This window comes from Malus domestica, chromosome 10 (assembly GCF_042453785.1).
Source record: "Malus domestica chromosome 10, GDT2T_hap1".
Taxonomy (NCBI): domain Eukaryota; kingdom Viridiplantae; phylum Streptophyta; class Magnoliopsida; order Rosales; family Rosaceae; genus Malus; species Malus domestica.
This window is the reverse complement of record NC_091670.1, coordinates 11551345-11617294: the sequence shown is the minus strand read 5'-3', so window position 1 is coordinate 11617294 and position 65950 is coordinate 11551345. Positions and strand designations below refer to the sequence as shown.

At 38.4% G+C, this 65950-nt stretch overlaps 2 protein-coding genes and 1 long non-coding RNA gene across 3 annotated transcripts; 2 read left to right on the top strand and 1 right to left on the bottom strand.

The window, feature by feature from the left end:
* The first annotated feature begins 10983 nt into the window (after positions 1-10983).
* On the top strand, positions 10984-15304 carry LOC103449812 (probable 1-acyl-sn-glycerol-3-phosphate acyltransferase 5). The gene is made up of 4 exons (XM_008389133.4): positions 10984-11221; positions 12391-13288; positions 13458-13588; positions 14593-15304. Exons 2-4 carry the CDS (start codon positions 12723-12725, stop codon positions 15030-15032), a joined length of 1137 nt encoding a protein of 378 aa, XP_008387355.1. The 5' UTR covers positions 10984-11221; positions 12391-12722; the 3' UTR covers positions 15033-15304.
* Positions 15305-26437: 11133 nt separating this feature from the next.
* Positions 26438-28441, bottom strand: LOC103449811 (UPF0496 protein At4g34320-like). The gene is made up of 2 exons (XM_029109591.2): positions 27904-28441; positions 26438-27754 (listed from the first exon to the last, which is right to left on the bottom strand). Exon 2 carries the CDS (start codon positions 27737-27739, stop codon positions 26615-26617), a length of 1125 nt encoding a protein of 374 aa, XP_028965424.1. The 5' UTR covers positions 27740-27754; positions 27904-28441; the 3' UTR covers positions 26438-26614.
* An 11736-nt stretch (positions 28442-40177) lies between these two features.
* LOC139188830 (uncharacterized) lies at positions 40178-41779 on the top strand. Its single transcript, XR_011572172.1, has 2 exons — positions 40178-40409; positions 40535-41779. It is a non-coding gene; the product is annotated as an uncharacterized lncRNA (long non-coding RNA).
* Positions 41780-65950: the final 24171 nt, after the last annotated feature.

The window sequence follows — 65950 nt, the reverse complement described above, 5'->3', positions numbered from 1 at the left end:
TCAAGTGATACTGACCTACGTGAGGCTGCCATTGGGTATCTAGGTGAAGATCATCATTTTATCCAAGTATAAGATATGTTTTTTTCTTTTTACGTATGTATTTTTTATCTTATTTGATAACTCTAAATTGATTGATGACTTTGTTTGTTGTAGGTACATTTGTCTAAATGTCACCCTATGCCACCAGTTTTTACCATGTGGCACAAAAAGAGTCAAATGAGCAATGATATTAGAGTGTTTTGGTACCATATTATATTGGGCTTCGTTGTTTGTGCTTCCAGACATTGAGCCCATGATTCATGTAAAAGGGGAGGAGTCATTAGTCTATAAAAGGGTCTCCTCACCCTCATAATCCTGAAGGCTCTGATCCTCACATACAGAGGCCACAAGGCTCACAAACAGAGAAACTCTCTCAAACTCTCTCTTTCTTTGGGGGACTCCCCCTCACACTTGTAATACATACATCCATACAGAGAAATACAATAAACATCAGTTTGGACGTAGCCCAAACATTGGGGTGAACCACGATACATCTTGTGCTCTTTACTTTCTTGCAGATTCACGGTTGGATTTACGTTGTTCCAAGGCCCCTCTGGTTTTGTGCATCAACATTTGGCGCCGTCTGTGGGAAATGACACAAAAAGCTATGTCGATTTTCTTTCATTTTTTCATCAAATCTCACACTATCCACCGTGAATCTGCATAACCCGAGATCGTAATGAAGCATGCTGGTGATGTACGTAAGGAGGCCACTAGCGACGGGGGTGAGACCCCGGCACACCACACACTCCACTCTCACACCAAACTGCTCACCCTACCGTTCATTCTCCACCGTCCGATCCACGCATTCAATTATTGTAATCGCTGATCAAAAGCAATGGCTCCGATTGCAGTTGGCGATGTTATTCCAGACGACACTCTCGCCTACTTCGACGAGGACAAGGTCCAATCCATCAACATCCACTCCCTCGCCGCCGGTAAAAAAGCCATCCTCTTCGGCGTCTTCGGTGCCTTCACCCCTACTTGCAGTGAATGATCCATTTATGATGAAGGCTTGGGCTAAAACATACCCCGAGAACAAAGATGTTATTTTCCTTGCTGATGGCTCAGCAAAATACACCCATGATCTCGGCCTTGAGCTAGACCTTTCAGAGAAAGGGCTAGGAACTCGTTTTAAGAGGTTTGCACTGAGATTTAACACTCACGACTTCTCAAAGAGCGACACTCTTGACGAGTTGTCCATCCTCACCCTCAACTACCTCGGCTGCAGTCTGCAACTACAAGTCCTGAAATCAACCAGCGGCCTTTCTCATCTCTCTCGGTCAGACATAGAGTTAAAGGAGTAAGAAACAGTACAGAAGGGGAAGAGAAAGAGATGAGGTCCTTAATTTTTGTGAAGGGGGAGTGAGAATGGATGAGCATGACCAGTAGGAGTCAGTGGGCTGGATGACTCCGTTGAGGACGAAAGGGGTTTGGATCAGGTTCATGCAAGCACATGTGGGTTGATAACCTCCAAAGAAGTGGTTGCGGAGCTCATGAGTGATGGCCTCTAAAAATGCTTTTTACAAATGGATAGCAGCGTAGAGACAAAGACAGAGAGAGGTGCAGTGGAAAGAGAAAAGAAAAAGCAAAAGGATGTTTGAAAATGGTGTGGGAAACAAAAACAAAAGTAAAAAAAAAAGGGAAAAAGAAGAAAAGAAGAATATCTCATCCTCATCTCTCTTGATCTGCCTATGCAAAAACAAGGAAATGGCATTATTCCATTGTCTGTCATCTGCCAAAAGAAAGAAAAATAAAGAGAAAGGAAAAGGTAAACATTCAGTAGGCGCAGTACGTACATGGAAAAAGATCTGCAACAACCCAGTACGCAGTAGGTGCAGTACGCACCAACGATTTGCAACTATCGAAGCTTTTGTGTCGAAACCTTTGTTTTGAATGATGTGATTTACTTTTCTTATCTTTTGGAGACATCTGTATAACCCCAACAGAGGTTAATCATAAATAAATAAATAAGGCAGCATGCCAAAAAAAAAAAAAAAAAACAGGGCCAAAATAGTGGGCTGGAATGTTATGTGGAGGGCAAAGACCCATATGCCCAAAAAGCCAGGCCCTATGGCTTCAAACTTCATCCCTCCATTTAATGTTTACCTTCTATTATCACTAACTAGGTGATCAAAAGTACGTTTAGTACTCCAAAATTATTCGGCAGCCTGCCGTTATTATCGCCAACCAGGTGATCAAAAGTAGGTGATCAAAAGTACATCAAGTACTCCAAAATTATTCGGCAGCCTTCCGCTATTATCACCAACTAGGTGATCAAAAGTACGTCCAGTACTCCAAAATTATACATAAGCATCACTCATGTCAATCATACATAAACATTCATGAGTATCACTCATGTCAATCATACATAAATATTCATAAACATTCATGAGCATTACTCATGTCAACATTCATGAGCATCACTCATGTCAACATCCATGAGCATCACTCATGTCAATCTCAGCCCATACATGGATTAAATTTGAAGTCTTCAGCCAACAGACTCTATTGACTGAAGACTTGGGGGACTACACTATGTACCATATATTGGGCTTCCGCAACTGGGCCTCATGAAAAATACTTAGGGGACGTAGCCCATTATTTATGTACTGAGGAGCGAACCCTTATTCTATAAAAAGGACTTCCTCACTTTCATTAGAGAGCACCCATTATTCATGTATTGAGGAGCGAACCCTTATTTTATAAAAGGGACTCTTTCACCTTCATTAGAGAGCATTGCCACCTGATGAACAACCGTCTAGCTGCGAGCATCACTCCTAACCCATCATTTATGTATTGAGGATCGAACCCTTATTCTATAAAAGGGACTCCCTCACCATCATTAGAGAGCATCGTCGTCTGCTGAGCAACCTCCTCGCCGTGAACATCAACTCTGGCCCATCATTTATGTATTGAGGAGCGAGCCCTTATTCTATAAAAGGGACTCCCTCACCTTCAACGCCACAAGCCGACCCAACCAAGGCAACATAAGCCATAAGCCGAGCAGCCTCACAACATGTACTACTTCTAGTTGAGCATCATTTCACATTGAGCATCGCCCCATATCGAGTATTAGTTTTAGACGACATCTAGTTACTTCGGCCCACACATGGACTGAATTTCAAGTCTCCAGCCAAAAAACTCTCTTGACTGAAGACTTGGGGGACTACTGTTGGTACCATATTATATTGGGCCTCGTTACTTGGGCTTCCAGACATTGAGCCCATGATTCATGTAAAAAGGGAGGAGCCCATAGTCTATAAAAGGGTCTCATCACCCTCACAATCCTGAAGGCTTTGATCCTCACATACAGAGGCCATAAGGCTCACAAACAGAGAAACTCTCTCAAACTCTCTTTCTCTGGGGGACTCCCCCTCACACTTGTAATCCATACATCCATACAAAGAAATACAATCAACATCAGTGTGGACGTAGCCCAAACATTGGGGTGAACCACGATACATCTTGTGTTCTTTACTTTCTTGCGGATTCACAGTCAGATTTACGTTGTTCCAAGACCCCTCTGGTTTTGTGCATCAACATAGTGAAAATTTTGTACTCAAAATTCTATGGGCGTGTTGCTCAATTTAAGCAACTTGGATGGCTAGAGAATGTAGTCACTAATGATATTGTGGCTCATGAAGATGATTAAAAATGTTTTGATAGATATGTTGAAATTTTTTTTTTTCTCTTTTTTAGTTTATTTTCCATCATGTTTTAAGTTTAGAACTCACGGTGAAAAAATTGGTAATGTGAAAAAGGAAACTAGCTACAACAATCTTCCTGTAATTCTCAAATCAAGACAAGCAAAGTTTAACTACTTACTATTGAAAAAGTTGATAATTAGTTTCTTTTAATTGCAGGTTCTTTTTGGTTTTTTAAATCTTAGTGTTTTCCATGTTGTCAAATATCTATACTTTGTAATTGGAAAATTTCAAATAGAAACTTCTTAGTAATGTTCTTAGATTATAAACTTCCTTGCTTGTTGATAAATTTAAGGAGATGAATTGTTTGATTTGTTGCTTATGCACATCAGTATAAAGAAAAAAGACAAATGGCTGGGTTTGGTACAAAAATAAACAAAAAGTAGCTATGGAAATGCTAGTGGGAAGAGGGGGTGGGGCAAGGACAACTCTTTTAAAAAAATATATTCAATTACAGATGTTAATTTATAAAAGGAATGGGTGTAAAGATAACTTAACATTTTGAATTGAGTTTGAGAGAGTAGTTTAGGTAATAAATTTTGGTTTAAAGAGAGATTAATTCTTTAATAAAAAACAATATGGGTGAAGAGAGTAATTTGGGTGTAGAAAGAGGTTACATAAGTTTAAATAAAATTTCCCTTAATTGACTACTAGTGAAATTGTTGTTTTAGCCTCATTTTACCACAATAAATTTGATTTGTCTCGCTTTGTACATAAATTGCTCTTTTGTCACATTTAATTTCAGTTCACCTAATTTTCGTCCATTCCAACAGATAAATGTTAAATTAAGTGTAATATGAACATTTTATTTTTAACACAAAGAGATTCTCTCCAGATCTTTCCCTCCAAAGCCCAGGGATCAAGTGATCCGAGCCTTCAAAACTTGATCCCTGGGCTTTGGAGGGAAAGATCTGGAGAGGATCTTTTTCCTTTTGACACAACTCTTTTATCTCCAACTTCCTTGCTAAAATAATCTCAATACCGTTTTCAGTAACTAAGTTTTTTTGTGAGTTGATGGAATTGAAGAAAATGGGATAAACTAAGACTAAATGAGACAAAATTGACAATTTCATGGGACTAAATGAGACAAAAATGACAGTTTCATGGAATTGAAACAGTTTATTGTTTGGTAAGGAACCAACTAAATGCATTTGCATTGTATAGAATCGCTTTTGATATTACATTGAGTGTTTGGATGTCAAATAAAAGAACATTTTCATTAGTAATAAATTAAAGACTTTTATCTTAAGATTTTTTGCGCAAGTTCTTTTTCGTATATGATCAGCACACAAGTTGATTAAATTGTTCATGAACAATATATAAAAAAAATGTTCACTAACAAAACGATAATTAAAATATATAATAGTTAACCATTTGTTTCATAAAAACAAAACGTCACATTTGCATGACAATCAAATGTGGAATAAGTATTAACTTGATATAAGAACATTAGCAATTTTTTTTCGTTCAACATCTATTTCTCGCCTATGAAAGGAATTTTCATCAACAATATCTTCATCTTTATGGTCTTCCTCATGTTCAAGCAAAAACAACTCATCATCATCATCATAAGGTTGAAACTCTTGATCTGAATGATTCCCAATAAAATTATGTAAAGCCATTGAAGCAACAATAAATTGTACATGTTTTTCAAAAGGGAAGTTACGCATGTGACGAATCATGTCCATCTATTTTTCTAAACACCAATTTTTTTTTCAATAGTGCATCTTAGAGATGGATGCTTATATTAAATCTCTCTTTTTTCCCTCTTGGTTGACTTCCACCAACTCAGTAAGATGATATCATTCACCATTATAAGGTCCAATATATCATTTCATAAGTAGATATTCTGCATTAACCAAATAATATTTACCTACACACATAGGTGAAAAAAAAAATTTGTTTTCATACGATAATAAATAAAGAAACACATTAATATGACAAAAGTTGATAACTAACCAGAAAGGGGATAAGAAAATTTCAACTCTAGTCTTCTTAAGGTCTCCATGAATATATGTGAATCATGAGCATCACCCTCCCATCTCGCCCATACAAAAGTAAAGCGCATATAAAAATCACATACATCCATTACATTTTGAGTTATGTCGCTTTTTCTGCCAATATATGATAATTGCTCTCTCTAGGCACCACAATTGGTACATATGATTCGGCAATTTTTCTTATGCAACCTTTAAAATATGGCCTATATGGATTGTCGTCCTTAATTTTATTAGTGAGTCTCTTGAACTGCCAATCATGTGGGTATATGATATCAGTAGCCATGCGAGAAACAACATCTAATAATATCCAAACCACTTAGAGGCAATCTAATCAGAGCACTGAAACCCTCTCTTAGATCATCCTATTAGTGTGCTATGACCTAATTAAGTTCCTCTTCCTTAAAAAAAAAAAAAGGCTAATTAAGAGCTAAAAGAGATGAAATTCTTCATCTCCTTTGGCTGAAGAAGAGAGTGTTCTAGAAAACTCATTCCCTTTTCTCCTTATTAACGTAAGCATACATTTTCTTCATTTTTTTCCCTTTTCTTTTCTAATGTCTCAATAGTAAAAAGATATTTTAATGGACCAAAGGCCAATTGATCCAAACCCCAAATAAGACAAATTAAGTTTGCTAACAATTGGCACAAGTAATCCACTCTTAATCACTACTTAAATTTTTCAGGATATTACACAGCTACCACACAAGTTGCAGAGACTAGTTGATAAAATTCATAACCACACTTTCAACAATAGAGGTGTTTGAATTGCTACTTTCCCGGCTACTATAACTCATCTCTATAAACACAAAAATATAACTTTAATACAAGGAAAAACTATATTCATGACAAAAATGGAATATCAACATTATAAGAAAGTAATAATCATATAATTAAAAAAAATAGAGGTACATATGTTCAACCAATCCATTATATAGTGAATATTTGTTCAACAAATCTAATATAAAGTAGACACTTACTCAACCAAAATTAAAAAAAACATAAGTCGAAATACGATAACTCTAAGATAAATGTGACGAATCAAACTTTCTTACCTTAAGCCACATGATTTGTCGGTTAGATTACTTCATTGTAACAAACATCTCTCTATAATTCTTTCAGTGAAGATATCAGCAACTTTGATAAATAGCTCATCTATCATTCATAACTTCAGGAAATCCTTCTAAAACTTGCATTATTTTCGTAATGCTACAACCATACTTGTCCTTACTTTTAAACGATTGCTTATGGCCTTCAAAATAGGGAATTGTTATTAATACTCCAAAAATCTCATTTGGCACTCCAAACTTTCTATAATTAGAAAGAAAAATACACTTGTAAGAAGTGATGAATGAGATTTTTTGAGTGTTAATAATAGTTCCCTCAAAATATCATCTAATTGTTTTATCACCTTGTATTTTCAACATCCACTATGTCCTCAAGTCCATTATCATTATCTATGTCATACTCCAAATTATCATGATTGTCATTGTGTTCGCTCATTGTTGAAGCTTTCTGGACATTATTATTCATAAAACATTGGGAAGGGGTCATGCACCTTCACATGTAACAACTTCTTCTTTAAACAAAATGTCCAATCAATCAACAATCTGCAATCCACTTTTTCGATATTTTGCAACTTCAAGGTTCTTCTGAAGTAATGGCAACTACAATTAACAATTTGTGATAAAATAACATACAACTATGAAGAAATATTGTTCGTTGATTTGAGAAAATTTCATCTTCAATCTTTTATCTTACCACTCATCACTTGCAATGATAGTTTGCTTCACAAGATCTCATCCTAAGCTAATTTATGTTCCAACCAAAGATGTCCACAATTTTCTCTAACACCTTCTACAACAAATTTCATTACGGACACTAACAAATACGAGCAAGAAAATCTATACAAAACTCAAATAAGAAAAAAAAAAGTGCTACTTCGCACTCCAGCAGCAGAGCTTAAGTACAAAGCTCCACCTTCTTGCTAAACTTTTAGGGTACATTTGTTTGGCTTCTTTAACTTTCACTAGACTAGACTGGGCAACTTATTAGGCTAGTCTAGTGTTTGTTACCTATAAAACTAAGTTTAATGGGATTAAACGAGACTCGCCTACACTAACAGACTCACTAGAAGGTCTTAGCAAGACCCCTCCGCGAACCATGAGACTGGATAAGACCCTCTCTTTGCTTCATTTCGTCTCTATCCTTTATGTTATCAAGAACATTGGGAGCCACCAGTACTTACACTTAACAACTCTGGTGAGATTACACCACCAGACCACCACTACTATCTCACTTTTTCCTCTCTGTGAACCCAGAATGACAAACGAGATCTCAGATTCGAACCTCAATCACATAACCCTCGAGCTCCGGTTCTAATCCGAGAGAACTTCGACGATATTCTAGGCATCCCGCTCTCGTCGTTCTCCAATTCACCTCTGATGAAAATCCAGCTCCTAAACAACCGCCAATCTCTGCCAATACTAAATCCACCATCGTCGCCACTTTTAGTACAACTCCAATCCAACTCCTTCAGTTTGTAATAGAAACCAATGCTCTTAGACTATTAGAGTATTTGCATTGTTCGGCGAAGACAACAAGCTCTGTTGTCTACCATTGAATGAGGCCAAAAAAGAAAAGGGGAAAGAGTCTAGTGATTCCTAGAATTGGAAATGTTGTGGGTTCGTGTTGGTTTTTACTTTGGTTGGGGGTGGGGTGGCTCACGAGTATTATTGCAAAGGAGTCTTCTAGGTATTATTGTGATGGCTTCTTCTAAATATTATTATGATGGCTTCTTCTGGGTATATTGCTTCTTCTGAGTATTATTGTGATGACTTCTTTTTATTCTTCTGTTCCGATGTTAATTTTCAATGGTTTTGTTGCTTTTTAGTTAATTTTAATTTCTGGGTTTTTCTTAGAATTATTTTGATGAGATGATTGTTACTTCAATGGAATTCATGATACAGTTATTCGCTTTTGATCAAAGTTCAAACTTTTCAAGTTTCAATTCCATCAGTTTACATCATAAGAGATGAATTCAATAAAACTTGAAAAAGATGTAATATTTACAACTTGTCCAGCTTAGTCCGACATTACACCAAACGTTTTACTAAGTCAATCTAGCTTAGTCTATTATAAGCCAATCCAGCTTAGTCTTTGAAGCTAGTTTAGTTGGAGATACGCTGATGCAACAAACATACCTGTAGAGCAGTCTAGAACAAACCTTGTCTTAAACACAGCCAAATAGGATGGGTAAACAAGCTCTCAACTTGAGTTACAACTTCGATGCACATTTGACATCAACAACAAGAAGATTGCTCCAAGTGCTCGCTCCAAAAGGTCTTTTTGTCCCCTTAGTGCTTTCAGAAGTCCTTGTTAACAAGCATAACGCTCATTTTCAATTGCCAAATACCAAAGTCAATACTCTCATCGAATTCTTCAAATATCAAATTTCGCCAACAACACCAAAATGATCATCATGAACATCAAACAAATCCCAAGTGGAAACCTAGGGCTCTATCACATGTACCTTTGTGCTCAAGCGGAAGCGTATTCTAATTAAGTATCAAATATCAATGTTGTAAGTGAAAGTGAAGAAACATACAATCTCAAAATAAGAATACAAGAGATTAACGTGGTTTGACGTAAAAGCCTATGTCCATGAGCGAATCACAACGAAGAATTTCACTAAACAAATGGAAATAATAAAAGAGTGTTTAACTCTTTCAACCCAAAACCCACAAATTACAGGTCCTAAACTAAACGAGTAGAAAACCCAAAACAAATGGAGAAAAAAAATCTCTGGACCATGGTGAGACCAAATAAATTGAACCCTAAGGTCATATTTATAGTGCATAAGACTCATGTTACAATGAGAATCATAATTGGAAGTAAATCTAAATCCTAATTAATCCTAATCAAATAGGTAATTAACAAAATCTCTTCACTAAGCAAGAAATTCAACTAAGAAGTCAAATCCAAACCCAACTAGGACCTCAAAATGAAATAGGTAACACAAACCTAATTTCTGCATCTTCTAACTTTGAGCCGTAAATTACAACAACTAAACTATAATTATGTACTTAATAGGTTCTTCAAATATCTCAACTTAGGAGCTATGATTGACAGAAAGGGATCCTCTCCGGATCCTTTTCCACCAAATCCATCTAGTCCGGGATCCGGGCCGTTGAATTTTGATCCAACGGCTACAGTTATTATAACTTTTAAAAGGGTCCCTGTTTGTAGCTGTTAGATCAAAATTCAACGGTCCGGATCCCGAACTAGGTGGATTTGGTAGAAAGGATCCTCTTATTCATGATTTGTGAGACCTGTGAAGCCAGTAACTTGTTTCACACTAAAGGGTTGAACTGAAAACTGTTTTAAGTTCATAAAGATGATTAATTGAGATTAATTACGACTTATTATATTAGCACCCCATAAATTATTAAATAAACCTCACAAACTTAATACACCCCACATTTGCTTTTTCAATGAAAAATTATCTTAATACACCCCACATACTTCCCCATAATACCCTCACACCTCACATTCTCAATATACACCTTACATTTTCTACATGCACCCCATATTTTCTTTACACCCCACATTTCTCAAATCTTATAAAACTTTTAATTTGGACAAAAAATACCGACTGGAATTTTGACAAAAGATGCCGTCTAGGATTTAAAGCATATGTGGGTTGTTTTCAATTCCACCATTAAAATCCACGTCGTCTGTTTTTAATATTTATTGGTAATTTTAGGTGTTTAATTATTCATGTAATCTCTATGATCCCTAAAAGATGAATACGAACATAGAAGCTTGAACAACGTAGCAAAAGTAAGATTAAATAATTATTGATGTCGTCAAAATCACTAAAACAATAAAAAAAAATTGAAGTCTTACCTCATGTGAAGCTTCCGAGACATCGATTTCGTATTTCATTCATCAAAAATAATTTTTCTCAATCAACATATTTGTAGTTTCATTGGTTAGGGTTTTGTTCAACAATGGAGGGTCGGAGGGATTTTGATAGTTGAAGATAAATAATACCTTAAAAGTGATTTTGGGTGTATTTAGAATTTTTTTTTTAACTTTATAAGGTCAAAATTGCCATTGTATAATAGAGTAAATAAATCATTTAATGTTACATTTTAATGTAGGGTGCATTCAACACAAATTTTGTGGGGGTGCTAATATAAAAAGCCTTAATTACAATGTGATGGAATAATTAAAGTGCTGAAATAAGAACGACTGCAGATATTCAGACTGGGCTGAGTAATATCCGGGTTCCATCCTGACCAATTTCGGTCAGCAGGAGGCCCGTGGCTGAATCCGTAATTTCAGACACTTTCGAGCTCCTTTTCCTACTCACAGTCTCACATAGTCTCCTCCCACTCTCGAAGCTCCCTCCCACAGACATATCTTGTTATCTACGAAGGCACCGTCGCGGAGCTGCTGCATGCTCGCCGCAACCAGGTACAATCTCATACTCCTAGTCTCTGATCTTACAGTATCTTTATGCTTATAGACTGCTGTTCGGTTGCCGAGAATATCCGAGAAAGTTTTAAGTAGTCTCAGGAAACTGCTCGATCTCATTTCCTAATTGCTCTGAAACAATTATAGTGCACTTGTGATTTTTCATCTGTCTCTTTATTTTGTGAATCTGATGAACACTAAAATGATATTCCAATACAATAGTTTCGGCGTCACTCCCATTTTTTATTTGTGTATCAGAAGAACAGGAACCGATTTGGTAGTGAGAATTCAGCTTTAGATCCATAGCTTTTCCTTTATGAGGTTGCGAAGTCACTCGTATTCACTTCAATTTCGGCATTGATTGAGAATTGAGTTGCTTGGAAAGTAATTAGATCAAGGAATTTTAATCCTGTTTATATAATCCCACTGTTTAGATTACAGTTAAGTAAGTGGATATAGTTGACTATATGCAATTTTAGGTAATACGTGGTTAATTATCGTCGCTAAATATTTACGCAGTTTTCCCTGCAATCAATGATAAGGTTCATAAGCTTTGGCGGCACTCGCATTTTCATTTTTCTACGTTTGAAGAGAATAAATGAAGTATTTTGTTATACACTTATAGCTGACTGTGCATGTTGGAATTATAGATGATATGTGGTTATTTTAGAGTCTAAACTATTGGTTTACGATTTAACTAATTCAAGTACAAATCGTGGAATTACGAAATTGTTTATTATTGACAATGAGCTACATGCAAGTTTTGCTGTAATCATAATTTGAGCCTTATTCTTCTTCGATGTGCTTTTTTGGGAGATGTTATTGACATTTCAAAAGGTAAACTGTGAATAACCTACCTGCTTTCAAGACCTTGCTAAACTGTTTCAACCTTTTTCCGAGGCATGGCTTACTGTGAATGAACATACCATTCACGTTGGATGCTTTATGCAGGAGTTAGCTATGCTTTTGTTCAATGTTTATGTTATAGTGAAATGTTGAAATACCAATTGTAACTGATATGCCATCTTGTAAACTGTCTTTTCCTCTGCTTTTTTCCCCCTGCCAACTGTTACCTGTGCATGGCCTCATTTATCAATGCTTCCTACCGCACTACGCTAATTTGGTTACATGACACATTGCTGAGTATTTTCCTGACTTTCCTTTTGCAGGGTACATAATTTCATTTCCACTGATGAATTCCTTGTCATTTTTATCCAAAGGAATTTGCTAACACATCCCTTCAGAAATATCTTTTGCTAAGACACTTTATGGTCCGCACTGTTACTAGATTATGTAGGACTCGGTTCTTAAAGCCAAGAACAAGCGTGCCCTCAATATTCTGCTAGGTGCCTAGGAGCATAATAGCTGCTAAATTTATTGCAATCACTGACCTTTTGGGTTGGGACTGCATCATCCCATTAAGATCACTGCACGTGGATACATTACAGAAGAGTATAACTACAATTACAAATCGTGGTCGGGTTTGACAACTTGAGTACACATGGAAGTTCAAAGACCTTCGAATGATGCAATGAAGCACCTTCCTTTAACTCCACTGAGAGCAATTAGGGGTGTTGTGTGCTTACTTGTACTTGTTTTGACTGCATTCATGATGTTAGTCTATTTCGGCTTTTTGGGTGCTGTTATAATTAGACTTTTCAGCATACATTACAGTAGAAGAGTAACATCCTTCTTCTATGGTAATTGGATAGCTTTGTGGCCTTTTCTTTTTGAAAAGATAAACAAGACTAAAGTTATTATTTCTGGAGAAACTGTTCCTGCTGGTGAGCGCATCTTGCTTATGTCAAACCATAGGACTGAGGTTGATTGGATGTACTTGTGGGACCTGGCACTGCGAAAGGGACGCCAGGGATACATAAAGTATATTCTTAAAAGCAGTTTGATGAAACTGCCTGTGTTTGGTTGGTCGTTTCACATATTGGAGTTCATCTCTGTGGAGAGGAAGTGGGAGGTCGATGAATTAAACATGCGTCGAATGCTTTCAACTCTAAAGGATCCCAAAGATTCCCTCTGGCTTGCTCTTTTCCCAGAAGGAACAGATTTCACGTAATTTCTTGAACTGCTTCTGCTTTCCATTTTTTATTGTAGAGTTGGTATAATCTAAGGGCATGCAACATTACTTTGACTATGAACAGTATCTATACATTGGTTCTCGTCTCAGACTTGTTATTCTATAATGTATTGAATCGTTTCTTCACCTGACTATTTTATGCAGTGAGCAGAAGTGCATACGCAGTCAGAAATATGCTGCTGAGAATGGATTACCTGTCCTAAAGCATGTCTTACTTCCAAAAACAAAGGGCTTCTGTGCCTCTTTAGAAGAATTGAGGGGCTCTTTGGATGCAGGTTCTCTTATTTACCTCTTATCTTTTAGGTTCACTCATTTATTTGAACTAATCTTGCTTTTTTCTTTAATTTGAAATGCAAAACATCTTTTGTTGAATGCGACTGATTCGCCTTTAATTGGTTCTACCTAAAATTGACTCATCTTCAGCTAACAATATTAATTACTCGACTTACAAGCAATGCTGCCCTACTTATAAAAGTTCCCTCTTCTTTTTTTTCCGAAATTTGTTTATGTTTTTCTTTATTAATGTATTTCAAAGAATTATCCATTGACTCTCAGGATGAAACCAAACCTTGGCTTCGCATAAAGCTTGTATGTTCATATGGCTTTTAACTACTTCTATAAATTTTTAACTTGGCACTTCAAACATCTGTACTTTATCACTCATTTAGGTAGGGCCTTGCTTTCCTGTTAATTCAAAGACTTAAATCAAGTATTTGAATATATGGATTTTGTTGTCGGTCTGTGCAGAGAGAATTTTGAAACGCTAACCCATGCTGTAGAATATCTACACAATCCAGATCTTGTCGATCAGAATGGGTTGAAGTTAGTTACAAGAATCTGATAATATTCGGACTACCTTGTCTTCTTTCCAAAAAATTCAACTTCGTGGAATATTCTTCTTATCACTTGGGATGACTTCACGGCATCTTGTTTGAATACTCTTCCTAATTGAAATAAGGAGCAACATCTGTGGTTAGAATACTTGAGTTGCAGGATTTCATTCTTCATACCTCTTATTTGCATTCATTTACTCAAAACTTTAATTGTTAATCATTTTTGGTTTACCTTTCACTTTGATGATTTACAGTCAAGTAGCTAGTAGTTTTCTACAGAAGAAAAAAAGTTGTTGGACCATATAGGATTGAGGTTATACGACTATGTACTATTGAGCTTGTTTGACATTCTAGCCACGTCTTTTAGAGCATGTAGAAGGTCATTGTGTTATTTTTTCACTTCACCCTTACTCTTAAATGTAATTTAGTCTGTCTGTTCACCGCAGTTTATGATGTGACTATTGGCTACAAACCCAGCTGCCCTACTTTCTTCGACAATGCCTCTGGTGTGAACCCTTCTGAAGTTCATATGCATGTCCAACGTATCCCCCTTGACAATATTCCAACATCTGAAGACGAAGTTACAACTTGGTTAATGAACAGATTTCATCTCAAGGACCAGTTGCTTTCTGAATTTGATTCTCAAGGGCATTTTCCTCATGAAGGATCCGAAGGTGACCTTTCTACTCTGAAGTGCCTTCTTAATTTTGTGGCCGTGAGTATCATGACTGCAATATTTACATACCTAACCATTTTCTCTTCCATCTGGTTTAAAATTTACGTAACTTCGGTATGCGCTTATCTCACAGCCGCAACCATTTACAATTTTCGACCATCACCACTTTTTAGCCTTGTAAAAGGTTTGTTTAAGCACAAATCATCTTAGTATTGAGGGAAAGACGAGAGGTTTTAGGTTTGATCCTTCTACTGGTTGTAATTCATAAGTGGGTCTCGATCCCATACAGACACCAGAAAAGTTTCATTATTGAGAACAGTCTATGATGCAGATTGTTTTACTTACAGTTGAAAATGCCAGATCCAGAAGGGTAAATTTACTTTGCTTTTTGAAAGCTGTTCATCCCAAACGGGCATGAGAACGATGTCGTTCGGTATGTCATGTGATTTGTAGAAAATAAAATGACATCTATTTGCAATGTATCTTCATCCATTATAATCAAGAAATGTGATGGTTTGTAGGATTTTGAAACAAAATTTAATATGTAATTAATTAACTAAATGTCTATGCTCTACTTAATGAGTAGCAAATTTCCTTTTCAATATAAAAAGTGATTTTCGCACGCTAATTTTCTCTGTTATAAATTGTTATTTTTGGTGTTTGGGTCGAGTAGTCAAAAGAGAATCAATGGATAAAATTACATAATAGTATGTGAAAATCATTTTCTTTAAACAATTAGCAAGGAAACATAAAGGCGTGTTTACGAAGGCAGAATGAAATGAGCGTAAGCAGAATTGTACATAGTTTGAGCAATTCCCTTGTTTACTAGCATGAAAGGAATGAAAATCTGGGTGGGACCCAGCTCAAATGGGGAATCACATTTCGGAATTTCCCATAGTCGGATTTTCTAACAATCGGTGGTATTTAGATTCCTTGAATTGGTGTCCTACAGGAATCAGACTTTTGTTTCAAAATTGCCCTCAATTCGTCTTCACCAGAAATCTACCAATTTGGGAAGCGGTGGGAGGACATGTGAATATAGGAGATAGTGCGAGGGATGTGTGAATATGAGAAGTTGTTGGGGCTGGGGAAGAAGATGATACGGAGGAAAGGGGGAGGTGTGGAGGACCCTTGAAAATGGGAGCTGATGGGAAAGGGCTGGAAAAGAAAAGAGAAAGGCGTGGTAGGGCTGTGAAAAAAAGGAAGGCGTGCGAGGGCTGTGCAGGTTGGAGAAGGAAAGAGCATTACTTGGCTACTAAAAAATGAGTAAGAACTCCTACTCACAATTCTTAGTATTTGAATCACAGAGCTTTGTACTTATGATCAAAACGGTTTATATTATCAATTACACTGTAAAGATCATTTCTGGATAAAATGAATTAAAACTAAGGTTGTTTAGTCAAAATGAATTAAAACTAAGGTTGTTTAGTCAATCTGTTCTAGCAAATACATAGACGGTTCATAATGCTTTTACCAATTCCCTTCATTTGTTTTTATACAGTTCAATGACTAAACAACCTTAATTTTAATTGATTTTTTTTTTTTGCAGAGAGGATCTATATAGGGAGATTTATAATATGAACTGTTTTGATTAGAAACACGAAGTTCTATAAATTGGCAGCGAACAATTTTGAGCAGGAGTTCCTGCTCATTCTTTGATTAGCCAAGTATTGTTTAACAAGAAAAGACTAGAGATCGGGAAGAATAGATAATTGATGAATTTTATCTGGATAAATGTTATTATTTAGATTAAACGTTTATATATGGTTATCTATATAAACTTAAATTTGTTGTAGGCCTATTTAACTGAGCTATTATAAGGGAATAGAGAGAGAGAGGCCAGCAGCAATGAGAGAGAGAAGATAGAGATTTAATTGTGAGGTGTGTGTTGTATCACCCCATTGTGCCTTTATTTATAGTAGTAGGATAGGATAAATCCTTACCCTTTTAGGATTATAACTCTAATAGGAATTAAACTACTAAAAGGAATATAAAAGATACTCCTAGGTACACTAGGATTTACACAATCACATTCTTATTCTAAATATGACTACAACACTCCCCCTTGAGTGTGTAAATACTCAAACAAAACATCGCATCAGATCTTCAGTAGATAAGGTAGAACAATTGATGAAGTCGGCATCACAACGGGCAAATGCGAGGCTCAAATTTAAAGAAAGTATGCATTGGTAGTAGAACTCACAAAACCTCGCTATGGTAAAACCCAAGGCATGGGGAAAACCCATAGACTAAGGAGAAAAGTGAGAAGTATGCATAATGTCTAAAACAAACGTCAAACAAGCAAAAGTAGTGAACTCAAATGACTATGATCATCCAGGATGGGCGCCTTATCAAAACCTCGTTGGGTAGCAAAAACTCAGTGGGAAAAATGCTCCTAATCATAGGAAAAAGAGTACATTAAGATAAAGTGAGTATACTTCTGGATACTCCCTCTGAATTAGACATAACTTCTAAATAAGAGAACTATAAGTGATTCAACTCAGATAATTTACGCATACCGATTCTTTGGACGAGCTTTTGAAAAGTAGACTTGGGCAATGACTTGGTGAAAAGATCGGCCAAGTTGTCCTGGGAACGGATTTGCTTGACTTTAATGTTCTGATATTGTTATTGTTGATTAGAATAAAATAACTTTGATGTTATGTGCTTGATGTTGTCTCCCTTGATGTATCCCTTTTTTAACTGCTCAATACATGCTGCATTGTCTTCAAAGATCGTTGTAGGAAGGTCAACGACGGAAGTAAGACCATTAGTGCTTCAAATATGTTCCATGATTGCTCTCAACCAAAAGCACTCACGTGATGTTTCATGTAGGGCGAGAATCTCAGCATGGTTTGAAGAAGTCACAACTAGCATTTGCTTGGTAGACCACCAAGTTATAGCGGTGTCTTCAACGGTAAAAACATAGCCGTTTGAGAACATGCCCTATGTAGGTCAGACAGATATCTAGCATCTGCGTAACCAACAAGGCGGGAATCAACCTGAGAACCGAGGAGGGCGACACCTCTCGAAGATTTATGGGTGTAAAACAAGCCTAAATCCGTCGTACCCTTGAGGTAGCGGAAAATGTCTTTAAGACCATTCCAATATCTTTGTGTGGTCGCATTGCTGTATCTAGCCAAAAGATTAACAACGAAGAAGATGTCGGGTCTAATGCATTGAGCCAAGTACAATAAAGCCCCAATTGTACTTAGGTATGGAACTTCAGGCTCCAAAATCTCTTCCTCATCCTCATTTGGACAAAAGGGATCTCGTTTAGTATCTAGAGTTCGAACGACCATAGAAGTACTCGAAAGCTTCGCTTTATCCTCATTAAAACGTCGCAACACCTTTTGGGTGTAGTTCGATTGATGTACTAGGACTCCATTTGAACAATGCTCGATCTCTAGGCCGAGGCAATATCGAGTTTTCCCAAGATCTTTCATCTCAAATTTCGATTTTAAGTGAATGACAATTTCCTCAAGCTCTGCTGGAGTTCTGATGAGGTTCATGATGTTGACATAAACTACAACGATCGTAAATCCAGAATATGACTTCTTTATGAACACGTATGTGCATAATTCATTGTTCATATAACCCTGACTTGTCAAATATTCACTCAAAAGGTTATACCACATCCGACCAGATTGTTTCAATCCATAAAGTGATCTCCTCAATCTAATTGAGAGAGTGTTTTGTGGTCTAGAACTATTTGAACCAGTCAATGGAAGTCATTCTGGAACTTTCATGTAGATTGTCATATCTAAATCCCCATAGAGATACACAGTTACCACGTCCATAGGCTGCATATTCAGTTTTTTGGAAACTACCAAACTGATTAGGTAGTGGAATGTTATAACGTCCATTACGGGGGAATACGTCTTCTCATAATCAATCCAGAGCGCTGAGAGAAGCCTTGTGATACAAGGCGTGCTTTGTATCACACTGTTTCATTATTCTCATTACGCCTCCTCACGAAAACCCACTTGTTGATAACGGGCTTCACATATGGTGGAGTAGGAGCTATATGTCTAAACGCTTTACGTTTCGCAAGCGAATCGAGTTCGACCTATATTGCTTGTTTTTAGTGTGACTAATTCGTTTTACGTCGACATTCATCAATGGAACGTAGTTCAATGTCATCGTTAAGCATGATATCAGTAGCTACTGTGTACGCAAATGCATCGTCGACGATCATCGCATTCCGATTCCAAACCTCATCCAATACTGCATAGTGGACCAAAATATTACGATTCTCGGGAGGTCAGGTTGTTTCGTCTAAGACATCAACGTAATCTAGAATAACTTCATGCATTGGAACAGATGAGTAAGCGATGTTCGGATTCAAACTAAGGTCCCTAATTGGTGCCGATTTCCTTTTCCAAGGTTGTGAATCCTTTGAACCAAGGGGTTTGCCACGCTTTAGGGTTAGAGCAAATAATTAGCTAACAGCCAATGTACCAGGTTGCGTGGAAGGTGCAACCTCCCTACCTTCGAGGACGGTCTGGCCTTCCCAAGCAGGATTGTGACGTACATGAGGTACATTTATCCTTGCAGATGTGTTTGCAGCGGGTTTATGTGATCTTGTCACCTTACCTAGATCCGTAAAAGCATCCGGCATGCTTTGAGCAATGCTCTGAAGATCCATAATTCGTTGCACCTTAGTTTCAGACTGGGCAGTGCGGGAATCTAAATGAGACATAGTGAGAGCATACCACAACAATTTGTGGCATTCTCTAGGAACATTAACATGTTTATCTCCCCCTAACGATGGGAATACTGTCTCATCAAAGTGACAATCCACAAAACGTGCGGTAAAGAGATCTCCTGTCAAGGGTTCTAAATAGCGAACAATTGATGGCGAATCATAACTGACGTAAATTCTCATTTTTCTCTGAGGACCCATTTTGGTACGTAGTGGCAGCACTATTGGCATATAAACTGCACACCTAAACACACATAAATGTGAAACATCATGCTCATATCCAGTAACCAACTGTAACGGTGAATGAGGTTGGGTAACGGTGGGCCTCAGGCAGACCAGCATAGCTGCATGCAATATTGCATAACCCTAGGCAGACCAGCAGTTTGATTCGCATAACCAAAGTCCGAGCTATCAATTGAAGGTGCTTTATGAAAGCTTTTGCGAGGCCGTTTTGGGTGTGAACATGGGGTACATGATGTTCCACTTCAATCCCTACTGACATGCAATAATGTTCAAAAGTCTATGACGTAAACTCTCCAGCGTTATCTAGTTGAATCGACTTGATTGGATAATCAGGGTGGTGAGCCCTTAGCTTAATAATTTATGCTAGGAATTTCGCAAATGCAGCGTTGCATGTGGACAACAGGCAAACATGTGACCATCATGTCGATGCATCAACCAACACCATAAAGTATCTAAATGATCCGCATGTTAATTGGATAAGTCTGCAAATATCCCCTTGAATCCTCTGAAGAAACTTAGGAGGGTTGTGAATAAACTTTGTAATCAAGTGTTAAGTATTCAACTTCCCCAAAGAACACGCTTTGCATGGCGGGAATCCAATGTATGGAGATAAATGATGTCCATGTGATGATTTAAGGATACGGCACATCATGTCACGTTTAGGATGTCCCATATGGTCATGCCAAAGCAGTAAAGTGCTTTGGAACTCAGGCACAGGGCCGGCCACATGGTGGGCTTCTATGCCGCGAATGGTTGTTATGTACAACCCACTTGGGAGACGTTCCAACTTTTCGTGAATATGCTTCTAGCCATATTCGTATGAAGTGATACAAAGAAATTCAGAACCATTATCTTTAGTGGTTTCAATATGGTTTCACATGTATAAATATAATTCCATTAATTCAATTAATCAATTCGAGAAATAATATCCATAAAATAACAATCCATAATTCAAAACAAACCAAAACCAAACAAATTATTCCAAATACTTAGAAAAATTGTCTAAAATTAAACCATAAAAAAACCTAGACTCCTAGTGGGTTAGGCCACTAGGGGTAAAACATCCTAAAAACATGTATAAAATTTATTCTTCCATAGGAGCTTATGCCTTCTGAAAATCTGATATCTCTATGGATGTAGTAGCATCTTCAGGATGTTCCACATGTGCAAAGTTAGACTCATGACGGGAATGATACTTGGCAATAGCCACAGGGGTAACTCTGCATAAACGTGACCAATGATCATTTAATCCACAGTGGTAACACATGTCCATTTCAGTGGAAGCCAAATGGTAACTTTTCCTTTGTTCTTGAAGTTTGGGGAATTAAGGGTAAGGGGTTTGCGCTTTTGGGTCAAATTTCCTCCCTTGGGTGTGCCTTGTTTATGTGGACCTTGGGCCCGTGGTGCGGCTTGCCGCCCATTGCCATGGCCAAGATGATTTTTGCGTCGTTTGTGGCTACTAAAATTGGTTGCATGCGATTTAGGTGCGGCATTCGAGCCAGTAGGTCGAGCTTAATGTTTCTTCATTAAAAGCTGGTTTTGTTTTTTAACGAGAAGTAAAACAGAGATCAAATTCAAATATTTGGTAAACTTCTGTGCCTTATATTGTTGTTGTAGCACAATATTGGTGGCATGGAAGGTCGAATAGGTCTTCTCCAAAATATCTAATTCAGTTAATTCCACTTTACAGAACTTAAGTAGTGATCGGATTCTACAAACTTTAGAGTTGTATTCATTCATGGACTTAAAGGCTTGGAAGCGTAGATGTTATCAGTCGTGTCTTTTCAGGCAAGTAGATGTCTTTCTAGTGATCGAATCAGTTGATTAGAGTAAGCCAAAGGGTGTGTGGATCATCCTCAACGAGGTACTCGGTCTGCATAACATCATGGATATGTCTTCGAATGAAGAACATCGCAGTAGCTTTTTGAGCTTCGTCGACATGTTTGTCATCGATAGGTGCCTCAATGGTGGCTCTAATACCCTTTGCAGTAAGATGGAGTTTCACATCTTGAACCCATTGCAGGTAGTTTCTTCCAAATACTTCCAGAGAAGTGCAATCAAGCTTGTTCAAGTTCGACATGTCCCTAAAACGAAGGGTACAACAAAACGTGGTTAGTTATTTGGTAATCCATAGGCATACATCGTAGAACATTCGGGTTCTATAGACATGTATTGGTTTAATTTATGCATGAAAGTTACAGGTTTCATGTGGTAAGTTTTGAATGAAAACTTCAAATGCACTAAATATGAAACTACATGCTCAATTTAGTTTTATCAACGATTAGTTCATAAAGAAGAGGTTCCTGCAAAAACACAGAATGCAATATGCTAATTTAAGTGTAATGGATTTGAGTTGCTTTAGGAACTCAAGTGTGAAAGCTTTAGGACTACAAAAGGATGTCAACGGTTCAAAGTATAAATTATTGAATCATTAATGTCCAAAAGTGATCTTCAGGTCAATAATTTTGGATTAATTATCAAATTAATGGACTGTAAGTCACTTTTAATTAATTCAATAGATCAGGACCAAACGGGGTCGATCGTGGAAGCAAAATAATGACAAACAGGTCATATTAGCTTCGGTTGTTGATAAACCAAGTGATTATTAAATTAGAATTAACTAGCGTAAACCAAGGCGCACCAAAAAATATTTTAGGCATGATTTATAGCGCGGGGATGCCAAAAAATTGGTATCGAGTCAAAAAAGACATGGGAGTGGGCCCTGCAGGTTTGGTTGTAGGCATATTGGGTCACAGGAGGGCTGCAGGCCTCGGGTCGTGTGGTTTGGGGAGCCCAGCAACCAACGTTGCTAGTATTGGGCCAAGTAATTGGACACGGGTGCAGGCCCAGCCAAAAGCTAGCCGTGGCTTAGTCTAGGAAGCCCAGCCGAAGCTGGGTTCCGGTCGGGGCAAGCCAAGTCCAGCAGCAAAAGCTGTAGGCAAGTGGGCCTAGGCAAGGTTAAAGCCTAGCAAACGGCATGGGCTTGCTACAGGCAGGCTTAAGGCTCGGGACAAAGCCCAGCAGCACAAGGCTGCTGACAGGTTAAGCTGAGAATACATAGACAGGTCCAAGAAGGTTGTAGGCTTTCTGTGGAGATGGGCTGAGCTTTGGGCCCGGGTAAGCCAGCCAGGTTGAAGGCCCGGTGTGTCCGTGTAGGCGCAGCTAAGCTTGAAGGACTCCTACCATGGTCCTGACGTTGGAACAATGTCGTCCTGGTAGCGTGCTCGACGCAGCTGGGCTGCAGGCTAGCGCGAAGGACAACGGCGGTGCCACGACCGTGCCGCATAGTTCCTGATTTTTTATTTTTTATTTTTCAATTTCTCTAGGGTTTGAAAAAACCCTAGCTTGCTTCTAATTTATTTATATGCTTTGACTCACAAATTCCACATAGCAATATAATTGTAATGCATGAAACATATACAATATATATCAAAAGGAAAATATAAACATAGAGGGGTTCATGCATCATGGGGAATGTTTTCATGCTTCTTAGACGTTTCAAATAACTTCCTTTATTTTAAGCGTACTTGATTGGTAGAAAACACATAAAAGCCTTTGAATTTTGTAGAAGAGAGCCTCCTCCTACGATTATTCAGTTCCTTAGCTTCTGATAAGAACGTGCTGATAACGTGTTGTAGGCCTATTTAACTGAGTTATTCCAAAGGGATAGAGAGAGGGAGGTCGGCGGTAGTGAGACAGAGAAGAGAGAGATTTAATTGTGAGATGTGTGTTGTATCACCCCGTTGTGCCTTTATTTATAGTAGTAGGATATGTTAAATCCTTACCCTTTTAGGATTACAACTCTAATAAGAATTAGACTACTAAAAGGAATAAAAGATACTCCTAGATACACTAGGATTTACACAATCACATTCATATTCTAAATATGACTGCAACAAAATTTTATTAATTAGTACAAGAATAATATATTTGAACGAGGGCAATTTAGTAATCAAGCAAGTTTTAATTTTGATTCAGATGAATTAGTAGACAAGTTATATGAAACTAATATCATTCTTATCCAATTCCAGCTAGTTTAGTAAACAACTTTAATAGAAGTGTAATTCTGATTCTCCCTCAATCCAAGTACTCCTCAATTCAATTCCCTTCAATCTGATTACGAATGATTAAACGAGTCAAAAATGCAATTTTCCTTTTTCATGGATGTACAATGCCTTGCTTATATGACTTGGATTTTCAATCATTTGTTTGTCTAACTCATGTTTTTTTTTTAATCCCCAATCAAACTTATATTTGCAAATTGTCAACTAACTCTTTGTCTATAGATATTTTTCTTCCTAATGATTAAGACGAAAAGTCAAAAAGGTACCCCTTGTGTAGGCACACAGTGCAAGTAAGTTGATATTTCTAGAGTTCGGATCAATTTTATTTTTATCTCATAATCACAAGAGATGTAACACTCTCCAATGCAATGTTAATAACATGAAAGATGTATGTAAGTCATTCTTCGTGTCCATGGTAAAGGGTTAGATGGTTGCCTTACCCTTCTTTGAATAGTTACAGCTAATTATATATATATATATATATATATATATATATATATATATATATATATATATATATATGTATATAAGAAGGGGTGATGAATTAACCACACAACATAGCATCAAGTTGGATTGGGTGTTTATGTTTATATATATTTTATTTTTTTTCGGTTAAACGATAGAAGATTTTATTAGATTGGGATAGAAACTTGTAACACATTGAACAACGAATCCAGCTCAGAACAATCCCACCTACAAAGGTCATCCAAACGTGATACAAATGAAGCCCCTAAATGTGCTATCCTAGTGAATTCTCGCGAAGCAAACAAAACTTTAAATTTTTTTTCAGATCATTGGTGGATAACAGTTTCGAATTTGAGATCTCTTCAAATATCATAAAATAAAAATAGCACCACATGAACAACTTGTTGATAATTACAAAACAATTGTTGGATCAATAGTCGTTCAACTTGAATGATGATTACAAAACAATTGATAATTACACCACATGAACAACTTGTTGATAATTACAAAAATAGCGTAAAATAAAAATAAACAATTGTTGAGATCTCTTCAAATATCATAAAATAATTACACCACATGAACAATTGTTGAGATCTCTTCAAATATCATAAAATAAAAATAGCACCACATGAACAACTTGTTGATAATTACAAAACAATTGATAATTACAAAAAAAATTTAGGAATGATGAAAAAAGTAATTAGTGTTTATGGTAGTCAACTACTCTAACCAAATTATCCTAATCTGTGATTAAGAAATCAATTTTAACAACAATTTGTTTTTTAAGTTTCCAACAATCTAATGCATTGCCATATGTAATAACTACATCATTTAGTATTTGTTCAATGGAGCCATTTTTAATATAAATTAATTTATGTGATAAAATAATTTACCTACTCCTTAATTATATAAGCAAGTGCGCAAACTAAAATAATTTACCTACTCATTATATATGTAAGTTAGAAAATTGTTTTTACAATATTTTAAGTAGGCAATAGCATCAATACCCCCTTATACATTTTAGTGGAAGGGAGCCGAACAAGGTGGCACACATGCTATCATGTATGAACTTGAGTTATGATAACATTATGACGTGGTTTGAGGAACCCTATTGCAACTCTTGATCTTCTCTTGGAAGATAGCAATTCTTAATTAATTATGTTGGTGCGTGACACTCTTTTTGCATTCAACCGGGTTGAAAATCCCGACAAGATTTGTATCGAGGCCTTCTATTTGCACTCTATCATCATTGATATACGTATTCCATTTGTTATTAATGAATATCGTATATTTTCTAAAAAAAGAAAGTAAGCAATAGCATCAATACCCCCTTATACATTTTTTTTATATTTTTCTTCCAGAATCATTAATATTCGTCCGATAGTATGAAAAATATTTCATGACATTAATTCACATAATATCCATATAATTAATTAATTGATTGTAGATAACAAATAATATCCATATAATTAATTGTACATAACGAATAAGTAATTGGGGTATTATAGGCATCTAAAAATACAAATTGTGTAAAGTTAATCCTAATTAAGAAATTTGCTTGGGGTGACGCCTAATAATGGGTTTCTAGTTAAAAAAAAATTAAATTTTAAAGGCTAAAGTCATATTTTCATTTAAAAGTAATTAACCAAACCAAAACAAAGAAGGACATTATAAAAGATGAAATTTTATTCCTAGTCGTGAACGGTTGCAGCTGAGACGAGTTGTAAACTCAAACATGTGAATTGTGAGTTTTTCGCACGGGATTGAATGAGTCGCAAGGGTTTTCCTCGTTGCCGGAGAAAAAGACATGGATACAAGAGAATTACAAAGTTAGCTTAGTTGGTTATGAACAATTGAAAACCAACCATAAAAGGAGAGACCATAACCTGACTCCTCTTGAAACTTGCAAGTTTCAACTCTCAAATTGTAGCAATTAAGCATGCTTTACACAGAAGAAAGATGCCTAAATGGGCAATCCAAACAGAAGGAGACCTCTCATTGCCAATATCTTCAAATATTTCCGGCACGACATTCCGATATTCCATGAGTTCACAAAGTTATGGACCAAAAAGTATCATCAAAGCTAAGCAATCAATTAGGTTAAAGTCAATTTCTTGCCTAAATATTGAGAGAGGAGGTAAAATGTATGTAATCTTACATTATTTGTATACATCAACCAATTGTCTGGATCCAAGTTACAATCTAAGAATGAACAAATATGATGACAAGGAAAAAAAAAACAGAAAGTTAACACAAATTCGAATGTCTTGAAACATCAAAACAGAAACTGGTTAAATACCGAGGGTGGTCGATTTTCAGTTGTTGGAATGTTTGATGATCCTCTGGAGAACCACGGTCCTTGCTCTTCGAATGTCGCGGCTGCAGATATCAGCTTGAGTTCCCAAATCCTCCACATTCTTCATAAACACTCCCAACTTCTTTTTAATGTCCTCTATTGCAACTTTCACCGCGTCTTCCTCAATGGCAAAGCTTGCATTGTGCAAGATGGACTCGATATCAATTTCCAATCGATCAATGAGAACCCGAATGTTGTCCAAGTCCTTAATGGCAACATAAGTTCCTACTTGCATTGAGCTAAGCACTTCCCTTTGACCCCTCAAAGCAAGTTCGTAGTTTTTCCACAAGGAGTCAATCCACTTCCCCATTGAGCCTATCGGGATAGAACTAGCAGCGGCCAGAGCTGCTGCGACGGGTGGAGCAGCCATGGCTGCCGCCACAACAGAACAAATCAACACGGCAGCGAATGTAGCAACAAATATCATATTAGTCACCTTCCTCCAAGCATTAATACCTTTGAGCTTCTTATCGAGCTTGTTCTTTCGCAGTTGCAACTTCTCGAGCATTGATATTTGTTGCTTATAAACAGATTGAAATATTTGAAAGAACTCCTCAGTAAAAGGATCACCTATCGTCTTGAAATTCTTCAATTCCTCCAAAGTCCTCGTGTATCGACTGCCTCCCATTTCGGTTTCCTCCTCGAATTGCTGAAGCGCAACGAGAATAAGCAACTGGCTATCGCGAGCTCGCTTCAAACACTTGTCCAATGCAGTACAGAAATCCAGTGTCTGCAAGCTGTTCTCAAAATACTCCTCAACCAGCTCAAACAACTCCTGATTTTTCCATATGTCTTTCTTGCACTCCAAGATAACTTTCACAACTTCCTGATTCATCTCCAACAGACATCCTGTCACCTCCTTCAAGGAATCGAAGGAAAGGGCTCGGACTTCGACTCCTGCTGCGATTGTGTTGATGACTTGATTGGTCCGGGTATGGAGGTTCGTGTCGAAGGACTGCAAGTCTGCATCGAGCTTGCAAGCTGCCTCATATGAAGTCAACTGATCAGTTGTGTATTGCAAATTGTTCAGATTGATAGCAGATGACGATGTTTCAGCGCTCCTTTTGCTCATATGGCTTCCCATGGCTTCAATCCAGATCTAAACAAGCAAAAACAGAAGAAACCCAGAAATAAAAAACCATGAAATTCTTCCCCAAATCAAATCTCCAACCCCAGATTTCAGACAAAATAATAAGGAACATGCAGATTTGAGCAAAACCCACTTCGCCAAATCCAATGAATTTCTACCTTTTATACAAAAAAATCAACCTTGAAGACTCCACCGCCACAAATCAGTGAGTAAAAGCATTAAAAGCAGCAAACTTTTTGAGCTTTTCCAACCGACCTCAATAAACAAGACCAGCCCAAAACAAAATGAACAGAGATTTCCAACTTTGACAGGAGAATAAAAAAAAATCGATAAAATAGATGATGGGTTTTGATTAAATAAAGGTGGTGGGAGAGATGAACGAGAAAATTTGAAGAGAAAAAAAGGATTTTAATGGGAAAGAAAATATGGGGTTTGGGGTTTTGAGATTTCAGATTTTGGGAATAACTTGCACGCATGAGGGAGAAATGAGTGCAATGGGGATGGAAAATGCGGGAAGCAATGTCCATTCTCTCTCCAAAATCTGTGAGGGAGTTTTGTGTATGTGGCTGAGTTAACAGTGTTAACGCGCAAAGCAACAGTTACCGCCTGACCCTGAATTTGTTGGAAGGATTGGGGGTGGCGGAGGAAGCTTCAGACCAAAGGCTTTTGCTTTTTGGTTTTGTTTGGTTTGGCAGTAATTATGGCAAAAGCCAAAGCAGTGCAGAACAAGTCTAAGTGATGGTCCCTTGGACCAAGAAAAGGTAAAACAGCTGCATTTGTACTGTTTACAGAGGGTTAAAAGCTGTTTGAGAGGGCCCTACCCACAGTCTAAATTACTCAAATACCCTCACGAAGTTTCTAATCATGACTTTTTAGTTTAGATTAGTCCAAAGTTTGAATCCGCTTTGGTAATTTTATTATTTTAAAGGCCAAATTGGATTATTCATTCCCGTGGTCATAGGAAACTTGCATGATGGCCCCCGTGGTGAAAAAACTAGGAATTAAACTTCTGTGGTCAAGAATGTTAGGAAATTTAGTCCAAAAATAAGATTTCTGTTAAATAACTGTTAAAAGTATAGGTAAAACTGTATTTTCAGTTTCAATTGACATTTAAAATAAATAATTTTTTTATAACAATTAACAAAAAAAATAATGCTTAATTTTTTAAATAAAAAAAGCCCCAATTCAATGTCAATTGGAACTGAAAATACAGTTTTACCCCAACTTTTAACAGTCATTTAACAGAAATCTTAGTTTTGGACTAAATTTGCTAACATTCTAGACCACAGGGGTTTAATTCTTAGTTTTTTCACCACAGAAGTCATCATGCAAGTGTCGTATGACCACAGGGATGAACAATCCAATTTAGCCTATTTTAAAAGAAGATCGGTAGGTAGTTTTGTCACTATAATTTATCTTTTGGGGTTAAAAATACTCTAGAAGCATTTCAGACTTTGTTTAGAAATCATCGTGTGATTCACAAGTACCAAGAAACAAATTCAAAACGTGTCATGTAAAATACGGACTTAAAATTTATCGTTAATCTCTGAACGTCTAGGCCATTCCGTGATGGTTAATCCAATTTCATAATTTAGATTATGGATATAATAAACATACACTTTTCTCTTTTTATAGACTCATTTTTTATTTTATTTGTTAATTTTGTTTAATTTATTTAGTCAAACAACTATAAATTCAAAGGTTATTTGAAAGACTAAGAAAATCTGAATCAACTCACTTTAAATTAAATCGATCTCTTGAGAAAAATAAATGATAACATTTTTGTTTATAACTCAAATTAATGTCATGTTTATCAACTTTTCATTTTTAGTTATTTCACTTTATGATTCTGATAAACATCAAATATTAGATAAGAATGAAAGAAAAACTAAAGGGAAAAGCCATAGTATTTTCTAGAACAAGATACTAAACTTTCTCAAAATTTCCAAATTGTTTTTCACAAGCATGCCTTCTAAGATTTTCTTTCTTTTTTCATCTAGTAAAGGAGAGTGAGTAAGATTTGAATTTCTTCCACGAGTGCAAATGTTAAGTGTTATATCATCAGCGCTATAATTATTATAGTTATTAAGAAAACGTACAGTCTTCAAGAAGGACATAATGAATTAAATTTGAATGCTCTTTGAACCAACATAAAATGAAATCAGAAAATAAGGCCAACTTGACAAATTAAAGCGCCACACAATTGGCGGAACAACGAGTATGACATACTCTAGAAGTAGCACGTTATAACAGTCAGCTAGAACATAATGAAGAAAATGATGATTACACATGAGCTAAATTATATACTTTATACATTTCAAAATTCTCATCATGCACCCATAAAACATGCATAATTTGCAAAGAAAAATTAGAAGTGAAGGGAAAGTACCTGTGGTGTTTGATGTTCTTCAAATTTGTTAATCTGGTAATGCAAGCAACTAAAATTGTAGGCAATAGAAAGAGAGCTCCAAATTAACTCAAAGAAAATGATGGTTTATCTTGTCAAAGGGTCAGCATCTCAATCATAACCTCGATGTTTATAATCTGAATCCCAAACAGTAACTTGCCAATCAAGAAATCACAAACTTAAAATTACAAATTTACCTAAATTTTTTTATCATCCATCTTGTAGTTTATGTAGGAAGCTATTGAGTTTAAGCTTTTAAGTGGCAGTTTCGTAATACTTGTGGACATTGAGGGGTTTAGTAAAACTCCCCTTACGGGTAGGAAAGCTGCCGAAAAATTGTCAAAAGCAAGGCTGTTTACACCGCGTGGTCCGATCCACCTGCTTTTACGTCGTCACGGCGTCATGGTTTTGTTGACACGTGTTTCCAGGCTACTGGTTGCCGCCAATGGGAGATTTCAAACACGTTTCCACGCTACGTCACATCATATGGTTCGTGACGCGCTCCCGCTTCTTTTTTATTTTTATTTTCATATTTTTTATTGCTTTTATTAACAAGAAATATTAAACTCTTATCTTTTTCTCATCCATTTTGCATACCACACTGCTTCCATCACAAGATAAAAGCCCTAATTTATGATGTGGTGTATCTTTCTGGCTCCGCTGAATGCTCTAACAAAAAATGTCCATAGTCAGGTGCGAATGTCCATAGTAATAGGCATTAAATATGATCGTAACTTTACAATATTGTCAGAAAAAATGTTTTGATAATCTTAATCTATGGTTAAGTTGTACATTTAACCATTGAATATACGTTTCCTTATAAATATATGCTTAGTTTTTGTTTTGAAACCTACAACAAATTGGAAAAAAATCCAAATAAAAAACGAAGAAAGAAAGAAAATTCAATAGAAAATTGTTAGGGTTTTTGGCAAAAGAGAGAGAGAGAGAAGAGGAACAAGTAATCGAAGATATTGTCAACTCGATTTCATCAGGTTGGCATGCATGAAGGAAACGATTTGAGCCAAAGTGGATCTAAATCATCATCAAGCACTCCATCCCTAACCTCATTGACTATGAGAGCCAATGGCAATGTGAAACCACCTGTCCAACAAAAAAAGTTGAAACCAGTATTATTAAGTGAAGTTACTTATCGTGGTGTATCAATGGGGAAAAAACTCATGTGACTCAAAGACGTGGACTTGCAATCAAGCTCATACACTCATATTCATGATCATTTGCTAGCTACTGTAAAAATAATTATTTATTTATTTGGTAAATTATTTACATCTTTTTTTTTAATTTAATTTTCCATTTTTTTTAGACCATCTCAGTCCTTGGATTAAAACTTCAAATTTTTAACCCAAAAAATTTAGGTTTTGACTCAAAAACTATTTTTCTCCTCCAACTCTTTTGAGTTAAAATTTTAGCCCGAGATTATTAAAGAATGAATTTAGAATAATTTTTCCCTTAAAGTAACTTTGAAAAAAAATTATGTAGATTATCCTAATTTAAATTTGTGAAAATTTTAACCTAAAAATATTTAGATTCTAATAAATATTGAAAAATCTCTAAACCGACACCATGAAACTCGTGGAACACTATGAAAGAATATGAAACATGTAAAATTTTTTTTTTTAATTACTTCAGCCGTTGGATTTAAATTTGGACCATTAGATTTTTTTTTTCTACTATTAGATTTGATCATATTAGATTTTAGTCGTTAGATTAAATGAATTTATAAATATAAAACTAAAAAAAGTACACATATATGGTGGTCCAACTTCACTAACCCATAGGAAATCCTAAGCTAAATTTGTCCCAGAAATGAGTTTTTGGTTAAAACTCATATTTGCCCCAAGGTTGGAGCAAGTTGGAGTAAGTTTAAAAACTAAAATTTAAGTTTTAATCTAAGAATTGAAGTAGGTCTTAGGTCCTAATCTCGAAAAAGAGAATATATTGTTTAATGCGAATTGTAGCTAAGAGCATCTCTAAATGAGATGCCAAATTGTCTACATAAGCTATAATAGTAAAAAAAAGACAGCCACTAAATGTTTCCAACTGAAATGCCAAATCATATGTGGCATGACATGGAATGGCAGCAAAGGAGCTTATTGTCAAATTTCACAGCTTCAAATTTTTTTTACTAATTATTAAATGTCTTTTATTAATATTTTAATGTCATTTATTATTTGATATTTCAATGCAATGTTTCAATACCAATGCAATCTATAAATAATATTATAACCGTTAGTACAGATTACCAATGCAATGTTTAATTTCTTTACTGTTAGTTCATTGAATTTAAAGTATAAGACAGAAATTAAGAAAAAATACTAATGTAATAAAAAAAAAGTCAAAATGCCACATAAGCTGTCGAATTTAAATTTTAGGTTCAAAATTTGACATCTCCCTTGGAGATGGTCTAAAAAGTTTTTGAGCATTTGAAAGTTGGAAAAGAGAGTGGTTGAGGCAAAAGATAAATGTGTTTCTCCAAATGACAACGAAATAAATACCAAAAAGAGAGTAGTTCTGTCCCTTAAAACATCTGACAACAAAATAAATACCGAATGTGAATTCTCCAAATGCATACATGCTCTAAAATATAACAAGAGAGATGGTTGATATGAAGGTCATCGGATCATTACATGCTAACAATATCTCCAATGGGAATTTCTACTTAGGACTCCTACAATCACTTTTGAGGACTCATTTAGGAGCTTTAGAGGAATATTCAAGTCCCTAAAAGAATATTGTCTATATTGGAAATTCTTTATATTATCCCTGAATATAGGGACTAAAATATTAAAAAAATTATTATTCATTTGATTGAAATATTGTAACAATTGATAAAAATAAAAAATAAAAACTATTTCTAACATTGATTTTTCAAGAATTAAAAAAAAAGAAAAAGAAAAAAGGCAACTTAGAAGTTGCCCCACTTGGGTGGGTTCAAAAAACATAAAGAGCAACACCATTTCCACTCAAAATTAATATGGAGTTCACTATTTGAGTCCTTATATGTAGTACTCATATTTGAGAATTCTTTTGAGGTATCCGGCAAGACCCTATGTATTGAGATACTTTGAGGACTTCAATTCCAGCCCATTGAAAGTCATTTGTCCCTATATTTAGGGATTATGCGGTTGTAAGGACTCCATTTAAGGTCTCCATTGGATATGCTCTAAAAAAATTATCATTTAATGTATTGAGAAACTCTCAATTTCATGAAATGGTAAATGCCACAAATTTTGCACCCAAGGGGTACAAGGCTCCTTAAATCCAATAGAGTAGTTCTGTCTCTTTAATATGAAGGAGCCTTGTAATTCTAGAGTGCTTTATTTATTTATGGTGCTTACCATTTCATGAAATTGAGGATTTCTCTGTACATCAAATGAGATTCCATTCGCACATACTGCTAATGTTGGAATATGATTACGATAACATGGTTTTCACAATATGTGTAATCATATGTGAAGGTACACCATAACATAGGTGTACTAATATACATATGATTGTAGTGAAATAAGTTAATTAATTAATAAAGAAAATAATATAATTATTTATTTATTTAACTAATTAATTCTAAAAGAATATGAACATTTGTATTTCAACGTGAAAAGTTAAAACTTCCCCTGAAAAATACAACTCCTCCAGAAAGCTTATTTCCATCTCTATATATTTGTCAAATCCCCTTCTGTCAGGTTCATTCAATTCCGTTCTCACTCTCTGTGCATATCCTTCACACCATATTGTGATTGATAGTCTAAACGACATTGGTTTCCGATCCTGTGAACTACCCAATTTCTATCATTGGCCTCAGAGCCAAGTTTTTTGTTTTCATGAATCAAAACAATTTTCCCAGTTTTCATCCGAGGATGTCTCGAACTACATTTAAGACTTCTTCTTCATCAAATACTGAATCCAACAATGTTCTTACTAAGATTTAACTTGAGAAGAAATTAGGGAATAGGACGTTGGTGGATAAGGAAAATATTCAACCGATTTTGATCGAAAGTTTAGAATTGGCATATGAGAATTTTCTTGCAGAACCCAAAACCCACAAAGATACCCAAACTTTCAAACATTATAGCATGTTTGAAATTCCATCCTACAACTCGTTTGAACCCAAGCCTAAATTAACCTAACAATTTGAACTATATTCCCCACACCATTTTATTCAGCAGAGAACAAAACTCGATCTGCCGTTGAACCATTTCAGCGTTCAAATTCACTAAGTTCACTCCCCGACTATAATTACCATTATAAGAATTTGAACGAATTACATCCAGAGGGTTTACTCAATCCTATTAGAACCTCAGAAAATCCATTGTAATGGTTGGCTGCAAAAACCAAACCTGCACAAAAACCCGAAGACCTGCAGTGTCCCATTGAACCCATATTCTCTGAACTTTTTTCTGAAATTTGGTCACAAAACCCAAGAGTTTTACTTGCACCATCGCGATTGATTCGTAGTCCTTCGCTGATTGCAGCAAATCTGAGATTGAACTCGCGGTTTTTGTGCCTTCCTCCGTCATGGTCTTGCCTTCCGCCGTGGACCTACTGTAGCACCCTACTAACCTATAGCAGGCAGCATCGTATTCGTGTTCATCCACCTGTGGTCTTGTCCTCTCGTAGTAATACACAACACCGACGACACCGATTTCCTTCAAGACAAATTGTTTCTGCCGTTCGTGATTACCCACCGGGTAGCGGGATGAATTTTCTTCAGAAGAGGGAACGATCACATCTTTTTCAGAAGAAAGAGTGTGATTCACAAAGTCGAAATCAAGGAAAGAACTCCTCCATTTTTCAAGATTCCTTTGTTCAAAGAAATAGGGGATTTTCTTTTAGTACTGAGTACTAGATAGTGCACGTGAAGGACCAGGAGACAATAATAAAGATTATTGTCCATCAGAAAGTCAAATTCGCAGGTCCTTTGAGGTGGGCTCATCTTCAAGTAAGCCCAATTTGAAAAGCCACCTACAACCTTGGCAGCTCCTTTCAATTCAAACTCAGGTGATATTAATTCTGTTTACCCCAATAATTGCACTCATAAAGTTGATTTGTGGAATACTTTGAATAATAGTCACAAAGATCAAAAGTGGAAGCAAATGTTTAGTTTTCGGAATTCTAGAGTCAAAGTGCTTAATTATTTGGATCAATATAATACCCATTACTGTTTTATATATCCTGATTTAGCACAAAGAGAAATTTCAATTGCAAGAAATTTAAGGGGACCAAGACCACTAAGAATTGAAAGAGAATCCAGTAGACGAGACGAGACTACTTTTGTGCACGAAAATAGAGGAAGAATTGATCACGCTTGCCCAAGTAGACAAGCAAGAAATCCACGAGCCTTTTATCAACGTGATCGGCTGAACAAGTACTCGTCTTTCACTGATTGGACAAAGCCTTTGTGAGTGTGTGTGGTATATGCTACTAAAAATAAATAAGTTTCTATATTTTATTTTATTTTAGTCTTTAATTTATTAAGAACATTTAGTATTTGTGGCTTGTAATAATTAAAAGTACACTAGTAGTATTTGTATTTGTATTTAAGTTTGTATTAAGTATTGTGTTTGTTTTGTAATTTTTTGAGCTATGGCAACTAAATCTTCCAAATCATAAGTTTTTAAAATAGAGAGGTTGAACAATGTTAATTATTGAATATGGAAGAGAAGGATCACTTATCTTTTAACCCATGACAATACTTTATACGCTATCAAGGATGAGAGGCCCCTTGGGCCCTCTAGAGTTTATAATAAATGGGTGGAAGATAATGAGTTGGCTAAGACCACCATTCTAAATTACATGGAAGATATATTAATACCTCTCTATGAAGAATATGATTCGGCCAAAGAAATCATGGATGTACTTGAAAAGAAGTATGGCCCTAAATCTTAAACATACATTCAGTTATTGCTTGAGCAATACACTGGGACAAAAATGGAGGAAATTGATTCTATGGTCGATCATATTACTAAAATGGAGGTAATGGCAAAAGACTTAGCCAATGCTGGCCATCCAGTTTCTGATAAAATGTAAGTTAGTGTTCTTCATCGTAGCCTCCCAAATTCTTGGAAAAATGTAGTTACTTCCATGACTTATGGTCAAATGGAATTAACGATAGATACATTGCCTGCAATTTTGGCTATTGAAGAAGTTCATACAAATTATAGGAAAAATGAAATTGGACAAGGCAGAGCCAACCTCCTCATAGCGGAAGATTCTCATAAAAACAAGCAATAGATGCACAAGCCACATAGTAGTAACAAGCGTCCGAACTTTAAAAAGTTTGGACACTGCAACCAGAACAAGTTCAAAGGAAATGAGAGTACATATTACAACTGTGGAGAGACTGGACATTATAGGTACAAGTGCCCAAAATGACGCAAGAACAACAAAAATCCTAAAGAACTAATTTTGAATGTCTCTGAAGCACTCATTATTGAAGATCAAGGACACTAGTGGATAGGCTCAAGAGCAACTCTTCATGTATGCAAGGACAAAAGTTGCTTCATCAATTTCAAGGAGAAAGCACTAGGAGAACATCGTCTCTAAATGGGCAACAAAACTTATGTCGATGTTTTGGGTGAAGGAGATTGCAGGATCAACAATAGTAAATCTACCATTGTGCTTGAAAATCTACTCTTTGCACCAAATATAAGGAGGAATCTTGTCTCTGTCTCTGTCCTAGAAAAGAAAGGTTTTGAGACAAGGTTCATGAATGGTGCTATCACTATTGGAAAAAAGGATTATATTTATGTAAGGGGAATAAGAGTCGATGATATGTACTCAGTTTGTATTAATAAAAGTATCTCTTCCGAGTATGCCTCTGTCTCTATTGTTCAAAATTTGTCATATTCATGGCATTTACGTTTAGGTCACATAAATAAAAATAAAATGATATGCATGAGTAAAAATGGAATGTTGCCTCAAGTATTTGCACATGATTTTGATACATGTGAATCATGTATTAAAGGAAAAATGATAAGAAAATCATTTTCTCAACATTGAACTTCTACAAATTTACTTGAGATACTGCATACAAATTTATGTGGACCAATGAGAACTAAAACCCATAGAGGAATGAAATATTTTTTGACTTTCATCGATAATTATTCCTATTATGGACATGTCTACTTTTTGCAGCATAAAATTGAAGCCTTACACAAATTGAAAGAGTTCAAGGCAAAAGTAAGATCCATAAAGACCCTTAATAGTGATAGATGTGAAGAATTTGAAGCCTCTGATGATTTCTGCTAAGAGAATGATATTATGCCTTATACATCGCAACAAAATGGAATCACAGAAAGAAGAAATTGAACTCTAATGGATATGATGCAATCTATGATGTCTTATGCTAACTTACCTCTACATTTTTTTGGGTAAAGCTTTGTCAACTTCAGCATATATATTGAATAAAGTTCATATAAAGGCAAAACCATTGACTCCATATGAATTATGGCATGGGCGAAAACCAGATTTATCAAACTTAAAAGTTTGAGGTTATAAGGCGCATGTCCTCATTCCAAAGCCATTAAGAGATAAATTACAAGCAAAGACTTTGGAATGTAAATTCATAGGATATATTGATAATAGTGTCAGATATAGGTTTTATAATCTTGAGAAATGATTGATCGAAAGTAGAGATGCTAATTTTATTGAAACTACTGATTTGGTTCATACAATACAAAAATTGAAATCTTTGGAAGAAGAAGAAAATTCCCCTACAGAAGATCAAGATTTCCATCTTGATTTAGACTTGTCTCATGATCATGACATTGACAATGATCAAGTGGGAGACATAAATATGGGAGATCATAACAATGTCCATCATGACACACACATGGATGATAATCATGATATTATCATGGAAGATATAAATAATGGGAGAAATGATAAAATCGGTGGGAGTAAAAGAAAAAGGGAACCATCTAGAAGATTGAAAAAATCACTTTATTTTCAATCTTGAGGAGGTGGATCATTTAGTGGGAGAACCAGACCCAAGAAATTATAAATAAGCAATTGATAGTTTTGAGTCTTAACAATGGCAACAAGCTTGAATGGAGAACTAGATTCCATAAAGAAAAATGAAGTTTGGGAATTGGTTGATCTACCTGATGGAAGAAAGCCCATCAATTATGAGTGGTTACTTCGTAAGAAGTACAAATCATATGGTAGTTTAGATAAGTTTAAGGCTCGACTTGTAGCTAAGGGTTATACTCAGAAACCCGGTACAGATTTTATGGACACTTACTCTCCAATTGCTTTACATCCATTCGTATTCTTATGGCAATTGTTGCTAGAATGGATTTAGAACTTCATCAGTTAGATGTCAAAACAACATTCTTAAATGGAGATTTGAAGGAAGACATCTATATGATTCAACCCGAAGGTTATCATGTAAAAGGACATGAAAAAAGTCTATAAATTAATAAAGTCATTGTACGACCTTAAACAATCATCAAGACAATGATATTTAAAGTTCCACCAAGCCATTATGGAAATGGGCTATAAATTAAATCCATTGGATCATTGTGTTTACTCTTGGAAGTGCCAAGATAATTTCTGAATGTTGTCACTATATGTAGATGACATCTTACTTGTAGGTAACTCTATAGATATGATTGAAAAGACTAAGTCCTATTGGGGATCTAAATTTGAAATGAAAGATATGGGAGAAGCATCTTATGTTCTAGGAATTAAAATTACTAGTAAATAAAAATGCCAAAACGCTCTATTAGATCAACAAAATTATTTGAATAAAATATTTAAAAGATTTAATATGCAAGATTGCAAGCCAGTTAGCTAGTAACCTGTTTGTAAAGGAATGATGCTTTCCAAAAATATGTATCTGGTACAGAAGCAAGACATCATTGATATGCAAAATGTTCCTTATGCCCAAGCAGTTGGAAGTTTGATATATGTTATGACCAGCACAAAACCTGACATATGTCATGCAATTGGATTGGTAAGTAGATATCAATCCAACCTCGGAAAGCAACATTGGATGGCAGTAAAGAGAATTATTAGATATCTAAAAGGCACCCAAGGTATGAAACTTTGTTTCGGATTAAAATGATATGGATTTAGTTTGTTATTACGATGTAAATTTCGCAGGCGACTTGGATGACAAAAAATCAACAAGTGGTAACATTGTCTTGTTTGGTGAAACGGTTGTTTCTTGGTTAAGTAAGAAACAAGGCTGTGTTGCAAAGTCTACCATGGAAACAAAATATATATCTTGTAGCACAACAGTAAGTATTGCAGTATGGGCTAAACGATTTATCGATACTTTAAATACAAGTATACCTAAGGAGCCCGTCAATGTGTTTTATGATAGTAAGTTTGCCATCTTTCTGATAAAGAGTGGAGCAAATAGTTCCAAAGGAAAACACATTGATAGTAAATATCACTATATACAAGATATAGTGGAGAGATGAAAGGTAAAGGTCGACTACATACCCTTCGAAGAGATGGTGGCCGATCCAATGACCAATGGATTGTCTCTAAAAAAATTCAGAGAGCATGTGACTACAATGGGTTTGCAAAACATATAGATATGTTGTAGTGTGAGAAGTGTGGCATGCATGATTGTATGGTTTCAGGGATGCATGAAACATGGGCAAGTAGATGCGACTCTATCTGGTTCTTTAGTACTTGGTTGGTTAAGGATAGAGGGCACTAGCAAGGTAACCAGGTTATAATAAATTGCTTGAAAGTAAAATCCGTAATAAGCTTCAAGAAATAATTTATATAACATTGTGGCTGTTGAACAAAAAAATACATGACATATAAAAAATAAGGTCCATACAGATTGGGTCAAACTACAAGGCAAAACAAGATGTAATCCAGCCCAACAAAAATGAGGATGGGCTTTACATACATCCATAAATAATAAAATAAAATAAATATGCATTTCCCTACAAAAGAGGGAAGAAACATACAAAATCAGCGGCTCCCCCATTTCCTGCAACAAAAAGAAAAGTGGAGTCAGTTTAAGAGAAAATGGCGAAAAGAAAGGCCTCTATCCTCCCCCACGTAAGAACTCTGGAAACCTCCTAAGATGCCTATAAATAGGCATCAACCACAGCACATGGAGGACACGAAAAAAAGAGGGAGACGCTGCAGAAATTGAAGCACACGGAGGACGAAAGAAAAGGAAAGGTACGCTGCAGAAATTGAGATAGAATTTGAGCAACAAAAGAGGAGACTTTCAAGGAAGAAGAGCAAACTACAAGCGACAATCAGAAGGTACAAAACTATGATTCTTTTCTCTTCATCTGCTCTCCAGTAAAATTATTTTGCAGGCAAACATTGTCTTTAAAAAAACTTTGGGCAGTAACAAGAACTTATATGCTAGCAACTGTCGACGTTAGACAAAAAAAAAATCCCAAACAGAAATGGCAGTCGTACCACGTCTCCAACCGTCGTCTCCGGTGGTTTTCCAGATGGAACCCGTGCACCACGCGGCTTGAAGGAAATGGGTTTGGTATTGCCGTGTTGCATAAAACCAGAAGAACCCGAAGGAAGTCGCAGGATGTGGCTTGAAGGAGATGGGTTTTGGTGATGCCGTGTTGCATAAAACCAGAAGAACCCGAAGAAAGCCACTCACAAAGAACAACCATTATCACAGTGCTCACTCCGGGCGGCATGAATCCCACCAAAACGCAACAGATCCGCTTCCCACGGCCTCCTGCAATCTCTTGCGAGAAGTTTCGATATCTTTCTTTCTCTCTTCGGAGATACAACAGAGAAGCAGCAATCTTTTGGGTGTCTAAAGAAGTTTTGACATCTTTCTCTTTTCAGAAATGCGACAGAGAAAGAGCAACTTCTTGGGTGTTTGAAGAAGTTTCAGAGATACAACAGAAAAGAAACTATCATCCTCCACGATCGAACAAATGGGAAGGAAGAAACCATCGTGCCCAGCGATGGTCCTGAAACCCGCCGATGATGTAAGGACAGTTTCGAACAAAGCAACAGCAATGACGGACGAACAAGCAGAAGCCTTGCCTTTGTTTTTTACCATGACGCTGCGGCAGCACCTGGACAAAGAAGATTTGAAATTGAGATTTCAAGTTCTTTATCCCCGAAGCAGTACCTTCCATCCATACTTTTCGTCCATGACAAGAAGAAAAGGAGCAGCTCGTACCGTTCCCTCCTTCCGCGCACCGTTGGTTATGAGTGTTTAAAGAAAGCAGCCAGTCCTTCAATTTTCTTCCGTAGCAGAGTGATTATCATCACGATTTTCTGGTGCCTAGAGAACTGCGGCTGCAAGTTTCTTTAAAAAGAAAGGGAAGAGCCCTCGTGTTTTTTTTCCGAGTTCACACATGGTGGGAGAAGTTGCCTCAAAGACTTATTTTTTTTGTTTAAAAGAAAGTTCTCAAGCCGCTCTATTGTAGTTTATAAGAACTCCATCATAATGTGTGGTACCAGACAAAAAAATAAATATAAAATGGTGAGATGAAAAGGCTACGGCATGAGGGGGAAACAAAAGCCCCTCCAAAACTTTCCACTCACGAGGGCACTATGAGAAGGGCCCCATTTAATCGAATATGGTGCAGGAAGAAAAGAAAATATGGAAGCAAACTAACTAAAGGGTACAAAACAAATTTGCCCCTTGATATCTCTACGGCATGGGGACAAAAAGCCTACGACACTAGTTAAAGTCAAACAAAATTGGAAGGCTAAAGGTGCACCAAAATTGGTACAGCTGCAGTCCATGTTCCACCTGCTCTACGAGCACCAAGAAGCAAAATAAAAAAAGAAATAATAATCAACACTGTCATCTCAATCTTACAGCAGCTGCTCTAAGACACCAAAGATTGAAAAACATCATTGTTTCCTAAAGAAATAATGGGGAGATGATTCACGGAATTTGCATGCAAAAAGAAGATTATGTTAATCTCACAAGGAAATAAAGAGGACATACAACGACTCTCGTTGACTTCATAAAATTCTGAAAACTACGCCGCGTACTCAAATGAACAGCAGAAGATAACTATCTTCCTGACTCCACGAAAAGGTCCTGTTTGGACTTGGAAAGGTGAAAGAAGAAAAAAAGGCTTGCTGACATATTAGAAAGAAGCTTGGATTAAATGGGTTCAAAATCCCATGACAAATGGGTTTGAAAATTCAAAAGCAAAGTTAAAAAAAAGGGGGAGGGGCTCCGGCCTTTCATTCTTTTAAAGTTTCAAAAAGTCCTATTTCAAATAGGATGGAGTTGCTACAAAATCATGAGGAAAAGTCAAGCAAAAATAAAGTCCCATTTCACAAAGATCTATTGAATATTACCAAAGGTCATGTATGGGTTTCAAACAAGTCTGAATACCCAATTGACTTCTCATTTTTTCCTAGTCTGAACACAAGAATGCAAACCCAAATCAAGCAGTAATGAACTACGCCGGTTTGATTCCGTTAAGGATACGTAGGCAGTCTAATATCAAGCTTTAGACGCAACCGTGAAATTGAAACGAATCCCTGGTTTACATAAACTAAATTCACTTCTGCTATCAAATACCAAAATGGCACGAAGCCAAAGAAAAGTTTTTAAAGGGCACGAAGCCGTATCAAAGTCTCAAACGACACAAAGCCGAAGAAAAATCTCAAATGGCATGAAGCCATATCAAATTTTCAAATGCTCCTCGCCCGCATGAGCTGAAACTGCATAAGGCACTATGCTCCTCACCCGTATGAGCTAAAACTGCACAAGGCATCAAATCCAAATAAGTACCAACACCATGAACTACGAGTGACTTGATCCCTCAAGAGGGTACGTAGGCAATCTAGGGTTCGACCTAGGTGCAGTCACAAAATCAAACAAACACACAAATCCTCAAGTTATGATTTATTCAAATTAGAATCAAAGGGTATGCCTTTCCAAAAGAAAGGTTGTAATTAATAGGCGCGTAGCCTAGAATGGGTCGAACTCGAATTAATAAAACCCTCTTCGAAAAAAATGAACGAGGGTGAAATTATGACGAGTGAATTATTTGTTTACATATTATGTACAATTTTTGCTCAACAGTGGCGTATAGTGCAGGACTAAGTCATCATTTGTAACCGGGTATGGATTATTTTTCCTAGTTACTTGGATATGATGCCATTTTACTAAAGAGTAAAATGTTATCATATACAGTGGAATGGTGTGCACCAGGTAATGAAGCCATATATTTGATGTTACATTCAATTTGTTTATGAGTAATACTCTTAAGAAACAAATTAGAATAGGAAACCATTTATGTCATCATAATCAAGTGGGAGAAGTTGGAAAATGATTATGATAACATGGTTTTCACAATATGTGTAATCATGTGTGAAGGCACACCATAACATTGGTGTAATAATATACATATGATTGTAGTGAAATAAGTTAATTAATTAATAAAGGAAATACTATAATTAATTAATTAATTAATTCTAAAAGGATATTTTCGACAAAAAATATTCTAAAAGGATATGAACAGTTGTATTTTAACGTAAAAAGTTATAACTTTCCCTGAAGAATACAACTCATCCAGAAAGGTTATTTCCATCTCTATATATTTGTCAAATCCCTTTCTGTCAGATTCATTCAATTCCATTCTCACTCTCTGTTCATATCATTCACACCATACTGTGATCGATAGTCTAAGCGACATCCATTTTCGATCCTGTGAACTACCTAATTTCTATCAGCTACATCATCTTCATATCAGCCATCTCTCTTGTCAAAGTTTGGAATGCATATGCAATTGAGGAATCTATCCTTGGTGTTTGATTCGTCATCAATTTAGAAGTTTAAGAGACTGAGAAACACCATTGTCCTGCCTTAACTACTATCTTTCTCAAATTTTGAAGTGCTAGAAAATTTCCTAAAAATGATTTATATTGAGCAATATATAGTTTTTTCCAGGTTTAGGACCAAGTGAAAATGGTTGAAGTTTTATCATAAAACCAATTGGTAATATGGGGAGTAACCCAATCTATTATAAGCTTTTGCAAGGTTTTCCCCTTCACCAATATTGGACTCTTTTACCTTCATTCTCAACACACCCCGTCACATGTGGCGAAGTTTCAAGCCTAACACGTGGACAACACAATAGGGTAACCTGGAGTGCATGTGGCCATTTGGCTCACATATGAGACAGCTTACTCTAATATCATGAAGAAAGTTGAGGTTCCACCATAAAACCAATTGACAATATGGGGAGTAGCCCAACCTCTTACCTTCATATTCTCACATTAGAATCGTTTGAAGCCTATGTTGGATGATATAATTTTGCCAAGTCAAAATGCGTTCATCAAAGGCAGACAAATCCAAGATAATATTATATTAGCCTATGAAAATTTTCATTTCCTGAAGTTGAGGAAAACTAAGACTATGTTCGAGATGGGGATCAAACTTGATATGAATAAGGCTTATGATCGGGTGGAATGGGACTTTCTAAAGGTTGTTATGGGGCATCTTGGTTTCCAGCGAAGGTGGATTGATATGGTTATGTGTTGTGTGAAAACTATGGAGTTTTCTATTCTTATAAATAAGGGGCCTATCACACGTGCAAGGGCCCGAGTATTGGCAAACCATTCTCCCGAGAGTTCATCTTCCCTTGGAGATATTCTTGGAGGAAACAAATATTTTTTCCAAGAAGAGATTCCTAGAGTAATGACTCAATTCCAAAAATTGGAGATAAATGAAGGCGTCGAATCTGAGAACATGCAAGTTCTGATGACTGGTGCATCAAATATAGAAGAACAACTGCTAGAAATGCAACGAAATCTAGCAGAAAAAGAAGCAGAAATGGCAACTTTGGTAGCTAATAAGGAAGCTGAAATTGCGACTTTGGCAGCTCAGTTAGCCGCTCAAGCTAGCATAAATAATGCTGAAGAAAGAGCAAGGAAAGAAACAGAAGGAGAAAGTTCTGGTACCCAACTCACGCATCAAGATATCAATGCAATATTCGCTGAAAGGATTCGTGAATTTCAAATGTCTTTAACGACACCAATTCTTGGATATCGGAAGCCTTATCCAGCTCACTATGACACAGTGCCATTTCCCCAAGGGTATCAAAAACCAAGCTTTGATAAATTTGATGGTTTAAGTGGTTCTCCTCAAGAACACTTAGCTCATTTTTACTCAGCTTGTGGGGAGACATCGCAATCGGATCCCTTATTGGTTCGGCAATTTGTTCAGTCACTAAGAGGGTCTGCTTTCACATGGTACACTCAGTTAGAGCCCGGATCTATTATAACATGGGATGATATGCAAAGAGCTTTTCTAGCTCAGTTCGTCAGTTCAAAGAAGAAGGTCACGTTAATGGATTTAGCTCAAACAACACAAAGGCTTGGAGAAAGTGCGAGCGAGTTCATCACAAGATGGAGGAGCCTTAACCTACAATGCATGGAAAAGATTTCTGAATTTTCGGCAGTACAAATATGTTACAATAACCTCATCCCTGAGATTGCAACATTTGTAGGAATTGCGGAGCCTCGAACTTTCGATGAGTTGGTATCCAAAGCAAGCAATGTGGAGAAGCAGATGTCTCGGAAAAATGTGATTGGAAAGATGATCCAAGACTTAGAAAATAAGTCAGACACCAAGAATGGAGATAGCAAAAGAATGTCGAAGAAGGGAGATTCTATGGCGACATTTGTCAAAGTAGACAAGAAAAATGACAATATGAAAAGAAAAGAAGAAACCAAAGGGACGAGGAGGCTTTCGCTTAAAGAAAGAAAAGAAGTTAAATATAGTTTCGATGATGAAGATGTTGGAATTATCTTCGACGAACTCCTTGCAGCAAAGATGATCACGCTTCCTGAACCAAAGCGTCCCGCTGAAGTAAATAAGACCAATGATCCAAAGTATTGTCGGTATCATCGACTCATCAGCCATACGATAGAGGACTGTTATATCCTTAAGGATATAATTCAAGAAAAAATCAACAAGCATGAGATCGAGGTGGATTCATCTTCAAAACATCAGACGGCAACGTCCAATATGATCGAAGGAAAATCAACACCCTCCTCTCCATTACCAGAAGGGGCAATCCCTATAGGATTTCATAATGAAACCACATTTGTCCATGCTTATCCTGGCATGCCTCGTTCCGGAAATCCAAAAATTCCAACTCTGTACGAGCTCATGATGGCACCAAGTTTTGATGTTTGGGAGGATTCGTCATCATTTGAATCCGAAGACGAGTGGCAAACCGTCAGTGAAAAGAAGGTGAAAAAGATTGCTAAACGTCTTTCTTCCACAAAGCAATCAAAAGGAAAATTATGGAGTGGATCACCCTCAAAGGATGGAAAGAAAAAGAAGAAGAATACTCAAAGAAAGCCTAAAGTCTTTCAAGATGATGAGTACAAGCAGCCTTTCAGAGCACCAATAACCCTTGGAGACTACCTCCTTCCAAAACTTTTTAAGAGTAAGGGAGGCGAGGAAGAAATTGGAAATTGTCTCACGACCTCATGTGAAGTCCATAACGATAATGAGGTAGATGCAATAACGCTACGCTCTGGCCAAAGGATCCCGTCTGCCGACAAGAAAGAGGGTAAATCAACAGTTGATTCAGTCAATCATTCCGACAAACCAAGTGCAAGAGAGGTTCCAATCACTACCACTGCAGAGCCTGCGGTAGAAATTTCAGTCTCAACCACAAAAGCAAGTACCTCTAAGAGACATGCAAAAGATGTATTACAGTCCCAAGATGGCAAATACGACATCGTCGACCATTTTAAGCGCATCCCATCTCTCCTTAGTGTGTACGATGCTCTAAAAATGTCTAAGGAGCTTAGAGAAACACTCATCATGGCTTTAACAAATCCTTAAGTATTTGAAACAAGCTTGAAATTTGCAGAGATGGATACAACGTCACCAAAATATTGCGCTTGCTGCCTTGCAAGTATCACATTTGACGAAAGTGACCTTATACTTGGAGACGAATACCACAATCGACCCTTGTACGTCAGTGGACTAGTGAGAGATACATCAATAAATCGAATCTTGCTTGATTGTGGATCAGCAGTAAACCTACTTCCTCTTCGAACACTTCAAGCTCTGGGGATGAATGTTCGTCAACTGACACCATCAATGTTAACTATTCAAGGCTTCAATCAAGTCGGACAAAAAGCAATGGGATCGATAGCATTACAAATGGAGATATGGGAGTTGTACTCCGACGCCCTTTTTCATGTAATCGATGCTGACACATCTTATAATGTTTTATTAGGACGTCCGTGGCTTCATACATATGGTGTCGTTCCTTCTACACTCCATCAATGCTTCAAGTTTTTGGTGAATGGCGAAGTCAAAAAAGTCCTAGCGGACACCGACCCATTTAGGGATGAAAAAGTGAATTACGCAGATGCAAAATTCTACAAACAATCAAAAGTCACTTTTTCGCAACCAACAAAAAATGAGGTGGTGCAGAAGGTGTGGAGCCAAAAATATTCGCTAGGCGACACGTGGACTTTTGGACAAAAGAGGACAAAAATACCCTCGAAGCATACAAGGATTCCTACGCGCGAGCAGTGGGCAATCATCTTTCAATCAAGTCAAAAGTGCCCAAAAAAGGTAACAATTAAAAACCTCTCTCATCAAATCCTTTCTATAAGGTATTTCCCAAAACCTAGTATTTTCTATTTCATTATTTAGCTAATCAATTAGCTAAATAATATAAACCTACCATATCTCCTAAAATCACCCAATTAATAGCCCAAAACCGGCCCCCACTATTCACATCCTCATCTTTCCCATTTTCCTTATTAAAATAATCATTCATTTTTATAACCACCCATTTATTATTTTCATATTTAATTAGCCAATAAATTGGCAAATTAAACATGAAATTAACCCCCACAAAAACCCTATGGCTGGCTACTATTATTCAAAATAGGGCAAACCCTAACTCTATAAATAAACACATATTCTCACCAAAAATTCATTCCAACTCTCTCACAAAAAATCACAAATACTCTAAACACTATTTCTCTCTAAAATTCTAACTTTGGCATCGGAGGTTCTTCGGCCAAAGCCCCCCCCATTCATCGTGGGCGCGTGAGGCTCTTGGCCTTAACCTGAGGTGCTAGTTGTTTTGTAGGTGCAAAATCGTCCAAGATCGAAGAGGAGAAAATTTGCATCCACAAATTGGTGCTTTCATTGAGAGTTGAAATCCATACTCGTAGAAGACTCTCGCACAAAAAGGTTTTTTCTTTATTTTCTAGTCCATTTGAATATTTTTCATACGTTCTTATTATTAGAATTTTTTACTTGCAAAGGTTCTTTGATAAAACGTATAAGCAAAATATAATGGCTAGAAATTTAGAAAATTCCACAAGTGAAAATTCTAATGTTCAAGAAATGGGATTACGGAGATCCGTGAGGCTAAATGCGACAATAAGGGGAGCGGCATCATCATCACGAGCTTCCACCATGGGAACCACCGTGGTGGCTACCTCGGTAGCCACCCGCGGCGAGGTCCATGGTGCCTTCACCACGGCCACCATGGGAACCACCGCGGTGGCTACTTCGGTAGCCACTCGTGGCGAGGTCCATGGAGCCTTCACCACGGCCCGGAGATCCGTGAGGCAAAATGCGACAATAAGGGGAGCGGCATCATCACCACAAGCTTCTACCATGGGAACCACCGTGGTGGCTACCTCGGTAGCCACCCGCGGCGAGGTCCATGGTGCCTTCACCACGGCCACCATGGGAACCACCGCGGTGGCTACTTCGGTAGCCACTCGTGGCGAGGTCCATGGAGCCTTCACCACGGCCCGAGCCGTGCCATCCAAGACTCACGGTACCAAGACCACGATCCAAGCCGTGCCATCCAAGTTTACGTGGACCCAAGCCCAAGCCTCGCATTCACATGCACCGCGCATTGAGCAGCCTGTTCCCGTGATCCAGCCTGCTCCCGTCAAGCAACCCACTCTTACGGCCCAACCTGCTCCTGCCGAGCAGCCTGCTCTCGTGACACAGCCTACTTCCGACGAGCAGCCCATTCCCGTGGCCCAGTCTACTTTCGTCGAGCAGCCCACTCCGGTGGCCCAGCCTGCTCTTGCCAAGCAGCCCACTCCTGTGGCCCAGCCTCCTCCTGCCAAGCAGCCTGCTCTCGTGACCCAACCTGCTCCCGACGAGCAACCCACTCCCGTGGCCCAGCCTGCTTTCGTCGAGCAGCCCACTCCAGTGGCCCAGCCTGCTCCTGCCAAGCAGCCCACTCCGGTGGCCCAGCCTGCTCCTGCCAAGCAGCCTACTCTCGTGACCCAACCTGCTCCCGACGAGCAACCCACTCCCGTGGCCCAGCCTGCTTTCGTCGAGCAGCCCACTCCAGTGGCCCAGCCTGCTCCTGCCAAGCAGCCCATTCCGGTGGCCCAGCCTGCTCCTGCCAAGCAGCCTACTCTCGTGACCCAACCTGCTCCCAACGAGCAACCCACTCCCGTGGTCCAGCCTGCTTCTTTCGAGCAGCCCACTCTCACGGCCCAGCCTACTCCTGTGGCTTTCCAAGCAGCCCAAGTCGGCCCAAGACTATCTCAACCATCCGGACCTACCATCGAGCCGGGGGCATTCTCACCACATTTTTTCACGGATTTGACATTTCCCAACTCAAATCTCGCGCCCGGAGTCTACCACCTTTCCACTGCCCAAGGAGGCGCATTCCTTCCAAGCTCTTCCAATCCAAATGGCGAACAACACTTGTCTCGACAAGTCATAGAGTTGACGAGCGCCCTTGCACAACAGAAAACCTTGGTGAATCAACTTTTGCAACGTATCGGGATCCAACGTGCCCCGGACGAGGTATCCCGAAGTAGGACAAGGGCAGACGAACATTTCCAGCAGCGTCCCGGTAAGCAGCCACTCGACCAGCCACGAGCCGAACGTTTGGGCAGTGTACATTCCCGTCTTAGAGCGCGAGGGAGCATGCACTCTCGACTAGGCCCACGGATGAGCATACATTCACGGTTGGGGTCATACTCCGATAGTCAACATGAGCAACCTTCCGGGCAAAGTGTCTATTCGCAGCTAAGCCCACAAGGAGCGTCCTCCACCTCACATCAGAGTAGGCAGCACGACGGACGGAGAGAAGCAGTCACTCAATCCAGCTCAAGTTCAACCAGCAACCTGCGAAGAACTCGCTCGCCTACTAGGAACGCACCACATGCACTGCATTCGCGGCATAGACGAGCCAAACACATGGAAGAGCAGCCTAGACCAGCAAGTCATGACTGGGGGCAGCCGAGAGCTCCGCTACCCCAACAAAGGCAAATTCAGGAAGAAGTAGAGAGACTCTTGACCAAGCGATTGCATGATTTCCAACGCAACGAGGTCACCGACGAGGCACTACGACGGAACATGACCAACATAAGCAGGTCACCCTTCACGGACGAGATCGAGCAGGCAGAGCCTCCACGAGAGTTCAGCATGCCACATTTCACATCTTTCAAAGGGGATGAAGACCTGGAGAGACACTTAAAGCGCTACCGAAGCGCAATGATCCTTTATCGAAACAACGATGAGCTTATGTGCAAGATATTCGCCACCACTCTACAAGGCGAGGCGCAAGATTGGTTTTACACCCTGCCGTCACAATCCATCCGGAATTTCTATGAACTTTCTTTGGTTTTCACCAAAGAATATTCATCCTATCGCTCGATCAAAAAGAAATCTGATCATTTGTTCAACGTCAAGAAGAACCCAAATGAGTCAATTCGCGACTATGTGAGGAGGTTCAAAGTAGAGAAGGCAAAAATAGTCGGATGCAACGACTCGATAGCTAGAGCAGCCTTCCAAAAAGGACTTCCAGCAGACCACCCGCTATTTGGAAAATTGATCATGAAAGAAGATCTAACTCTGGCAGACTCTTTTGCTTTGGCAGAGAAGTATGCACTTTGGGATGAGGCTCGCCAATGCACATTCAAGGACTTGAAGAAGTACCCGACATCACCTCCCTAGAAGCAGCGGAGGACTTATTCACATGTTTGACGATATCTAAAGTAGCAATAAGCTCTACCATCATGCGAGAAGATATGGGGGCCCGACTACCTGTATTCCACAGTTACCTGTATTCTACAGTTCAAAAGCTCTCCTCGATGTTATTAAAAATTCAAAAGCTAACTTTGGTGATAGTTGTTGCAACCCAGAAGCACAAGTTTTACTTTCAAACGCATGCAATCATCCTAATGACGTACTATTCTGCCCAATCCAGACGCGCGACGATAAAGGTGTAGACCATGGCGGATGTAAAGTTTTCTGACGAACGCAACACTAGAAGGACACACTCGAAAGCAAGTTTTGTCCTCGTCACCCTAAAAGATTCTACATAGGAGCAACATGTACCGGTAGTTGAGTACCATTTCTTGTTGCGCATCACACGGCCCTAGCCGACCCTTGCACAATGATTCAACTCTAGAGTGGCCCAATACCGGCAGTTGAGCATCTCATGTTGCGTATGACATGGCCCCATCTCCACAGCTCCCTACTGCGTCTTCACGCCGAGCTTAGGTGACGCAACAGAGCAGCCCAACGATGCCTCAGAAGTAGCCGAGCACACTCTAGCTGCGCCTACTCCACCCGATGGAGACTTCTGGCATTTGCATGTCGACGACGCAGAAAAGCCTTCATCACTGCCGGCAGAGAAGGCTCTAAAAAGATGGATCCCATCTGGGAAGGTCCGTACAAGATCAGCAGAGTAGGGGGCAAGAGTAATTACACCCTTACCACCATGAAGCGGCAAAAATATTGAAAAGAAATGGATGGCCTACAATCTGAAGAAGTACCATGTGTGACCTCCCGCTACATCAAAACCCGAAGACTCAATAAGCTCGACGGGCACCACCTCACAAGCTGGGGACTATCCAGTTGTTATACAGTTCCTACCTTACAGCTAAAGTTCTCGTTCGTTTCACTCGTTTTTCAATGAGGAATTTAGAAGTAATCACAACTTGGCTTGGTTGCATGCTTACAACAACTAATCACTCCTGCACTTCAAAAGAAGACTGCGCCCTTCTTAGGGACTCATCGCAGGAATTGCGCCCCCCGAGGGACCAACCATGCTCTCCAGTGCGATAGGGTAAACCAATTCTCCGACACCCATATGGGTCAGCTCTCCAAGACGGGAGGATAAACTTTACACTCCGAATATCCAGACGTGGATGAGCCTAGCTGCCCTAGTATAACTAGATGCACGATGGCTTGCGCCGGGATTCCTAGAAGTAGCCGCAATGGTCTTTTTCAAGGCTTAGCTAACTGAAGGATTTTGGGTCTCTTGGCCTAATCCGTGGGGAACCGGGCCCTAGAGACGGAGAGGGCACATTACGCAGTACATCCGATGGACGGCTGCCCTGGAATCCTAAAGCTGCTACCGAGTGCACTAAGGTAGCCTACGGATTCTGGAAGACTGCCTACGGCTTGCCCTTCGAGCAGTGAAGCCGCACTAGACTTATACAACCGCACATTCTTGTGAAAGGTTAAACAAGCTAGCGCGCATATACGAAGTTTTATCCACTGCCGACATGCTACGTAGTCGATAAGCTTCACCTCTGCCAAGCGCAGAACAACCTACACCAAGTCCTAAAGTGTTGTGATACTTGCTACGCAACCTACGGAATTGAAGAAAGTCAAGGTTAACAGCCGAGTGGTTACGCGGACTTGTCTACTTCTGTAAGTAAGGCATCCGGCTGCCAACCCTATGGCTAACAACTTTGCAAAGTTCTACACCAACACCTACGGTTGCATAGGCTACGCGAGTTTGTCTGCTTATAAAAAAGTAGCATGCCTGCCACTGGTCTATCAAGTCTAAAGGTTAGGGCATGAACAAAAGAAGTGAAGATGAAGAAAAACGAAGGAAAACATGTTTATAAACAACTAGCAAAGGCCGAATGAGTTCAAGCAAAACAAGAGCTACAAGGAAAAACAAAGAAAATCCTAAAGGCTACCTAAAATACTACACTACAACAGCTTGGACATCCCACGACTACTCGATCGCCACACCTTCAACAGCCGTAACGCTCTTAGCAGCGGCATCATCCGGCGCTTCACCCCCGGCTGCCCTAGTCTGGGCACTAACTTCTCCAACTACTTCACCAATGGAAGCCTTAAAAGTAAAAGCAAACAAGTCTTCCGGAGAAATAGAGAAGGTCTTAAAACCTCAAGCCCATCCTTCTCACCCTTCAGCTGCTCATTCTTCTTAAGCAGACTAACACGGACGCGCTACAGTTCATCCACTCTCTTCTTAGCATAAGTAGCGAAACGAAGCTCAGAAATTGCAAGCTTAAGATCTTGAATCTGAGGCGAATCAATCTCAGCAGCAAAGGGAGCAGGCTTTGGCGCCACTTTAGCAGCAGAGTCCACCTTACCATTCTTCATAATAGCAAGTCTCTACAAAGGTGAACCGGACTTGGCTCCCAAAGAACGTCCTGGTACAAACTTCGGCACTGGGGGCATGATAAAACCTTTACGCTAAGTAATCTTATCCACAATTGTACTAGCCATTCTCAACATGGAAGACGCCACATGCTCAGATCTAGCAGCCTTACATTTCTTCCCATTGGAAGAAGTCATGTCAATCACATACCCCTCGGTAGCAAGCGGACCCTCATGAGCAGCAGAAGAAGTCTTCAGTTTTTTCTTAACTGGCATCTCATGAGCAGGTGGGGAAGATCTCTTCTTTCCATCTTCATTCATAGTAAGCTCCACGACAGCGATCAGATGAGCCAATGCATCCGCCTTGATCCTCTTTACCTCCTCTTTCCGGAGCAGCCCACATTTCTTTCAGCAAAGATGACTAAGCAGCCAACGACATTCATGGTACTCAGCAGGGGAGCTCAACCCAGTATTCCAGCAGGCAGGAGGCCTGCATGCCCAACATTCCAGCAGCCCGTGAGACCCGCAATCTCCTTATTTCTCTCAATCGCCAGCCTAGCCCGAGTCAAGTCCAAGAGCCCAAAGGACATGAGCCATGCGATTCGCCTAACACTGCGCCCCAGCGCCATAATCCTCGACCCCAGCTGCACAAGCTGCCCTTGGTTCTAGCCAAGTCAAGCAGCTTAAAGCAGTGGTCCCTACCACAATACCTCATCGGCCCATGCCGAGCCGACTCCTGGCCTATGCCAGCCGACGTGCCGCACCACCCCGATGGCTGCCCTGCAATAGCACTATCCAAGAAGAAGGCAAGAAAAATTAATTTTTTCTTACATCGGTGCGGCACGGAAAAGACGAAGAAATCAACGAAAGACGGTCTTTTGCACAGGCAAGACGTAGAAGATTGCTAGAGGAGGGGGAACAAATATCCTCTAACTTTCTCTCTCTTGTTGGGTAGAATAAATCGCTCTCCAAAGTTGATTTAATAACCCACTTAAGGTGGACTTAAATAGGCTTTGAGAGAAATTTATTTCCCTTTCCTAGAAGGATCTAATTTCCATTTAAAGAGAGAATCAACAACAAAATAGGAATCAATTCAGAGTTGCCTAAAGCGAGAAAATCTCTACACCTGTTGCCCTTTTCTGCAAGCAGCCCAACAGGTGTGGGGGCATTTGTGGAGCCAAAAATATTCGCTAGGCGACACGTGGACTTTTGGACAAAAGAGGACAAAAATACCCTCGAAGCATACAAGGATTCCTACGCGCGAGCAGTGGGCAATCATCTTTCAATCAAGTCAAAAGTGCCCAAAAAAGGTAACAATTAAAAACCTCTCTCATCAAATCCTTTCTATAAGGTATTTCCCAAAACCTAGTATTTTCTATTTCATTATTTAGCTAATCAATTAGCTAAATAATATAAACCTACCATATCTCCTAAAATCACCCAATTAATAGCCCAAAACCGGCCCCCACTATTCACATCCTCATCTTTCCCATTTTCCTTATTAAAATAATCATTCATTTTTATAACCACCCATTTATTATTTTCATATTTAATTAGCCAATAAATTGGCAAATTAAACATGAAATTAACCCCCACAAAAACCCTATGGCTGGCTACTATTATTCAAAATAGGGCAAACCCTAACTCTATAAATAAACACATATTCTCACCAAAAATTCATTCCAACTCTCTCACAAAAAATCACAAATACTCTAAACACTATTTCTCTCTAAAATTCTAACTTTGGCATCGGAGGTTCTTCGGCCAAAGCCCCCCCCATTCATCGTGGGCGCGTGAGGCTCTTGGCCTTAACCTAAGGTGCTAGTTGTTTTGTAGGTGCAAAATCGTCCAAGATCGAAGAGGAGAAAATTTGCATCCACAGAAGGAATTACGATCACTAGCTATAGAGAGGGTAAAGCCATCAAGGCTAGTCAAAATCGCGAGTTCTAAAACTCCGAAATCTCAAAAAGTGGGTCAAAATTGTTCATTACAAGATCGAAGAGAACCTGAAAAGAAGGCAATGGAACAAATCCAAAATGCATTTGAAGCACTCATGACCAACTACACAAAACCTCTACGCAAAATCAACCAATCGATTCCTGGGGGCAATTTGGTAGTCTCAACAAATTTGCAAAGGAATAATGGTCGACAGGGTCGCATTGTTTCGTTCAAAAGAAATGAGTCTTCATCAAAGGTTCCATTAAAGATAAAAGCGAAGAGGTGCAAAGCTAAAAAGAGTGCCATCAACGTCACAGTACACCAAGAAAATGATATGCTTAAAGCATTTGTCTCAAATACAAAGAATCATGAGTTTGAAGGCTTTACTGATCTCGAGAAAGCAATGTTGACTGAAGAAGAATCTAGCAGCAAGCCACCTCGAATTTCTGTCTTCCAACGACTTGGTAAAATCATCAACTCTCAACCTAAGAAGTCTCATAAAAGCAAAAAGTGGAGAGTCAAAACCCAAAAGGTGACAATAAATCGTGACAAAAATGACGATGCACAAGAAAAGGTACAAGACGTTGTTCAAGTCAACACGATTGATAGCAAAGAAAAAAGCAAGGAATCTGATAACGAGCCAATTAAGTCTGTCAGACAATTCCTAACCTGCTTTCTAATCAAGAAGAAAAATGGACAGGTTTGTACCTGCATCAACTTCAGGACTTTCAATAGTGCACCTCCACTTCCAGAAAATGAAACTTATGGAACAATTGAGAAAGTAAGCACGGAAAAAGTTTGTGACTCAACTCAAATTGCGTTACCATTAAGAAGAAAAAGAAGAGAATGGTGACGAATCAACTGAGCTCAAGCAAGGCCACCCCAAATAAAAGATAGGGGGCAAGCTAATGCCTAACGAACTTCGAGAGGGAAGCAAGTGCAGAGGAAGAAAGTCAAGATAAAATCCTTTCCTCTGAACTACGTATGACTTGATCCCTCAAAAAAGGGTACGTAGGCAGCCTATCATTAAAAATGGGTGCAGTCATAAAAAAATCAAAATCAAAATCAAATCCCGAAAATTAAGGGGTGAACTACGTTCGGCTTGATCCCTTCATGAGGTACGTAGGTAGTCTAGCTTTATTACTAGATGCAGTCGTAAAAATCATTTTCCCAAAATCAAGGGGTGAACTACGTTCGGCTTAATCCCTTCACAGGGTATGTAGGTAGTCTAGTTTTATTACTAGATACAGCCGTAAAAACCATTTTCCCGAAAACAAGGGATGAACTACGTTTGGCTTGATCCCTTCATAGGGTACGTAGGCAATCTGATCCCCAAAATTAGATGCAGCCATAATTCATCAAAAAAAAATTATTTTTTTCAACGGAATTAGCATTTATTTGAACTGCCACATGCTAACATTTTCAATAATTATCAAGGTCAAAAGCCATAAAAAAAAAATTAAAAAAAAACGATTTTAAATTGAGAATGGCAAAAGCATTTGTTCAAATAGTCATATGCTAGAATTCGTTTGAACTTTTCTCAAGCAAAAGTTTAAGGACAAAAACATAAAGTGATTTTCACTTATGTAGAGTGATAAAAAAAAAAGGGGATGAGTCCAATACATTGAAAAGCAATAATTATCATGCATGCTTGGTCACGAAAAGATAGAAAAAAAAACAAGCAGAAAATGTACATGGCAAAGGCATAAAAAAAAAAAGAGAGGTTTATGGATCCTTTGTCATTATGTTTCAGCTTTTGAAAAAAATGGAGAAGCTTTGCTTTCCCACTCACCAAAGCAAAGCAAATGGTTGGACTTTCACCGATTCCCAGCAAGGTTAGGAGGATCAACCTTCTTCTTCATCAATCAAAATTTCAGAGAGTCTCTCCCTCTCTTTTCTCGGCAGAAATAGAGCAAAACCTCTAGAAACCTGCAACTAAAGAAAGGTTGAAACAAAGCCTCTCAACAAGAGAGGCAGCAACCTCCGCACGTCCCCGGTCGCTACGTCACCGGTCACAAGCAGCAACAGCGGCAATCTTGTCATTTCCTGGAATGCCGTCAACAAAACGAAGTACCAAGCACCACCTCTAGCCTAGCAAAAAGCATCAACTATCCTTTGTTCCAAACTTCCAAGTTTGTTTATTTGCTAATAAGAGGAGAAAAATGAGTCTAAAACTCAAGAAGGAAGCTCAAGCCAAAAGATACAAAAGGAGCTTTTGTCATATCAAAAATAAACAGAAAGCTAAATGTGGTTTCCTCTTCTATATAAAAGTAATGACAAGCATTCTGAAGTTAAACACGGAGGAGCAAAGAAGCAGCCAAAATGAAAATTGGGCAAATGGAGAAGAACGCCTGTACTCTAGACCCGTGACAAACTCTTTCCCGGCCTTGTCAATAGCCCGCTGGATACAAACTTGGCCATCTGCATTCATTCCCTGAAATGTAAAATGCAACATTGGTCAGGACCTCAATACACGATGCGATCATATCAAGCCTTATACGCTCAAAATAATTTCACGCATAAGGCTTGAGGGGGCAATCTGTTGAACAAAAAAATACATGACATATAAAAAATAAGGTCCATTCAGATTGGGTCAAACTACAAGGCAAAACAAGATGTAATCCAGCCCAACAAAAATGAGGATGGGCTTTACATACATCCATAAATAATAAAATAAAATAAATATGCATTTCCCTACAAAAGAGGGAAGAAACATACAAAATCAGCGGCTCCCCCATTTCCTGCAACAAAAAGAAAAGTGGAGTCAGTTTAAGAGAAAGTGGCGAAAAGAAAGGCCTCTATCCTCCCCCACGTAAGAACTCTGGAAACCTCCTAAGATGCCTATAAATAGGCATCAACCACAGCACACGGAGGACACGAAAAAAAGAGGGAGACGCTGCAAAAATTGAAGCACACGGAGGACGAAAGAAAAGGAAAGGTACGCTGCAGAAATTGAGATAGAATTTGAGCAACAAAAGAGGAGACTTTCAAGGAAGAAGAGCAAACTACAAGCGACAATCAGAAGGTACAAAACTATGATTCTTTTCTCTTCATCTGCTCTCCAGTAAAATTATTTTGCAGGCAAACATTGTCTTTAAAAAAACTTTGGGCAGTAACAAGAACTTATATGCTAGCAACTGTCGACGTTAGACAAAAAAAAAATCCCAAACAGAAATGGCAGTCGTACCACGTCTCCAACCGTCGTCTCCGGTGGTTTTCCAGATGGAACCCGTGCACCACGCGGCTTGAAGGAAATGGGTTTGGTATTGCCGTGTTGCATAAAACCAGAAGAACCTGAAGGAAGTCGCAGGATGTGGCTTGAAGGAGATGGGTTTTGGTGATGCCGTGTTGCATAAAACCAGAAGAACCCGAAGAAAGCCACTCACAAAGAACAACCATTATCACAGTGCTCACTCCAGGCGGCATGAATCCCACCAAAACGCAACAGATCCGCTTCCCACGGCCTCCTGCAATCTCTTGCGAGAAGTTTCGATATCTTTCTTTCTCTCTTCGGAGATACAACAGAGAAGCAGCAATCTTTTGGGTGTCTAAAGAAGTTTTGACATCTTTCTCTTTTCAGAAATGCGACAGAGAAAGAGCAACTTCTTGGGTGTTTGAAGAAGTTTCAGAGATACAACAGAAAAGAAACTATCATCCTCCACGATCGAACAAATGGGAAGGAAGAAACCATCGTGCCCAGCGATGGTCCTGAAACCCGCCGATGATGTAAGGACAGTTTCGAACAAAGCAACAGCAATGACGGACGAACAAGCAGAAGCCTTGCCTTTGTTTTTTACCATGACGCTGCGGCAGCACCTGGACAAAGAAGATTTGAAATTGAGATTTCAAGTTCTTTATCCCCGAAGCAGTACCTTCCATCCATACTTTTCGTCCATGACAAGAAGAAAAGGAGCAGCTCGTACCGTTCCCTCCTTCCGCGCACCGTTGGTTATGCGTGTTTAAAGAAAGCAGCCAGTCCTTCAATTTTCTTCCGTAGCAGAGTGATTATCATCACGATTTTCTGGTGCCTAGAGAACTACGGCTGCAAGTTTCTTTAAAAAGAAAGGGAAGAGCCCTCGTGTTTTTTTTCCGAGTTCACACATGGTGGGAGAAGTTGCCTCAAAGACTTATTTTTTTTGTTTAAAAGAAAGTTCTCAGGCCGCTCTATTGTAGTTTATAAGAACTCCATCATAATGTGTGGTACCAGACAAAAAAATAAATATAAAATGGTGAGATGAAAAGGCTACGGCATGAGGGGGAAACAAAAGCCCCTCCAAAACTTTCCACTCACGAGGGCACTATGAGAAGGGCCCCATTTAATCGAATATGGTGCAGGAAGAAAAGAAAATATGGAAGCAAACTAACTAAAGGGTACAAAACAAATTTGCCCCTTGATATCTCTACGGCATGGGGACAAAAAGCCTACGACACTAGTTAAAGTCAAACAAAATTGGAAGGCTAAAGGTGCACCAAAATTGGTACAACTGCAGTCCATGTTCCACCTGCTCTACGAGCACCAAGAAGCAAAATAAAAAAAGAAATAATAATCAACACTGTCATCTCAATCTTACAGCAGCTGCTCTAAGACACCAAAGATTGAAAAACATCATTGTTTCCTAAAGAAATAATGGGGAGATGATTCACGGAATTTGCATGCAAAAAGAAGATTATGTTAATCTCACAAGGAAATAAAGAGGACATACAACGACTCTCGTTGACTTCATAAAATTCTGAAAACTACGCCGCGTACTCAAATGAACAGCAAAAGATAACTATCTTCCTGACTCCACGAAAAGGTCCTGTTTGGACTTGGAAAGGTGAAAGAAGAAAAAAAGGCTTGCTGACATATTAGAAAGAAGCTTGGATTAAATGGGTTCAAAATCCCATGACAAATGGGTTTGAAAATTCAAAAGCAAAGTTAAAAAAAAGGGGGAGGGGCTCCGGCCTTTCATTCTTTTAAAGTTTCAAAAAGTCCTATTTCAAATAGGATGGAGTTGCTACAAAATCATGAGGAAAAGTCAAGCAAAAATAAAGTCCCATTTCACAAAGATCTATTGAATATTACCAAAGGTCATGTATGGGTTTCAAACAAGTCTGAATACCCAATTGACTTCTCATTTTTTCCTAGTCTGAACACAAGAATGCAAACCCAAATCAAGCAGTAATGAACTACGCCGGTTTGATTCCGTTAAGGATACGTAGGCAGTCTAATATCAAGCTTTAGACGCAACCGTGAAATTGAAACGAATCCCTGGTTTACATAAACTAAATTCACTTCTGCTATCAAATACCAAAATGGCACGAAGCCAAAGAAAAGTTTTTAAAGGGCACGAAGCCGTATCAAAGTCTCAAACGACACAAAGCCGAAGAAAAATCTCAAATGGCATGAAGCCATATCAAATTTTCAAATGCTTCTCGCCCGCATGAGCTGAAACTGCATAAGGCACTATGCTCCTCACCCGTATGAGCTAAAACTGCACAAGGCATCAAATCCAAATAAGTACCAACACCATGAACTACGAGTGACTTGATCCCTCAAGAGGGTACGTAGGCAATCTAGGGTTCGACCTAGGTGCAGTCACAAAATCAAACAAACACACAAATCCTCAAGTTATGATTTATTCAAATTAGAATCAAAGGGTATGCCTTTCCAAAAGAAAGGTTGTAATTAATAGGCGCGTAGCCTAGAATGGGTCGAACTCGAATTAATAAAACCCTCTTCGAAAAAAATGAACGAGGGTGAAATTATGACGAGTGAATTATTTGTTTACATATTATGTACAATTTTTGCTCAACAGTGGCGTATAGTGCAGGACTAAGTCATCATTTGTAACCGGGTATGGATTATTTTTCCTAGTTACTTGGATATGATGCCATTTTACTAAAGAGTAAAATGTTATCATATACAGTGGAATGGTGTGCACCAGGTAATGAAGCCATATATTTGATGTTACATTCAATTTGTTTATGAGTAATACTCTTAAGAAACAAATTAGAATAGGAAACCATTTATGTCATCATAATCAAGTGGGAGAAGTTGGAAAATGATTATGATAACATGGTTTTCACAATATGTGTAATCATGTGTGAAGGCACACCATAACATTGGTGTAATAATATACATATGATTGTAGTGAAATAAGTTAATTAATTAATAAAGGAAATACTATAATTAATTAATTAATTAATTCTAAAAGGATATTTTCGACAAAAAATATTCTAAAAGGATATGAACAGTTGTATTTTAACGTAAAAAGTTATAACTTTCCCTGAAGAATACAACTCATCCAGAAAGGTTATTTCCATCTCTATATATTTGTCAAATCCCTTTCTGTCAGATTCATTCAATTCCATTCTCACTCTCTGTTCATATCATTCACACCATACTGTGATCGATAGTCTAAGCGACATCCATTTTCGATCCTGTGAACTACCTAATTTCTATCAGCTACATCATCTTCATATCAGCCATCTCTCTTGTCAAAGTTTGGAATGCATATGCAATTGAGGAATCTATCCTTGGTGTTTGATTCGTCATCAATTTAGAAGTTTAAGAGACTGAGAAACACCATTGTCCTGCCTTAACTACTCTCTTTCTCAAATTTTGAAGTGCTAGAAAATTTCCTAAAAATGATTTATATTGAGCAATATATAGTTTTTTCCAGGTTTAGGACCAAGTGAAAATGGTTGAAGTTTTATCATAAAACCAATTGGTAATATGGGGAGTAACCCAATCTATTATAAGCTTTTGCAAGGTTTTCCCCTTCACCAATATTGGACTCTTTTACCTTCATTCTCAACACACCCCGTCACATGTGGCGAAGTTTCAAGCCTAACACGTGGACAACACAATAGGGTAACCTGGAGTGCATGTGGCCATTTGGCTCACATATGAGACAGCTTACTCTAATATCATGAAGAAAGTTGAGGTTCCACCATAAAACCAATTGACAATATGGGGAGTAGCCCAACCTCTTACCTTCATATTCTCACATTAGAATCGTTTGAAGCCTATGTTGGATGATATAATTTTGCCAAGTCAAAATGCGTTCATCAAAGGCAGACAAATCCAAGATAATATTATATTAGCCTATGAAAATTTTCATTTCCTGAAGTTGAGGAAAACTAAGACTATGTTCGAGATGGGGATCAAACTTGATATGAATAAGGCTTATGATCGGGTGGAATGGGACTTTCTAAAGGTTGTTATGGGGCATCTTGGTTTCCAGCGAAGGTGGATTGATATGGTTATGTGTTGTGTGAAAACTATGGAGTTTTCTATTCTTATAAATAAGAGGCCGGGGAAAGCTTTCAAACCATTTAGAGGTCTTCAATAGGGAGACCCCCTCTCCCCTATTTGTTCCTCATTATCAGTGAAGTGTTATCCTTGCTTATTAAAAAGGCAGTCCATCAAGGATACTTGGAAAGCATCAGGATTTCGACTTCGAGACCTGTGCTCTCAGACTTTCTGTTTGCGGATGATACTTTATTTTTTTCTTATGGGTTCCAAGCAGAATTGCAGGAATTTATCTACCTTTCTTTAGGTGTATTGCAGAGCATCAGGTCAACAGGTTAGCCTTCAGAAATCGATTGTTTATTTTGGAGCAAATACCCCGGCCCATTTGGCTTTGGAGCTTAGTAATATATTAGATATGCCAAAGGTTGATGATCTAGGTAAGTATTTGGGTATCTCAAAAATTTAGGGGAGATCGAAGTGGGAGACTTTACAATACATCAAGGACCGGGTTTTGGAAGAGCTTGCAGGTTAAAAACGGCGGTTTTTATCTTAGGCGGGGAAGGAAGTTCTCATTAAAGTGGTGGTCCAGGCAATTCCTATGTATCCAATGTGTGTATTTCAATTGCCGGATATGTTGTGCTGAAAATTGACGCAGCCATGGCGAAGTTTTGGTGGGCGGGGGTTAATAAGGACCGCGAGATACATTGGATTAACTGGAAGGATTTGGGTCGGGCAAAAAAGGAGTGAGGTATGGGGTTTAGTAATCTTAAAGATTTTAACCTTGCCTTGCTTGCGAAACAATGGTGGCAGTTGATACATGATCCTGAATCTTTGTGGGCACGGGTTTTGAAGGAACGGTATTTCCCAAATGTTTCTTTCCTGGAGGCTAAGAAATGTGGTAGGGCTTCTTGGGCGTGGGTGAGTCTGTTAGAAGTGAGGGATCTTATCCTTAAGGGTGCTAGGTGGCAGATTTTGGAAGGGCAGAAGGTTCAATTTTGGACGAATAATTGGGTCCCAAGCATCCCTGCGAGGCATCTCACCCCTCCATTTCACACGGAGATCAGTAGTGAGAGTAAGGTTGCATAGTTCATTGATCTGGTTTTGAGGGTGTGGAATATTGATCTTCTTTCACATTTTGTCCCGGAGGCTGAGCGTGTAACCATTTCTCACATTCAGGTGGGGCCGTTGTTGAGACCGGATAAACTTGTTTGGCATTTCGAAAGAAATGGTTCATATTCTGTGAAGTCTGTATATAAGTGGTGTTACAACCAACTACCCACTGTGAATCATGATCGCCCTCCCTCTTCTCACAGTATTGATTCCCGGGTGTAGGCTTGGGTTTGGAGCTACAAAGCCCCCTCTAAAGATTAGAAACTTCATATGGAGGGCCTTCCGTGGTGCTTGAGTCACCAAGTTCAACCTTTTTCGTCATCGGTGTGCCTCGTCCCCCTTTTGCGCCATTTGTGCTGAGGGTGAAGAGACCATGGAGCATATACTCATTCTTTACCTACGGACCTCCAAGGTGTGGATTGGGGGTCCTTTGAGCCCTCAAATTAATAGAAGCTCTATCACAACTTTGGCTGATTGGTTGTGTTTGGTAGTTAACCAAAATCAGGGTTGTAAGGAGGATTTGGATCGTACTATGTCGCACGTGGTCTTTTCATGTTGGTTTATTTGGAGGGCCAGATGTGATGCAATATTCAATGAGGTATATCCTTCTCCTTTCAGAACTTTGCGGGCTATCGTCACTGCCTTGGACTCCTTCAATATGGCATCTACCCCTCTGCGGTTGTCGGCCTCTGACAGAATCAGCTACTCTATAGATATGCATTGTTATCCTCTGTGGTCTCCTCCCCCAGTTAACTGGATCAAGGTAAATGTTGATGCTTGCTAGAAGGGTGACTCTCTATGCGGTCACATCGGGGTTGTTGCCAAAGATAGCCTTTCGAGTTGCAAAGCAGTGAAAAGTGTGAGGGTGTTTGCGTCTTCGGATGCGATGGCAAGCCCTAGCTGTTCTAGAAGGATGTTTACTGGTGAAAAGCTTAAATCTACAGGAGGTGGTAATTGAATCGGATGCACAAGTTATTATGTAGTCCAGTAATTCCCCATCCCTGAGTTGTAATTGGGACCTACTCCCAATCCTTAGTCGTGCCTTGGAGGTTGGGATGAGCTTTCAATCATGTTCCTGGTCGTGGATTCCACGATCAGCAAATATGGCGACGGACTTCGTCGTGAGGAATATGTCACCGGAGATGTGCGGCCTCGACTGGGTTGTGAGACCACCATCTTCGCTTGTGGGTGTCTTGAACAATGACAGTCTTCCTTGTCCTTTGGTGTAAAGGTGGGGTGTTTTTTACTTGGGTGAATGGGATGACGTTGGTGCCTTATGGTGGCGTCTCTTTGTGTCCCATTTATCTTTGTTTTTTGTTTTATGGGTGTGCTAGGCAGCCATCTGCTTGTTGTTTGGAGTTGTGCCTTACTGTTTCAATGAATCGTTCTTTCCAAAAAAAAAAATTTGAAAAATTAAATAAAAGGAAATTAAATTATTCACCCAATTTATGAATAATAATTTGTGTGGTACCTCACAAATGTATAAACTTGTATACGAGCACTTGCAATTGTTGCATGTCCTCCCATCTTGGAGCCATCTGACTTTTTCTCGTTGATACATTATGAATGCAACTTGTCTTAATAGTGGTTTCACCCTTTTTTATTGGAAAAATTTAGCGATGTGGATGTTACTTTTTTTATAACAAATCACATAAGATAAATATTAGCATATGAAATTTTTTATTGCCACAATTAATTAAATAAAATCAACAAAATAACCAAAAAATACTTGTATGTTAGAGTGTAGAAATTGTTCTTCGTCAATGCTTCATTAGTGTGTCCTCAAGAATTGGTTCTGCCCAATCAGAGACAATGTTTCGGTGTGTACACTCTTAGTGCTTGGATCGAATGAACATCTCGATTCTTTTCTTTGGTACATATAAGTGTCGAATATAATAACACTTTAAAAGAATATGATGAATCAATGGAGGAGAGGAGAAAGGTGATTCACTCGAAAAGTAAAACTGTAAACGAGTGTGTGTGTGTGTGTGTGTGTGTGTGTGTTGAGAGTGGAAGCTCTAGGGTAATTGAAATACATGAGACTAAGTAGAGCTCTAGGGTAATTGAAATACATGAGACTAAGTAGAGTTACCCGTTGGACTATTAATCACCAATTGAATACCCTCAAATTCAACGACTATAACGTAAGAAGGTGAAATAAAGCAACGAAAA

Excerpts from the sequence above, each read along its gene's own strand:
- LOC103449812 (XM_008389133.4), top strand. The coding sequence starts at position 12,723 with ATGGAAGTTCAAAGACCTTCGAATGATGCAATGAAGCACCTTCCTTTA. Across the intron at positions 13,289-13,457 it reads CCAGAAGGAACAGATTTCAC|TGAGCAGAAGTGCATACGCA; the intron begins GTAATTTCTTGA and ends TATTTTATGCAG. Across the intron at positions 13,589-14,592 it reads GAGGGGCTCTTTGGATGCAG|TTTATGATGTGACTATTGGC; the intron begins GTTCTCTTATTT and ends TGTTCACCGCAG.
- LOC103449811 (XM_029109591.2), bottom strand. The coding sequence starts at position 27,739 with ATGGGAAGCCATATGAGCAAAAGGAGCGCTGAAACATCGTCATCTGCT.